The sequence below is a fragment of the Vulpes vulpes genome, chromosome 1 (assembly GCF_048418805.1).
Source record: "Vulpes vulpes isolate BD-2025 chromosome 1, VulVul3, whole genome shotgun sequence".
Lineage (NCBI taxonomy): Eukaryota > Metazoa > Chordata > Mammalia > Carnivora > Canidae > Vulpes > Vulpes vulpes.
This window is the reverse complement of record NC_132780.1, coordinates 126,568,149-126,622,231: the sequence shown is the minus strand read 5'-3', so window position 1 is coordinate 126,622,231 and position 54,083 is coordinate 126,568,149. Positions and strand designations below refer to the sequence as shown.

General features: G+C 56.6%; 1 protein-coding gene and 1 long non-coding RNA gene across 45 annotated transcripts; one reads left to right on the top strand and one right to left on the bottom strand.

Annotated features, from left to right (window-relative positions):
* The first annotated feature begins 9,494 nt into the window (after positions 1 to 9,494).
* TNK2 (tyrosine kinase non receptor 2) lies at positions 9,495 to 52,769 on the top strand. Of its 44 annotated transcripts, none has more exons than XM_072725718.1 (17): positions 27,932 to 27,969; positions 34,589 to 34,722; positions 34,834 to 34,956; positions 35,833 to 35,903; positions 37,862 to 38,083; positions 38,813 to 38,965; positions 39,443 to 39,720; positions 41,165 to 41,291; positions 41,699 to 41,845; positions 41,930 to 42,024; positions 46,872 to 47,066; positions 48,311 to 48,402; positions 48,929 to 48,973; positions 49,699 to 51,053; positions 51,155 to 51,250; positions 51,423 to 51,550; positions 51,951 to 52,769. In XM_072725718.1, the coding sequence occupies exons 4-17, from the start codon at positions 35,874 to 35,876 to the stop codon at positions 51,955 to 51,957; spliced, it is 2,970 nt and encodes a 989-aa protein (XP_072581819.1). In that variant the 5' UTR covers positions 27,932 to 27,969; positions 34,589 to 34,722; positions 34,834 to 34,956; positions 35,833 to 35,873; the 3' UTR covers positions 51,958 to 52,769. The 44 variants fall into 44 exon arrangements, 36 of the variants coding, with proteins under 36 accessions (XP_072581615.1, XP_072581573.1, XP_072581585.1 ...); XM_025990258.2 differs by lacking the exon at positions 27,932 to 27,969 and adding an exon at positions 30,199 to 30,599; XM_025990252.2 differs by lacking the exons at positions 27,932 to 27,969; positions 34,834 to 34,956 and adding an exon at positions 9,499 to 10,327 and having other exon boundaries at positions 34,589 to 34,769.
* Positions 20,934 to 27,219, bottom strand: LOC112913525 (uncharacterized). Its single transcript, XR_011995109.1, has 4 exons — positions 26,850 to 27,219; positions 25,886 to 26,040; positions 25,442 to 25,582; positions 20,934 to 23,234 (listed from the first exon to the last, which is right to left on the bottom strand). It is a non-coding gene; the product is annotated as an uncharacterized lncRNA (long non-coding RNA).
* Positions 52,770 to 54,083: the final 1,314 nt, after the last annotated feature.

Genomic DNA, 54,083 nt, shown 5'->3' with positions numbered 1-54,083 from the left:
GCTGAATTTTATTCCATTGCCTGCATGTAACTTAGTTTATTTATCCATTCATCTACTGAGGACCTCTCTGTTCCCAAGTTTTGGCAATTAACAAATAAAGCTGCTACAAACATATCTGGACAGGTTTTTATGTGGATGTGTTTTCAGTTCATTTGGGTAAATACCAAGGAGTGCGGTTGCTGAATCATACAGTAATAGCATGTTTAGTTTTGTGAGAAGCTGCCAAACTGTCTTCCATAGTTGCTTTACCATTTGAATTCCTATAGCAGTGAGTGAGTTCCTGTTGCTTCGCATACTTGCTAGCATTTGGTGGTGTCCAGCGTTTGGGGTTTTGACTGTTCTAATAGGTGTGTAGTGATAATCTTGTTTTAATTTCCATTTTGCTGATGGCATTATGTTGAGCATCTTTTCGTGTTTATCAAGTGTATATCTTTGATGAGGTGTCTGTTCAGGTCCCTTTTGTCTCTTTCTAATTAGGTTCATTTTATTGCTTTAAGAACTTTTTGTATACTTTGGATGACTCATTTGTCAGATAATGTGTTTTACAAATATTTTCACCTGGTCTGTGGTTTGGTTTCTTATTCTCTTGACGATGCCTTTGTAAGTTTTGCATTTTACATTTGAACTCATTTTTGTAAAGGGTATTATAGTCTGTATAGATTTGCTTTTTTACATGTGGATGTCCAACTGGTCATGAGTTTTTGTTAGGAATACTCTAGTTAAGATTCTCCCCCCAGAAATATGAGCTGTGAAATGTCCCTATAGCCACATTAAAAAACTAAAAAGAAACAGTGAGATTTTTCTATATATAACTCCATATATCCAAAATACTATCATTTCAACATGTATCCATTAAAAATTAATGTCAAAATAGTTTATATTCTTCTTTTCAGGGTAAGGCTTCAAAATCCATTGTACTTACAGCTCAATTTGGAATACCCACATTTCAAGATCTCCGTAGCGACTTAACAGACACTGCTGCTATAGCAAAAGGCATGATTGTTATGGTTTTTGGCTTTTTTTTTTTTTTAATATAGGCTTTCTACTATACAGTTACCAAAAAAGCCATTATATGATTTAATCTCATCACTACAAGTGGCAGCCAGGACTCCAGTAGGATTGCAGGAATTGCCCCCACTAAAATAGGGAAGCTTTTTGATTGCCCAGATTTTCCCCTGTGAGAATGAGTAGCTGCATGCATACCCTTTCCGAGAAGCATGACGATAGCTAAACTGCTGGATTCTGCAGGGGAAGATGCCTATGTGAAAAACGGTGGGCCAGGAGGCAGACCTAAACAAATATTTAAAGATGTGCTTATCCGCAAGATAGACTTTCACTTGGAATATCACACTTCAGATACTGTTATCTTTCTTGTGACTACCAGTAGATTTACTTTTTTAAGTGATGAGGTTAGAGCCTTGGCTGTTTGCTACATCTGTCCTTTACCTACTGTTTAGTCCATCCCACATGGAACTACTTTGACTAGTTAATACCCTTTTTTGAAAATACATACATACTAATGGTCAAAGTGCAGAGGGATGGTCTGTATTGAAAAGTAAGTTTTCCCTTTTGTTTTTCACAATTTCTCCCCGAATTCACAACCCCCAATTTCTTGTGTATACTTTTAAAGTAGTCTATGCATTAGTGAGAATGCCTATGAAACCTTCATAAAGGCACACGGGTGGTTTGGTTCCACTATCACGATGTAAGCCCTACAACCCAACTCTGCCATTGCTTATAATGATAAACTGGTTAAAATAGGGGGAAAAAAAATACCCAAGGGCTTTAAAAACAAAGGCAAACACTGGAGTAAAACCTGAAGTGATAGGCAGAAACAAAAAGAGGAGACAAACCAATTGAATAATGGTATGCCAAAGTCCAACCATATCAATAATTAACACATTGACCTATTAACATTTAATTAAAAGACTGACAGTGGATTAGGGGAGAAACTCATATGCTGCCTATAAGAAACTTTTTTTTAAAGATTTTATTCACGAGAGACACAGAGGTAGAAACCTAGAGGGAGAAGCAGGCTCCGGCGGGGAGCCTGATGTGGGACTTGATCCCAGGTCCGTGGGATCATGACCTGAGCTGAAGGCAGAGGCTCAACAGCTGAGCCACCCAGGTGACCCCTATAAGAAACTTTACAGACACAGATGAGTCTGAAGTCAAAAGATGGAAAAAAAATAGAACATGCAAATTAGCATTAGATTGGAGTGGCTATATTACATCCCAGATAAAACTTCAAGGGGCAGCCCGGGTGGTTCAGTGGTTTAGGGATCGAGTCCCACATCAGGCTCCCTGCATGGAGCCTACCTCTCCCTCTGCCTCTGTCTCTCATGAATAAATAAATAAAATCTTAAAAAAAAAAAAAAAAAACAGACTTCAATACAAAGATTGTTGCCATAGGTAAAACTTAGGAACATTTCATATTGATAAAACGGACAGTTCATCAGGAAGATAGTATGAATATGTGCCTAACAGCCTTAAAATACATGAATAAAAAACTTAAAGAATTGAAGGAAGAAACTGACAATTTTGCTATAGATTAAAAAAAAATTTTTTAAATAGCCTCCACACCCAATGTGGGGGTTGAATTCATGTCCCTAAGATCAAGTCACATGCTGTACTGACTGAGCCAGTTAGCACCTTGCTATAGTAGATTTTTTTTTAAGATTTTATTTATTCATGAGAGACAGAGAAGCAAAGACACAGGCAGAAGGAGAAGCAGGCTCCATGCGGGGAGCCGTATGTGGGACTCGATCCCGGGTCCCCAGGATCATGCCCTGGGCTGAAGGCAGGCACAAAGCCGCTTAGCCACCCAGGGATTCCCTATAGTAGATTTTTAACGCCCACTTAGCAGTCAACAGAAATATTAGACAAATCAAGACAAAAGATTTAGACCATTTTATCAGCCACCTCAATCTACATTTATGGAACACTACCTCCAACAACTGCAAGATATTTTTTTTCCAGGTATGCATGATAGAATATAGTCTGGGCTGTAAAGCAAGTGTTAATGAAGATTTTAAAATTATACACTTATATTATAATGTATTCTCTGACCACAGTGGAGTGAAAAATCAGTCACAAGATATCCAGGAAACCCCAGAACATCATGAAATCAAGTCACGTATTTGTAAGTAATTTATGGGTCAAAGATAAAATCACAAGAGGAATTAGGCAAATTTGAATTTAATGATCATATAAAATTTGCGGATGCGGGTAAAACAGTGCTTAAAGACGCACTGCTTAATACAGTAGCCACTAGGCATGTGATTAAATTTAGAGTTAAAAGTTCCAATTCTTTAGACTGGTAGGCACATATGGCTAGCGGCCACTGTAGTGGACAGCAAAAAATAGAATATTTACATCACTGTAGAAAGTCCTATTAGTCATGGCTTAGAGAGAAATGTAGAGTTAAGTATTAGAAAAGAAGCATCTAAAATCAATGACCTCAGTTTTCACGTTAACAAGTTAGAGAAAGAAAAAGGATGCCCAAATGAAAGGGAAAAAAAGGAAATATAATAGCAAAAATCAACAAAGTAGAAATCAGACAATAGGTAACAAAGCCAAAAATCTGATTTTTTGGAATGAAAAATACAACCAAAAAGCCCCTAGACTGATCAAGAAAAATGTATGAAACAATCACCAACATCAGGAATGAAAAAGAAATTATCACAAGTCCTATGGACATTAAAGGAGAATAAAGGTATACCATGAACAACTTTATGCCCACAAATTAGACCACTTACACAAAGCTGACAAATTTATTTACAATTCCGCTTACCAAAACTAACACAAAAATCAGGAAATGTGAATGACTATACCAAAGAAACGTATCAAAACTTTCCAAAAACAAAATTACTCTGTTTCACTGGTAAATTCTACCAAACATTCAAGGAAGGAATACCACGGATCTTAAAACTTTTTCAGAAAACAGGAAGGAAACCATTGAGGCTAATACAATGTACCAAAGCCTAATAGACATTACAAAAACTACAGACCAATAGTTACAATACAATATAATGAATATAGATGCAAAAATCCTCAACAATGCTAGCAAATCAAAAACAACAATGTAGAAAAGAATAACCAAGTAAGATTTATTCCAAGAATGTAGGGTTAATAAAATCAGTGTATGGCTCAGCAGTTTAGCACCACCTTCAGCCCAGGGCCTGATCCTGGAGACCGGGGAGTCCCTCGTCGGGCTCCCTGGGTGGGGCCTGCTTCTCCCTCTGCCTGTGTCTCTGCCTCTCTCTCTCTGTCTCTGTCTCATGAATAAATAAAATCTTAAAAAAAAATCAGTGTACCCAGCAAGGTCCTATGTCTATATACATGAAAATCACCTGCTGTGATTTGCAGACTACTTAGGAGGAACTGGGGAGCAATGAAAAGTTCTTGAGTAAGGGAGTAACGTGATTAACAGGTGTTTGAGAAAAATGAACAAAGAATTAACAGGGAGGCAAGGAGACTGAAGTGGGTAAGGTCGTGAAAGGACATTTAGGGTAAAACGCCATTCAAGGGGATCCAGCTGTCACAGCATCATCGCGTCCAGGTCTCGCAGTCTCCCAGGAAGGGGGCTAGAGGCCCGCCCGATGAAAGGGTTTGTTCCGGCCAACAGGGACGTGGATGCAGAGTTCCATACGCAGCATTTCAGAGTTCCTGGTCATAAATGAAGAAACGGTGTGGGGAAGGTGGCCTTGGGCTCGGGTCCTCGTAAGGGCACTGACGGGCGGCGAGCGGAAGCTAGGAGAGGAGGCAGGAGGGTGGGCCCCTGCAGAGTTTGGGGTCTGCGGAGGGTGCTGGGGGACCAAGGACCCGGGGCCACCCTCTGGGCGCGCAGGAGGAGCCCGGGGAGTAAGGGACCGGAGCTGGATTCCTTGCCACTTCCTCAGATGGGCGGGCCGAGTCCCAGTGTCTGGGAGCCAGAAAGCACCCCTGGGCGCTCCCGAGGCTCCGGGCACCGAGGCAGGAGGCTCTACCGCAGGCCTCGCCACTCCGACGTGTGTGCGTGAGTGCACAGGAGCTTGCCAAGCTGGGGCTGTCTCAGGGGCTTCTAGGGCCTTCTCCGGGATGGCCATCGTCGGCGCAGGGAGGGGCAGAAAGGAACAGGCGGCAAAGGACTGTGCTGGGTCTATTCTACCAGCGGGGAGAGGTTTTATTTTTATGTTTAAAAGATTTTATTTATTTGCTCCTGAGACACATGGAGAGAGAGGCCGAGAAGGGCAGCGGGAGGAGCAGGCTCCTGCGGGAGGAGCAATGAGGGCCTCGACCGTGACCCCGGGGTCATGCCCTGGGCCGGCAGGCACTGCACGGCTGAGCCCCCAGGGCCCCATGGGGAGATTCTAAGGGAAGGAGAGCACCGGAGGGGGTAAGACCTCGCTGCTAAGGGGAGCCCGGGGTTAGTGCGGCCAATCCCGGGGAGGCCGGGCCGCAGATTCCCGTGCGCCCCTGCTTCCCCAAAGGCCTGGGAGCCGCGCCAGGGGGGGGTGGGGGTGGGGGTGGATATGCGTGGGGTGCTCTCAGCCTCGGGGGCCCCCTGGAAATGACCCCCGCCGCCTGCCCTGTGCCAGCCGGCCCCTGCGGACTAACAGATGTTAAACTGGACCCTTTGCTCCAATGCCAGACGGGGACCCCCCAGCTCCCTCCCCGCTCCCCTTCGCTGGGGCTGTTCCAGGCCCTGCGGCTGCACAGGGGACCTGACCGCTGCCATCCCCGCCTGCCTGCGGGGGTCACCTGGGGAGCTGTGTGAGTCTCACCCCGGATCCTAATGCAGTAATTGGGGGAGGGGGGCCTGGGTATCAGAGTTTTATTTTTGTTTTTTATTTTAAGTAGGCTCCACACCCAGTGTGGGGCTAGAATTCTTGACCCTGCGCTCAAGAGTCACATGCTCAGTGCTGCAGCCAGCCAGGCGCCCCTGGGCATCAGTGTTTTGAAAAGCTTCTCAGGCGCCTGCCCGGTGGCTCAGGGCGGGATCCCAGTCCCCGGGAGTCCCATGACGCTCCCCACAGGGAGCCTGCTTCTCCCTCTGCCCCTGTCTCTGCCTCTCTCTCTGTGTCTCTCATAAATAAATAAAATCTTTAAAAAAATAAATAAAAGCTTTTCATGTGATTTCTGTGTGCGGCATTATCAACAATCTGAGCCCAAAGCCTTGCTATTCAAAATGTAGAAGACCAGGTAGGGGGAAGCTGAGCACAGAAACTGTAGGAAGTTGGGACACCTGGGTGGCTCAGCGGTTGAGATCTGCCTTTGGCCCAGGGCATGATCCTGGGGTCTTGGGATCGAGTCCTATATCAGGCTCCCTGCATGGAGCCTGCTTCTCCCTCTGCCTGTGTCTCTGTCTCTCATGAATAAAAAAATAAAAATCTTAAAATAATATTGCTCTATTTAAAGAACAAAAACCCTTCAGAGCACTCAGCGGCATCCACCACTCTTGGCTGAGCACCTGTTTGCAGGTATGAGCCAGGTGGCCCTCAGCACCCCACAGTTGCTTCCTTGCCCTCCCATATACTCCGCAGTGCAGCCATCTCACGTGGAGATTCTTTTTTTTTTTTTTTTTATGGCATCCATTAGGCCAGGTCACCAGACTGGGGCTTTTTTTTTTTTTTTTAAGACTTTATTTATTTATTCATGAGAGACAGAGAGAGAGAGAGAGGAAAAGACACAGGCAGAGGGAGAAGCAGGCTCCATGCAGGGAGCCTGACATGCAACTGATCCCTGGTCTCCAGGATCAGGCCCTGGGCCGAAGGCAGGCGCTAGACCGCTGCGCCACCCGGGCTACCCACAGTGGAGATTCTTAAGGGCACCCACCAGCCTCCCTCAAGCAGCTTGGTCTGCCTCCACTTAGAACTAGACCTGGCAAGGCCTGCTCCCTGCAGTCAGTCTGCTGTGGGCAACTCTCCTCAAGTTCCAGATCTGGGAAGAGACTGGTACAGGCACGTTAGCGGGTTGGGGCTTATCCCCACGGCACCTGCTGGAGCTCCTGGGCTTTATGCTCAGGCCTGTGTCTCATTTCCTCCCCCGTGCTGGCAGCTCCCTAGGGGCAGAGCAGCCTCACTCGGGGGCTCCAGGCTACCCGTACTGGATTCGAAGGGCAATGCAGAGGAGGAGACAGACGGCCTTAGAGACCTCTCAGCACAGCCCCCGGTGCTCAGAGCCCTGGTGGAGACAGGTCTAGGAGGTGAGGCAGGATGGGGGAAGGGAGCAGACCTCTTTTCTGTGAAACTAAAGCTCCAGATAACCTTGCACTAGGGATGTAATAGGCATGGCTCTGGCTCTTGTGGGCGCCTGGACAGGAGGCAGAGGAATCAGAGTTGGCCTCCCTAAGAAAAACACCTGGCAGGACCAACCAGGATACAAGTGCTTTGACCTCTTGCTTTGTTTGATTTGGAGCTGGATTTACAGGCAGAAAGCTTGCTCCAAATCAGTTGTTTGCATCTCTTCACCCCCCAAATCTAGTCAGACCCGATGCATCCCAAGGTGAGGCTCCTGGGTTTGGCATTGCTTTCCTGTGTGTTCATGGTTCAGAGCAAACGTTGGAGTCAAAAACTGGATCTGAATCCTGGCTTTAATACCACCAGCTGTATGACCCTGAGCAAGTTACTTAACAATGAATGTCAAGACCATCTTTCAAATGAGGATGGTGATGTGTACCTCATTCGATTGTGGTGACAGTTAGATGAGAATTGAGAATACCTGCCAAGCAGGCCCTTACCCACAGGAAGGTTCCGTAAACCTTAGCAATGGGCATCACTGAGGGAGTGTCAAGGAGGTTGGGAGGGGACTCTCTGGGATGCCCTCCTGCCGGCTTTCTCCCCTGAGAGCAGGCAACAGGGGGAAGGAGGCTGTACCCAGAGGTGGAGTCCGTCCTGGCCGCCCTGGACCCTCTGCTGGGCCAGGCAGGGCATGTTCACCCCCTGCTTGGTGGCTCCCGCTTCCTGACTAAGGAAAGCTGCTCCACATACTATTATCAAATAATTCAGTGGAGGGGCACTTGGGGGGCTTAGTCGGTTAACTGTCCAACCCTTGATTTCAGCTCAGGTCACGATCTCGGCATCATGTGATTGAGCCTTGCCTTGGGCTGTGCACTCAGCCAGGAGTGGGCTTGAGATTCTCTCCCTCTTCCTCCGCCCCTCCCTCTGTGCATGCTCTGCTCTGTCTCAAAAATAAATAAATAAATCTTAAAAAAAAAAGTGGAAAGTGGCCCTGCCTACCTCACAGGGCAAGACACCATGACCCAAATCCACCAGTCCCGACCCCCACAGGTGCCTGGAACCCATTCTCTTTTCACTGCCCTACTGCCTTCTGGCCACGGCCCCTGGGCCCAATGCTGGACAGCAGGGGTGCTCTAAGCGCCATCCTTACCCAGTTCTTTGATGTCCTATCCTTGGGACAGTTCTCTCTGGACTTGTTTTATTGTTGTGCCCATTATATGGATGAGGTAGTCGGTAACAGGGTTCTAGGCGCCGTGGCTAAGGCTGCCTTCAACTAGCTAGGATCTGGGTCTGAGGGCTGCGGGATCCCTGGGAGCTCTGAATTCTCTCCTTCCTTGTGGATGCAGGGGGGAGAGCACCCAAGAGGGAGGAAGGGACGTTTTTCCGCCTGCGTTCCCAGAAGGAAGTGTCAGCGGCCTAAAACCACCTGTCCCGGGCTGAAATGTCCTCCTTTGATCCCAGGGAAAGGATGGAGGTGTCCCAGGTTCCCAGGCCTGGGGTGGGGGGGGTGCTCTCGCAGAGAGATTGAGGACTTGAGTCCCTGTCTGCAAACAAACACTCCCCTGACTGTGGCCTTGGAGACTTTCCAACGAACCTCTCCGTTTCAGAAACACAGCAGCTGAGACCAGCTGGAAGGGGCTCTTCACAGTGTCCCATGGAGGTCAGCGCGGTGGAGCTGCTGAGAGTTGGAGACTCCCGTTCCAGTGCTCCTTCACGGAGCCGGGCGAGGGCACGGCCTCAGGGTGAACCCCCGCCGTCGGCTCCATCTCTCCTCTCAAGGTGGGCCTGGGGTGGGGAGCCCCCCAGTGAAGCAGGGGGGCAGGGGGCGGCCCCCCGCCCTCCCCTCCACCCGCGAGAGGCGAGGGGAGGAGCCAGCGAGGCCCGGCCCCCTGAGGGGCGGGGCCACCCGAGGCCACGCCCCCGGACGGCGCAGGCGCAGGCGCAGGCGGGCTCCAGGAACTCGGGCGGGCGCGCGGGGCCGCTGCACCTGCGGGGCGCGGGGCGCGGCGGGCGCGGAGGAGCGGGGGCGCCGGCCTCGGCGGGGCTCGGCGGGGCTCGGCGGGGCTGGGCGGGGGGCGGCGGGGGCGGCACCATCTGGAGGGGCGGGACCGCGCGGCCTCTCGGGGGCAGGCGAGCGCGCGGGGCGGGGGCGGGGGCGGCGCAGGAGGAGCGCGGCGGGCTGAGCCCCGCGCTGCCGGAGCAGCGGCCGCAGCGGGTCGGGCGCCTGAGCTGGGGCCCGCAGCAGCTCCGCGGGCTGCGGCTCGGCGTGGAGGAGCAGGGGGGCGCGGGGCCGGCCGTGCAGGAGGAGGGCGGGGTGGGCCCGGGGGTGCAGGAGCGGGGCGGCCGCGGCCGCGAGCCCAGCCCGGGGGGCGGCAGGGGCCCGTCGGACGGCGCGGGCTGCGGGCGCCCGGCGCGGTGGGCCGGCTCGGCGGGCTGGCCGGTGGCGCAGGAGGAGGGGCTGGGGCCCCGCGGGCAGCACCAGGAGGAGGGCGGGGGCAGCCCCGCAGTGCAGGAGCGCGGGGAGGCCCGCGCCGGGGTGCAGGAGCAGGGGGAGGGCGGCCGCCGGCGGCCGCAGCAGCCCGGGCCGCTCGCCGAGCTCGGAGACCGCCCGTGGGCGCGCGCGGAGGGGCCCGAAAGTTCCGCGGAGCGCGGGGCGCCGTCCTGGGAGCGCGGCGGGGCCCTGCGGCGGGGGGCGGCCCCGGCTCGCCGCGGGGGGCTCGAGGTCGCGGGCAGGGCCCGGCCCGTGGGGCCCCGCGGGCCCGAGGGGGAGGGGCGCCTGGGGGTGCAGGAAGCAAACTGGCTGCCCGGGGTGCAGGAGGGGCAGGCGGTGCGCGCCGTGCAGGAGACGCACCTGGGGGAGCAGGCGGGGGCCGGGCGCGGAGGGGGCCCCCCTGAGGGGCTCAGGCCGCGGAGGCGCCGGCGGAGGAGGAGGTGGTGACGCCCAGGCCGGCTGCCCCGCGCGGGGGGCGCTCCCGGGGCCGCGGCGGGCGCGCGATGTAGGGGCGCGGGGGTCGGAGCGCGGGAGCCGCTGCCCGGGATCGTCGGCGGCCGCCACGGCCCGGACCCCAGCGGAGCTGCGTCTGCAGGGAGGCGGCCCGGGGCAGCAGGTAAGGAGAGCCCGTGGTCCTCGGCGCGAGACGTGGGGGGCGCGGAAGCGGGGGCTGCAGCTGTTGCAGGGGAGGGTGGCCCGCTCCGGTCCGCACCTGGCGAGGGGGGGGGAGGGGGGAGGGGTGCGGTTTCCAACAGCCAGACAGGACCCCTCCCCCAACAGCGGGCAGTGCCCACCGGAGTGATGGGGCATTTCCTGGAGTCTAGACTGGAGAGGAGACTTGCTGGGTGGCTGCCGGGCCTGGGCGGGAGGCCGCAGAGGAGGCAGCGCCCCCCCAGCCGCCTGCCCCTGTCGGTGGGGCGCCTCCAGGCCCGGGCTGGGCTGGTGCATCCAGCACAGGTCTCCTCGGGTCTTCAAAACACATTCCGTAAAGGGAAGGGGCGGCATCGCTCCGCGGGGACCTTATCTAGTAGCCCTACCAGCCACGTGACCCGGGGTGACAGGAGGGTGGCGGCTGGTGACCTGAGCACTTGAGCCTGACCTGCTCCAGTCACACCTTCTGGTCCCAGCTGCTTAATAGCCCAGGATCCAGGGCCAAGGGTGAGGAGGGGCAGGGGGCAGAAGTACTGGTGACCTGTCCTGCTGCTGCGACTGAGCATGGGGTGTCTGTGCTGCTGGGCTCTGGGCATCCTGCGTGGCCTGGAGGAGGTGGCCCACGGCTGGGCAGCTGTGGCATCATGGCTTCTGTGCCAGTGCGGGCCAGCCCCAGCCCAGCCTAGAGGTGGGGCGTGCAGGGCTGGCGAGGGACCTGGCTTCTTGCTGACTCCCCCGAGGCCTGGGCGCCAGGCCTGCTCCTGCTTGGCCCGGAGGGCTTGGTTGGCCGGTTATGGACCCGTCCTCCTAGGGGCGCTCAGCCCCTACCTGGCACCGGGCAGGTGCCTGCTTCCCCGACCGCCCAGCTTGGGGTGGGTGCCCAGCGCCTGCCCGCCTCAGCCTCCGCTGGGTCCTGTCTTTGACCCAGCTGCAGGTGTGGTCCCTGAGTCCCTGGCCCCCGACCCCTGTCTGAGCCTGTGTCTTGGAAATAGCCCCCTCCTGTCGGGGCGGGGGCGGTGGCATCGGAGCCCTAGGCCCGCAGCTGCTGGGCTGTGCTGGAGGAGCCGGTTAGTCCGCTCCTTCATGCAAACCCCAGACCGATTGTCAACTCGTCCCACGCCTGCCTGTCACACTGCCACCCCAAACACTCCTGCCGGAAGTTCAGCTGCTGTGTCCGCGATGCCTGGCTCCTCTGGGACGGCCAGACAGGTTCTGGCTCTCTGGCTCCAGCCGAGAGATGGCCTGTCCTGAACCCGCGGTGTACATCTTGATCCTATTGCACATCAACTTTTTTGAATTTGTGGTGGAGGAAGAGAAGCACAGATTCGGGTTTAAACTACTTGCTAGCGTGTAACCTCCTGGGGCAAGAGAATGACTCGGCTTCAGTTTCTGTGCAGTGACTCCTGGTCTTTCCTGCGGTGCCCTGAGTGCAGAGGGCTCAGACCCCTTGGGGCATCGGGTGCCCACCTTCCCACGTCGGGGAGGAGGTGTTGGTGCTCCCAGACCTTGCCCTCTGCTCCCCGAGTCCATGAGTATCCTCTGCCTTGTGCTTTATTCTGGAAAACGAAGTGTTTATTCTTTCTGTTTTTAATAACAGCTTTATTGAGGCGACGTACAGTGATTAGAAAATGTTTAATAATAAGTTTTAATCGATGTACATATCTGGGAAACCACCACCACAATCAACATAGTGAATATACCTATTATCCCCCCCCCTCCCACCTCGAGGTTTTGTGTCTCTCCTTTGCTGTCCCTTTTCCCCAGACAACAGACTGGTCTGCTTTCTGTCACTCTACATTAGTTCAGGTTACCTGGAATTTTATGTAAATGGAATCAGACAGCGTGTGGCTCTTTTTCTGCCTTGCTTTTTTGCACTCAGCATAGTCATTTTGAGATTCATTCGTGTTATGTATTTCAACAGCTCATTCTTCTTTATTGCTGAGTAGCCTTCCTTATATGTATATACCGCAGTCGGTCCATTTTCCTGGTGATGGGTTGTTTTAAGTGTTTGGTTATTACAAAGAATTATTGTGAACAAAGAATTATTACTGGGAACCTATGTGTAAGTTTTTCTATGGACGTGTTTAATTTCTCTTGGGTAAATCCTTAGGACTGGAGTTGTGAGTCATGCGGTAGGGATACATTTAACTTTTAAAGAAATTGCCAGGCTGTTTTCCAAGGTGGTTGTACTGTTTTACCACACCTGCCAGTTGTGTATGAAAGTTCTAGTTCAGGGGGGCATCTGGGTGGCTCAGTTGGTTAAGCATCTGCCCTTGGCTCAGGTCATGATCGCGGGGTCCTGGGATTGGGTCCCCATTGGGCTCCCTGCTCAGAGGGGAACCTGTTTCTCTCTCTCCTTCTGCCACTCTTCCTCTTTGTGCTCCCTCACTCTCTCTCTCTCTCTCTCTGTCAAATAAATAAAATCTTTTTAAAAAAAAGAAAGTAAGCTCTAGTTCAGGGGCGCCTGGGTGGTTCAGTTGGTTAAGCTCCGTCTGCCTTCAGGTCAGGTCATGATTCCAGGGTCGTGGGCTGGGGCCCTGAGTCAGGCTCCCTGCTCCACAATGGCCTGCTTCTCCCTCTCCTTTTGCTGCTCCCCCTGCTTGTGCTGTCTCACCCTCTTAAATAAATAAATAAATAAACAAATAAATAAATAAATAAATAAAATCTTTAAAAAAAGTTCTAGTTCATCCGCTCTGTTCATCCACTCCACTTGATATGATCACTTTAATTTTATTTATTTTTAAAGATTTTATTTATTTATTCATGAGAGACAGAGAGAGGCAGAGACACAGGCAGGGGGAAAAGCAGGCTCCATGCAGGGAGCCCCATCCCAGGATGCTGGGATCAGGCCCTGAGCCAAAGGCAAATGCTCAACCGCTGATCCACCCAGGCGTCCCAACTCTGTACCTATTAAACAGTAGCTCTCCATTCCCCCTCCACCCCAGCCCTTGGAACCACACTCTATTTTGTCTTTATGAATTTGACTTTATGAATTCTAAATACCTCATAGGAATAGAATCATATAGTATTTGTCCTTTGGTGACTGGCTTTTTTCATTTACCATACATAATGTATTCAAGTTTCATCCATGTTGTAGCATGTGTTAGAATTTCCTTCTTTTTTAGGCTAATTGTAAAACCCATTTTAGACTAATATACCACATTTTGTTTTCTGTTCATCTGGTGGTGGTTGCTTTTACCTTTTAGCTATTGTCAGTAATGCTGCTATAAAATGTTTTTTTTTTTAAATTTCAATCTCCTGTTGTTTGCTGTTAGTATATATAACACACAACTGATTTTTTTTTTAAGATTTTATTTATTCATTCATAGAGACAGAGAGAGAGAGGCAGAGACACAGGCAGAGGGAGAAGCCGGCACCATACAGAGAGCCTGATGTGGGACTCGATCCAGGGTCTCCAGGATCACGCCCTGGGCTGCAGGCGGCGCTAAACCGCTGCGCCACCGGGGCTGCCCAACACAACTGATTTTTGTATATTGACTTTGAATCCTACCACCTTCTAAATGTATTCTAGTAGCTTTTTTGTAGTTTCCATTGGATTTTATACATAGACTGCCTTGTCATTTGCTATAAAGACAGTTTTACTTCTTCCTTCTTCCTTTCTGATTTTTTAAAAAAGATTTTATTTATTTATTCATGAGAGACACAGGCAGAGTCATAGGCAGAGGGAGAAGCAGGCTCCCCAGAGGAAGCCCGATGCAGGAATAGACCCCAGGACTCTGGGATCATGACCTGAGCCAAAGGCAGACGCTCAACCACTGAGCCACCCAGGTCCCCCTTCCTTTCTGATCCTTATGCCTGATAATTCTTTTTCTTGTCTAATTGCACTGGCTATATCCTCTGGTATAAGGTTGAATAGAAGATAAGATTACGTGTTCCTGATCTTCAGGGGAAAACATTTAATCTTTCACCATTATGCATGATGTTAGCTGTAGGTTTTTAATTAATTTTTTTTTTTTAAGATTTTATTTATTCATGAGAGACACAGAGAGACAGGCAGAGACATGGCAGAGGGAGAAGCAGGCTCCCCGCGAGGAGCCTGATGTGGGACTCCGTCCTGGAACTCCAGGATCACGGCCTGAGCCGAAGGCAGATGCTCAATCACTGAGCCACCCAGGCGTCCCTGTAGATTTTTCATATGTGATCTTTATCAGGTTGAAGAAGCTCCCTCTATTCCTATTTTGCTTTTGTAAAATGTTTTTTTTTCTCTGTGATTCTAGGATTTTCTTTTACAAATTCCACTTTGTCGTGATGTATTATTTTTTAAATGCATTGTTGGATTCTATTTGCTAGAGAATTTTTTAAGAATTTTGCACTTATTTATTTTATTTTATTTAAATTCAATTAGTTAACATATGATGTATCATTAGTTTCAGGTGTAGAGTTCAGTAATTTATCAGTTGCATAAAACACCCAGTGCTCCTTATATCATGCGCTCTCTTTAATGTCCACTCTCTCCCACTGCCTCTCCAGCAACTCCCAGTTTGTTTCCTGTAGTTAACAGTGCATCTGTTTATGAGGACAGTTTTCTTATACTGTCTATAGGATTCGTAATATACTTCTTTAACTTATAGTCTGCCTTCAAACATAAATATCTATCCTTTAATAGTAATAGTAGTATAAATAGGTAATGGTATAAAAACCTATATTTTTATTTCTCTTCACTGTTTTTGCTATTCTTGTCAAAAATTACTCTTATACGTGTTGTAAACCTACACTCTACTGATCTTTTTTTTGTTGTTGTTTAAACAGTCAATTTATCTTTTAAAATAATCTAAATAGGGCAGCCTGGTGGCTCAGTGGTTTAGCGCCGCCTTCAGCCCAGGGCCTGATCCTGGAGGCCCGGGATCGAGTCCCACGTCGGGCTCCCTGCATGGAACCTGCTTCTCCCTCTGCCTGTGTCTCTGCCTCTCTCTCTCTATGTCTCTCATGCAAAAATAAATAAAATCTTTAAAAAAAATCTAAATAATAAAAACATCTTAACTATTTACTCATATAGTTATTTCTAGTGCTTCATTTCTTTTTTTAAAAAATTTATTTATTTATTCATGATAGACACAAGGGGGGGGAGGGCAGAGACACAGGCAGAGGGAGAAGAAGGCTTCCCGCAGGGAGCCCGATGTGGGACTCGATGCTGGAACTCTGGGATCCCTAGGATCACTCCCTGAATCAAAAGCAGGCGCTCCACTGCTGGGCCACCCTGACGTCCCAATTACACTCTTTTTAAAAGTATATTTTTAGGTGCGCCTGGGTGGCTTAGTCAGTTAAGCATTGGACTCTTGATCTCAGCTCAGGTCTTGATCTCTGGGTTATGAATTTAAGCCCTGCATTGGACTCCCCACTGGGCATGGAGCCAACTTTAAAAAAGAAAAAAAAAACATATATACAGACACACCTATTTTTTAATAGTAATACAGTTTTATAGTAATAATTTTAGTGATTTTTAAATGTTTAATTATTTAAATGTCCTTGTCTGCTAATTCTGACATTTGTGTCAGGTCTAGGTTGGTTTTGATTAATTGCTTTATCTCCTCATTATGGGTCACAGTTCCTGGCTTTTTTGCATGCTTAATAATTTTTTAGTGGATGCCAGACAGTGTAAATTTTACCTGATTTTTTTTGCTAGGTGCTTTTTGTATTTCTGTAACTATTTCTGAGCTTTATTCTAGGATGCTGTGAGTTGGAAACAGTTTCATTATCTTAGGCTTTGTTTTTTTTTTTTTAATTTTTATTTATTTATGATAGTCACACACACAGAGAGAAAGAGAGAGAGGCAGAGACACAGGCAGAGGGAGAAGCAGGCTCCATACACTGGGAGCCTGATGTGGGATTCGATCCCGGGTCTCCAGGATCACGCCCTGGGCCAAAGGCAGGCGCCAAACCACTGCGCCACCCAGGGATCCCTTAGGCTTTGTTTTTAAGACTTGTTAGGTAGTACCAGAACTATGCTCAATGTAGGGCTACTAATTCTCCTGCCGAAGCAAGACCCATCTCTGAATTCTAGCCAATGCCAGGCTTTTCCCATTTGACTGGTGGAAACAGGCATTTTTCTCAGCCCTGTGAGCACCAGGCATTGTTACTGCTAATCCGGATAGTTATTTTCCCCAGCCTTGGGTAATTTCTGCACATTCACTTGATGATTACTGTTTAGTTAAATACTTGAAAAAAAAAAAGAAAACTTGAGGAGTCCCTTTACAGACTGTGGTACTCTTTTCTCTGATGCTCAGTTCTGTGAACTCTGCCCCCTTGAGACTCCCCAGACTCTCGGCTCTATCTCCTCAATTTGTGGAGTCTTCTGGGGTGTGACTGGTTCCCTTTTCTGTGCTGTAGCTTGGAAACTCAACCATAGGGCTGACTTCTTGTGATAGGTGTCACTGTCTTTTGTTCCCTGATATCTTGTGTCTTCAAAACCATTTTGTATATTTTGTCCATTTTCTGTTGTTGTTGTTGGAGTCAGGAGAGTAAATCTGATCCTCGTTATTCCATCTCGGCCAAAGATGAGAATTTGAGTTTATTTCCCTCATTGCCACCCTTCTGATTTTTCAGTCTGTCCACTCTAGAAGTGTCTCATTTTCCTTTCTGTCTACTCTCTATGTTTACATTGTTATGGTGTAGTAAACTGTAATGACTTTTCTTGTCCTGCACAACTTTTTGTTCTCCCTGGAGTTGCTTTTGTTTGCTTAGTTTTCTGCGCATCTTTCAATTAGCCAAATTCCAGTAGCTGTCTACATTTCTCAAGATGTCAATTCCATTAGGTGTTCTATCAAACGTATTTTTCTGAAGAAGTCTCCTTCAGAGCCTCGTGCCCTGCAGCAACATGGTCTGGTTGCTTTCTATCACAGATGCTTGGCTGTCCTCTCGGCACCTCCTTTCAGCATTTTGAGCATCTCCTTCACTGCTCTTCTGTGTTGGATCTCCTGTGTGCATGTCTTCCCCTTTTTTGGTTTACTTTTTTGTTTTGGTAGAGCCTGTCCTTTAGTAGCTTCCTGAGAGTGAAGGGCGTATGGATGGGAGATTATTTGGAGACCTTGCCAGCCTGATACTCAATCAGCTGAATATAAAGATCTAGGTTGGAAATTGCTTTCCTTTGGCATCTTGAAGCTATTGCTTTTAGGTTCTAGAGTTAACACTGAAGCCTGAAGTCACTCCATATCCTGTGTGGGACCTGTGCGGTACCCTCTACCTTGCTCTGGAGTGTGTAAGATCTTTTCTTTCTCTCCAGTATTCTGTTTCCTAGTGATTTCCTAATTATTTGGCTCACTGTGGGTCTGTTTTTATATTGTGCTGTATGCTCAGTGAACCCTTTTAGTTAGGAAACTTGTAGTTCAGGTCTGGGAAGTTTTCTCGTATTATTTTGGTCTTTTTCCTCCCTCATTCCCCCCGCCCCCAAGCTCCTTTTGTTTAGATATTGGACCTTCTTCCACTGATCATCTGGTTTTCTTTTCTTTTTTTTTCTCTCCTGTTTGCCATCTTTTGTCTTTTGCTCTTTATTTTGGAAGACCTGGACTTTATGCTCCATCCCTTCTATTGTAATTTTAGCAATTTTGATAGCAGTAAATTTCTAATGATATTATTATTATTATTATTATTTTAATTTATTCATGAGAGACAAAGGGGACGGGCAGAGAGGCAGAGACACAGGCAGAGGGAGAAGCAGGCTCCATGCAGGGAGCCTGATGTGGGACTCCATCTTGGGACTCCAGGATCACGCCCTGGGCTGAAGGCGGCACTAAACCACTGAGCCACCCGGGCTGCCCAATATTATTTTATTTTTAAAGATTTTGTTTCTTTATTTGACAGAAAGAGAGCACAAGCAGGGAGAGTGGAGCAGGAGAGAGAGAGAGAGAGAGAGGGAGAAGCAGGCTTCTGGCTGAGCAGGGAACCCAAATTTGGGGCTCAAACTCAGGACCCTGAGATCATGACCCTGATCCAAAGGCAGTTGCTTAGCCGAATGAGCCACCCAGGCACCTCTCTATTGATGTGATTTTGTGTCCCATGTGTGGCAAGGATGAAATAGACACAAAACTCCTAAATTCAGCTTTAGTAATAGAAACATTGGGAAAATGAATTAGGACTTTTGATAGGGAAATACCCACATTTCACTAAAACAAATGAAAAACCCCAAAAAACTCCTCCTTAAAAGGGCTTAACCTGATAGTTTTAAGGTCTGGAGTAAAAAAGAAATTAGGAAGGTTGAGATAAGTGTGAGCATCTAATGAGAATATTCTCAGAATGAATTTCTTGGGAATTCAGTGGAATGATTTCTCCATCCACTGACATTACTGGGACTTAGAATTGAGAGGCATCGTGAGTGTAAGTAGTCCCAGAGACTGATGTTCATGATGAGAAGGGCCTTCTGCAAAGGGGTCAGTGTCAACAATGGGAGAGAATATGTGAGAACAGGACTGTTTTGGCCAAGTGATTGGCATGATTCCAGGCTTTCTCCAGAGCAGTGGTTCTCAACTCCAGTCTGGATTCATCTGAAGAGGCTTTAAAGATCCGACGTGTCAGTCTCACCTCCGCCAAGTTGATTAGAACCTCAGCGGGTGGGGCCTACACGTTGACACTCCCCTAGCTCCGAGGGATTTTAATGCATCGCCAGTGCACAGAGCACCTCCTGAAGGTCCTTGTTTTATAAAGGTCTATGGGACCAACACGTGTCACTTGGGAGCTTGTTAGAAATGGAGAATCTTAGGCCCTACCCCATGTCCGTGGAATCTGAATCTGCAATTTAACAAGATCCCAGGTGATCTGTATGTGCATTAAAGCTTGAGAATCACTACCTCATCTACCCATTAACATATTTATGAATGAGACCTGCTGTGGGCCAGACTCTGCTGGGTGGGGTGGGGATGGGTCTGTTGAATTTTGTCTGTCACCTACTGTGTTTGTGATCTTTCTCCCTAATAATGTCTTGTGCTTATTTTGTGGACACAAAATCTTATCTCTCTGAGTATATATTAATGAGTATTTTTTGTCTTAAGTTTCCCTCATAGTCGGTTTCCCCTTGGTTGCTTTTTTCTTCGTATTTTGCATTCTCTCTTCCGTGTTAGAGGCTTGCCTTGGGTGTCTGGTAATTTTGTGTTATCTGTTTGCAGCCAAAGGGTAAGAAACTACAGTACTGGATAGACTTGTCGATGGAGCTTCTTTGTGTGGTGACCTGGGATGGGCCATTTGTTGGGAACTCCTGGTGTCGGTATCTTTATATCTTTCTTGGCCTGGTCAGAGTCATCAGACAAGATAGTCTTATCTCCTACCAAGAGGTGGAAGCTTGGCTTCATGTTCCAGGAGCAAGTAGAGAAGGGAATTGGGATGTCAACATCTAGGTGTGCTTTCTTTGTTCAGGATAGAGCACACACCTCCCTCCTCCCCCAGCATTCCCTGCCCCCCATTCTCCACCAAACCCACAGTCCAGTTGAGAGGTCCCATTTATCCCTTCTAGGGAAATCCCTGGCTTTTGCAGGGTGGTAGAGGGATAGCCACCCAATAGGGAAGGAGTCTAAGGGGGTCTTATGGCTTCTTAAATAGCTTTTAAGTAATACTCTATATTTTTAGCACTTCTCTGCCACCATTTTTTTTTTTTTAAGATTTTATTTATTTATTCATAGAGACAGAGAGAGAGAGGCAGAAACACAGGCAGAGGGACAAGCAGGCTCCACGCAGAGAGCCCAATGTGGGACTCCATCCAGGGTCTCCAGGATCACGCCCTGGGCTGCAGGCGGCGCTAAACCGCTGCGCCACCGGGGCTGCCCTCTGCCACCACTTCTTGTATAGATTTTTGGGGCTTCCATTTCCCAGGCCATTTGAGGATTCTCTGGGGTCAGCCAGCTGCTTCTCCCCTTGGGAGTTCATGATTTTTCTCAGGTCTGCTCCTTCTTGTCACTGGCCCATCTGCTTTCCAACTTCCAAAGTTTTGTTGTAGTTCTTCTTCCCATCCTAGAGACTTCTGCCATTCAAAAAATTTCTCTTCAGAACGCCTGGGTGGCTCAGCGTGTGAGCGTTTGCCTTTGACTCAGGGTGTGATCCCAGAGTCCCACGTCGGGCTCCCTGCATGGAGCCTCCTTCTCCCTCTGCGTGGGCCTCTACAGCTCGCTCTCTCTCTCTGTCTCTCATGAATGAATGAATGAATGAATGAATGAATGAATGAATGAATAAAAATCTTTTAAAAACAAAAAATTTCTCTTAATTTTTTTTCTTTTTAATATTGTAGTTTGGTGGAGTTTCGGGAAGGAGTGGAACTGTGTATGTGTGTGTGCAATCTGCTGTCTTTTCCGGGAACCTCTATCCTTTCTTTAAACTTCCTCACAGAATCCCTGAAGTCATTCAGTATGTATTTAATGATAAGACCCCAGCTCTGCCCTCCGTGGACCTGCATATATGAGCCAAGAAATTCAATGTGCAATTGTATATGGGCTGAGCCCTGGCTTTCTGTCTTACTCTCTGCAGGACCCTGGTCACCTTTCCAAACTTCAGTTTTCTCACCTGTTAAACGGGGATAATGCGGGATAGTAAGGGGAGGTTTTTAATCAGTCAATGAAGATAAAGCTGTTATATTTATTTATTTTTATTTATTTTTTAAAAGATTTTAAAAAAATTTATTCATGAGAGACACACACAGAGACAGAGACGTAGGCAGAGGGAGAAGCAGGCTCCATGCAGGGAGCCCAATGTGGGACTCGATCCCGGGACTCCAGGATCACCAGAGGACTCCTGGGGACTCCAGGACCTGAGCCAAAGGCAGACACTCAACCGCTGAGCCACCCAGGCATCCCAAGCTTTTTTTTTTTTTGAAGTAGGCTCCACACCTAGTGTGGAGCCCATCTCAGGGCTTGAACCCATGACCCTGAGATCAAGACCTGAGCTGAGATCAAGAGTCTGATGCTTAACCCACTGAGCTGCCCAGGCACCTCCCCCGTCTCCCTCTCCTCCCCGCCCTAATAAAGCTTTTAAAGAACCCGGCTGGCTCAGTCAGTAGAGCATGTGATGCTTGATCTTGAGGTCTTGAGTCTGAGCCCCATATTGGGTGTAGAGCTCACTAAAAATGAACCAATGAATGAATTTTTAAAAACCCATTGCTTTCTACTAAAAAAAGAAAAAAAAAGAAAGAAAAAAAAAAAGAACCTGCCCATAGTGTCTTCTTGAGGACCCAGACTATAAGTTCTCCCTTCTATGTCCCTAGAACCGCAGCACAGGGGGAGCACATCGTAGGTACGTGGTGAGTGACTGGGGACGGGGTTGGCGCGAGTTTTGGCCTGGTCTCTTCCTTCAGCAGCGGGGCCTTCTGGGAGCCCCGGAGCCGAGGGCTGCGGCTGGGCGTGAGAGCCCTGGGTCCTTCCTGTCTCTGCTTGTGGCCCATGTGCTATGCCTGCTCTCTGGCCCCTTACCTTTTGCTCGTCCCTGACCTTGGCGCGGCTGCCCGCTCTGGCTGGAAGCGGATCACCGCCCCTCTGAGCTGTCGGTCGCCTCCAGTGCCGGACAGGAGCTCTGTAAGTGGGTTGCGCCAGGCAAGTCCCTTCCCCTTTTAGGGTTTCAGTTTCTTTATTGCTAAAATGGATGGGCAGGATATAGTGGGTGGCGAGTGGACAACATTTCTTTCACTCCAGTTTCAGACCCTTCCTCTGCTGGGCCCTGCAGCCTGCCCTGCCGCGGGAGTTGCTAGCTCCTGGGGTCTGGTGTAGACGTGGTCTAGAGGGGATGAGCAGTCCCTCTTGCAGAGTCAGTGCTCCGCCAGTCACAGCTCTGGCTTCTCTCCCCACCCCACCTCCAGCCTCAACAATAGGCCCCTTCAGCTCTAGGTTCTTGCTGAAGGGGTGGGGGTGGGGTGAGGCCTGAGCCAGCAGGCAGGAGACCAGCAGGCAGCCCCTGCCCAGCCCTGGAAGAGCTCCGGGAGTGGCTGGTGGGGGAGCTGGGCTGCCTCCTTCCTCCCTTCCCGGGAGGCTCTGCATCACCCAGTGCTGTGATGATGCCTGGGCCAGAGGATTGGCAAGAGGCAGCTCTCCGCAGTGCCCTGCATCCCAGGCCTGGCACCAAGGCATGCCTGGTGTGCGTGTGCACAAAACCCAGACAGCTGCTGGAACTCATCCTCTGCCACACACGAGTGGTGTGTTGTTGGTGGGAGGAGTGCCCGGGAACGTGTTGGGGCTCTCGGCGTCCTGTCTCTGGGTGTCAGGGTTGGCATGCCGGTCTTGAGCTGCTGGATCATGAAACGGCAACAGAATATTTTCAGGCCCAGCTTGGTGCATGTGGGGCGGTGTGGAGTCAGCGTGGGTCTGTGTAGTGTTTCGTCAGATTCTTGCCTTTGTCCTCTGAAGTCACACCTCCTCCTCCGCTGGAGTTGAAGAAGATGAGACGTGGCAGGTCCATATCTGACCTGGTCCCCTGCTTCTGTGCCCGGCCCTCCCTCACGCCCCTTGGTGAGGCTGGGATGCCTGACAGCTGGGACTGGGACTTGCTTCGCATCAGAGCTGTGGTGTCTGTCCTCCAGCCCTCCAGCGGGGTCCAGTGAGACGCAGCCTCTGCAGAAGCCGGCCCCGGGGCTCCGTCGGTCTCAGGGACTGGCCGTGTCCTCCCGGGTGCTGAAACGGCTTTGTGGGGACAAAGTAGCTTAGTGGCTCTGGGACAGGAGTGGCTGTAATGAGATTGGCAGCCCCTCTTTCCACAAAGGTGCTTGCTTTCTGGATTAGAAATGCTGGGGGGAGCAAAGCCCGGGCGGGTGGAGGCAGGGGGGCAGTGAGCTTATTCCTGGTGTCCGCTGGGAGTAAGGCGCCCTCCTCTCTCCAGTGTCCGTCTGATGGGTTTGAAGTCCTGTTAGCAGACTCTCTTGACCAACTACCTTGCCAGCTTCTGGCTTCAAACTGGCAGATAAAAACAGACAGTTACAAGATACAAACCACAGTAGAGGTTTGCATATAGAACTCTCTCCGTAGAATTCTATATTAATATGGATTGTTGTAAGAATAGTGACCCTTTATGGATCAGATCGTGGTGGATAATTAATTTTTAAATTCATTTGGCTGGGATCCCTGGGTGGCTCAGCGGTTTAGTGCCTGCCGTTGGCCCAGGGCGCGATCCTGGAGACCCGGGATCGAGTCCCACATCAGGCTCCCGGCATGGAGCCTGCTTCTCCCTCTGCCTGTGTCTCTGCCTCTCTTTCTCTCTGTGTGTCTATCATGGATAAATAAATAAAATCTTAAAAAAAAAATTCATTTGGCTATTTTCCACATACACTATACTGTAGTTGACTTTTTTTTTTTTTTTAGATTTTATTTACTTATTTGACAGATAGTGAGAGCCAGTGACCACAAGCAGGGGGAATGGCAGAGGGACAGGGAGAAGCAGGCTCTCCACTGAGCAGAGAGCCCGATTCAGGGCTTGATCCCCGGACCCTGGGATACAATCAACCTGAGCTGAAGGCTGATGCTTAACTGACTGAGCCACCAGGTGCCCCTATAGTTGACTCTTTTTCAAAAATATTTTTATTTATTTATCTGAGAGAGAACAAGCAGGGGGAAAGGGCAGAGGGAGAGGGAGAAGCAGGCTCCTCACTGAGCAGAGAGCCCAACATGCTCGATCGCAGGACCCTGGGATCATGACCTGAGTCGAAGGCAGATGCTTAACTGACTGAGCCACCCAGCACCCCTGTAGCTGACTCTTGAACAACATTGGGGTTATAGGTGCTGACCCTTCTCTCACAGTTGAAAAATCTGCATATAACTTTTGACTCCCCCAAAACTTAACTACTGATGGCCTCTATTGACTGGAAAACTTAACCAACTTAACATAAATATGTGCAATCACTTAGCACATATTTTATATGTTATATGTATTATATACTGTAGTCTTACAACTCTAAACTGGAGAAAAGAAAATACATTTCCAGTACCATACAGTGTTTACTGAAAAAAATCCATGTATAAGTGGACCTGTACTATTCAAACCCAAGGATTAGCTGTATTATGTTTTATACCATTCCTGTTTTCAAATATTATTTTAACAATAACATGGGAAGCATGTCAAAAATAACCATTTAGGAGTAGGAAATGGCAGTTTACAGAGGAGATGACATGGGTCTTGAGGAATGTGTAGAGTTTTCATCATGTAGAACAAAAGAAGGACCATCACAAAGGGGATCGCTCAGAGACATTAAAACTAAAGAAGGGAGTAGTATATTTAGGGAAGGGCAAGTATCTGATTTGGTTGGAACATGGAGACATTTGAAGAAAATGATAAGGTGTGGAGGTGGACAAATAGGCAAGGAGTGGGTCCTGAAGGGCCTTGTATTTGGCTTATTGAGGAGTTACAGGATATAAGCAGGGGAGCGACTTCGGATACAATAATAGCAATAGGGGCCTGTGGGCCGGGTGCTGTGCTAAGTGCCGTTCATGATCTCATTGAATCTGCACTCTGTGAAGGAGGTGCTGTTTATTCCCATTTTACAGATAAGGAAATTGTGTCATAGAAGTTAGGTTATTTGCCCAAAAGTTGCCCAACTAGGAAGTGTCAAAGCCAAGATTTCAGCTCAGGTCTGTCTGATTCTTTTTTTTTTTTTTTGGTGTTAAGATTATATTTATTTGCTCATGAGAGACACAGAGAGAGGCAGAGACACAGAGAGGGAGAAGCAGGCTCCCTGTGGGGAGCCCGAAGTGGGACTTGATCCTGGGACCCCAGGGTCATGCCCTGAGCTGAAGGCAGAGACTCAACTGCTGAGCCACCCAGGCATCCCCTCTTTTCTTTTCTTTTCTTTTCTTTTCTTTTCTTTTCTTTTCTTTTCTTTTCTTTTCTTTTCTTTTCTTTTCTTTTTTCTTTTTTTTTTAAGACTTTACATCTGTCTGATTCTTGATCCCATTGGTATAGATGGGAGGAATGATGAGGCAGAAACAAGATTTTGTGGCCTGCCCAGTGGGGAAGGTAGGAAGTTGGGGGGAGGCCCTGGGGTGAGGTTTCTAGCCTGGGTGGCCCGTGTTGGCTTGTGATATTTTCGGTCAGGATCTAGGAGCCTGTGTGAGCTAGCTTTAAGGGGATGATGACAAGCTCAGTTTGGATATAACAGAATTTGTGGTACCCATGCATCCTCCTGGTGGAACTGTCCTGGAAATGTCTGCAAACGTGGGCCTAGAGCTTCAGGAGGTCAGAGATGGAGATAGTCGGCACGTGATAATTGGAGCCCTGCGAGGAGAGGAAGGGACACTCGGCAGAGCATCCACTGGGAAGAGAAGGAAGGGAGAGTTAGAAGTCTTCGGAAAATATCCGCAGTTAGGGCAAAGGGAGAAGAGGCTGCGGGGCTGGACTTGGGGCCTGTGGGCCTGGCACCACTGAGCCAGTCCGCCTCAGCTTTGCCTCTCCTCAGAACTGCAGCTTGCCCAACTCTCCTGGAAGGGTTGGGCCCCTGTGTCCTGGAGATGGAGAGGGTGTGGACAGCTATGCTGCACGTCTGAATCACCCCTGTCTCTGTTGGCCTCAGGCCAGCCTCCTCCCCAGACCAGTGTGATGTCAGACCTGGACTGACCTGAAGGCGTGGGGTTACCTGGTGCAGTTCCCTCTGCGATGAGGTCCCAAGGGGAACCAGCCTGGCTTCGGTCCAGAAGCTTGGGGCCGGCGTACAGAGGGGTGAGTTGAGGCTGTGTGGGCTTGGCAGGGCTGGCATGTGGAGGCAGGATAATCCTGTGGCCGGGGGAGGAACTTTAAGCCCCCCCCACCCCTTCCACAGTGTGTTGTTTTCCCTCCAGGGCTTACAAAGAGGGGACGGCAGGGATGGGAGGGGGCTGCATGGGAGGGGGCAGGCTTGGAGGTGAGGTTGGCATATACTCCCAAGAATACGGTAGATTGTTTTGGAAAAATCTCTTGGCCGGAAATTACATGTCATGTCTGCTCCTCAGTGTGGATTTGTCACTTCACTGATGCTGCTGGAGAGGCTGGGGGAGGGGAGTGGAAAGCCGAGAGGAGCTGGTTCCTGGCCACTCCCAGCTCCCTGTAGAGATGGGAGTTGTTCTAGACCAGAGGGGTACACATGGAGGGCAGGTTCCCTCCGAATCCCACAGGCAGTCTGGATCCTGCAGCTATCTTACAGCAGGATGGCATTAGGAAGCAGGGGGGTTATGGGTGGGGGAGGGAAGAGGAAAGCGGGAGGGAGGAATGGTCTGGATCACACCCTCCATCCAGCCAGGGGAAGAATGGATGGGCCTGATATTTCCAGCTTTTTTTCCCCTCTAACTTAGGGTTAGTATAGCCTCCTGACTCTGGGTTCTTGCAGCCTCCCACAAAACTAGTTTCTGCTCTAGCTGCGGTAAGATGCCCAGGAACTTCTGCCGGGAATAGATGCCCTGCCTGGCAGGGTCAGCCCCCTCCCCGCCCCCCCTGCTCCCCGGGGGTCAGCCCCCCCCCCCCCCCCCCCCCCCCCCCCCCCCCCCCGCCCAGCATGCTTCAGGATGGAGAAGGAGCCCGTGAGGAGCGTGAGCCTTAGAGAAACTCACCTATAGCCTCCTGGGGGCTCCTTCCTCCGTCTGGAGGTTGAGTTTTGGGGGGGATGGTGGGAGGGCAGGTGTCCCCGCAGCATCTCTGTCCTCCTCTGCCTCAGCCCCGGAAGGGGAGGGTTCCCTGAGCTCAGCCCTAAATACCTGGTACTAAGGAGTCCGAGGATGCTTCAGATGCCAGCAGAATGAGCGGGTGTGGGGGGCCCCGTGGGGCCCTCGGGGCCGGAGGAGACGAGGAGCCCCTGCGGTGGGGCTTCCTCGCCGGAGCTGCGCGCAGGGCCCCGCGTGGGCACGTGTTGGGGCACCTCCCGCGGGAGCAGGTCAGCCCCGCCCTGAGCCCCCGGCACCCAGCCCGGGCAGCCCTGGGGATGCGGGGGAGGCCGCTGTCGAGGTCGGGCTGGGGCGCCGGGGGCGTGGCTAGGGCTGCGGGGCGGGGCTTCCGCGCCGGGGGCGGGGCTTCCGCGCGGGGCGGGGCCTGTTCCCGGGCCGAGGAGGGCGGGGCGAGCCGCGGGGAGCCCGGCAGGTGGGCGGCCGGCGGGGGGCGCGGGCGGGGGGCGCGGGCTCGCTGCCGAGCGGAGCGGAGGCCGGCCAGGTGCGGGCAGGTGGGCCGGGTGGGGCGGGTGGGGGCAGGGGCGCCAGGCCCCGCGGGGTGGGGAGGGGTCTCGGCCCAGGCGGGATGGATGCGGTGCGTCTTAGGCCATCTCCGTGGACCTCCGCCGGGACCAGGGGGCCCTGCTGAGTCCGGGGCCTAACTGGGGGCGGTGGGGTCCAGGGGGTGGCCCGGGGGCCGAGGGGAGCCCTGGCCCCGTGGTCGTGGAGGTGCTGCGGCCCGGGCCTCCCCGGGGGTCAGCGGGCGGGAGGGGCGGCCCCGGGGGACCCCATCCTCGGCGCAGGCCCCGGGGACCCCCGGGCTGACCCTGGGGGGGCGCCCAGCAGCCCCTGCCTCCCCCTCCCCCGCAGGATGCTGGAGGCCCGGCCTCCCAGGACGCAGGGCGGTGACGCCGCGGGGCGCGGGAGGGGGCGCGGGAGGGCCCTGCCCCTGCCAGGCGGAGGGGGAGGGGGGGTGCCCCGGGGCGAGATCCGCACAGCAGCGCCTGCTGGGGGTGAGGAGGGCCCGCAGGTAAGGGGAGGAGCTGGGGGGGGGGCAGGCGCCCGCGCCCCACACCCATCACCTGCCCAGGAGCACAGGCCCAGCCCGCAGAGCCCCAGGCCTCCCGGGGTGAGGGGTGCCCGCCCCTGGGCCCCGGGCAGACCCGGGGGGATAAGGGGGGCGGAGGGCTGCTTGTGTGTGCGTGTGCAGGGTGCGCCGCCAGTCAGCGGTGCCACCTGCCTCGGTGACCCTGGGTTCCCTGGGTTCCCTGGGACCCACTTACACTGCAGCCCTCCGCGGGAGCCCCCAGGAGTAGCGCCAGGATTTGCTTTGCTGTTTTAGGGGCGCTGCGGCCTCGGCCTCCCGGCGTTCTTGCTCACTTGAGAATATGCACATTAACCTAAATGTCCTTGTTTGCTTTAGAGAAAAATCCCTGCATTCATGGGGCCGCTTCCCTTCTTGGAGATCGAGCACTTTCTCTCTTGGTCAGCAGAGGGCGGCCGCTGACAGGCAAAGGGGGGCAGAAAAGGTGGAGGCTGTTTTCTAGGGCGAGCAGAAGGGGTCCTGGAACTGGCCTGAGCTCCCACCTCTGACCCGGCTTTGCTTTTCCTGGATTGCTGAGCAAGCTGCTGAGGCCTGCTTCTATGCGACTCTTAGGGGAAGAGTCCGGCATAGGGTTTTGATGGACTTGGGGCTCGTCTTTTGGGGCAGCCAGAATTTTTAATCTGGCCGTTCTGATCCAGCAGCCCCCGTCTTACAGCAGAGGAAGTAATTTTTCCTTAAATTGTTCCCTAGAGTCGGGTCCCTGGGGCTCCTTCGAGGGTGGGGCCTGGTGGTAAATAGGCAGTAGGTTTCCCTGAGCCATGGGCATTGTCTGGCGGCGTTTGGGGGAAGAGTCACTTCCAGGGTGACCTCAGCCTGACTTCATCTTGTCCATTAGCTCTGACCCCAGCCTCAGACCATGATTCACTGGACCAACAGGAGGCAGTACCTGGCGGGCGCCACAGGCTTTGGGCGGTGGATGACACGGGCTGGGGGTGTCATCCCCCTCCCTCCCCCTGCCAGGGGGCCGTGGGGTCAGAGCAGGAAACGGCTGACCTTTCAGGCGACCACCTCTCTGCTAGGAAGTTCGAGCACTAACCGAGGTCCTGGAAAGAGAGCCTAAGATGCTGGCTCCCCGAACTCTCCCCCAGCTGCCTGCCCCCCCACCCCCCACCCCCGCCAGCTGGGGTTCCCAGAGCCAGTAGCCAGCTGGATAGGGACAAGAGAGCAGTGTAGGAGACACGGGCTCCCCGGGCATGGCTGCGGAGGGGGGAGGGGTTGCCGAGGGAGACTGCGAGGACTTCCTGCAGCTGTCAGGTGTGTCTGGGGGCCGCAGTGAGGGGGGTGTAAGAGCAGCTGGCACTCTTGAGGAGGGGCAGAGGGATCATTTGTCAGCGGCAGGAACGTGGGGGGCTTATGGGGGCTTGATGGAGTGTCTCTAGTTCCTTTAGCTGAGGCTGCTGTCTGTGGGTGGGGGTGCTATACGAGAAACCTCCTATATAGCCTGGAACCCTATTGCTTTGGGGTGGGGGCATCCCAGCAGAGTGTAGGGGCATATTTGTTTGTTTTGAGGGGGCTTTGGATCTTAGCCAGCTGGTCTGGGGGAGGAGGCACCCTGGATGTTGCGGGCAGTGCAAGGCAACCCCAGGGGAGGGGGTGGAGATTCCTCACCCCCCCAACCCCCCTCGCTCTTGGCCGGACTGTCCCACTCTGGCAGGCTGCCGGCCTCCTATTTCCGTCGGGCACCAGGGTAACAGGGCCACATTAGGGCCTGAGCCAGGAGACGCCCAGCCAAGGCTGGGACTTGGAGATGGGGGAGGGTCTCTGAAGGGTCTGCCTACTGGGCCCAGGAATGACTGACTGGGGCCGAGGCCCCCAACTCAGGCTGTGTTCTGGCCCCCACGGCCCCAGACAAGCCCATATGGGAGTCTGTACCCCTCTTTGTACGGTGCTGCTCGATTCCCATAGCCCCCACCCTAAAATCCCAGGAGTTGTCTGCAGCTATGGGGGCTGGGGTGGAAGCCAGAGACAGGGGGCCTTGTGTATGGGGAGACAAGGGGGCAGCGCGGGTGGCTGGGAGGAAGAGTCCCCCTATTCCCGCCACCCTCTTGGCAGTGATTCAGAAAGGTCCTTTTTCAGCCAGTGTCAGAGCTGCTCAGCTGGGGAGGGAGGGAGGAGGGCGGGCGGGCGGGCGGTCAGGGGGGGGAGCCAGGGAGTAGGGCTGAGCTGTGACCACTGCGCTGAAGAGCCGGCAGAGCAGCAGGACGAGGACCGAGGACCGGGCCGCAGCCAGCCCAGAGGAGCTAACCTGCTCCTGCCGGACGGACGAGCCAGCTGGGGAAACAGCTGTGCAGCCCAGGAAAGGGGCCCGCCCTGTTTCCTGCCCCACTCCGCACCCCCGTGTGGGATCTGGGGGACTCCTGGGGCCGACCTCTGGTCAGCTTCCGCTGGGCAGGACCTTGAGCTCAGGAGCTAAAGCCCCTGCTCCCCGCCTTGGGCCAGAGCCCCAGCGCCTGGGCCGGGGGTCCAGCTCCGCTGAGATGCCCGCAGCTCGGCGGTTCCCTGGCCTAGAGCTCTCCTTCCCTCTCCTGGCCAGACTGCGGCGCCGCCTGTACACAGTGAGTGAGGCTGGGGTGCGGGTGGGACTGGGGGGGGCTGAGGGCTTGTGGGGGGCGCTGGGCTCCGGGCCTCTCCCCTGGACTGCTGCAGCCTGGTTGGTGAGCGCGTCGGGACGGGGACACCGCCGGCCGCGGGAAGCGTGGGTGCCGGGAGGGCGCCGCTGCAGACGCAGGTGGGGACCCCGGCCGGGGCCCCCCAGCCGGGGACTGAGCGGAGGGACATGCCGTCTGTGCCCTGTGCTTCCCGGCCAGCGAGGCCTGGTGAGGAGGGGACGGGGAGTGGGGGGGCGGGGGCTTGTCCAGGGTCACCCTGGGACTGGCGGAGGGCAGGAATGAGGGCCTGGTGGCTTCTCCTCGCTGGGGTCCTAGTGTTCCCAGTTCCCCGCACACCCCCACGCAGAGCAGCCCTGTCCCTGGGGCTGGGGGGAGTGTCCAGCTGGGCAGGCAGGGCTGTTCCCGGTGTCTTGGCGAAGAGAACCAGGCCACTCTGTGCTCTCTGAGCGGTGTCAGAAGAAGGGCTCCGTGTCTGGGGTCCGCGCAGTCCCCGCAGTCCCCGCGCCCAGGGCATGGCCCTCGGCTCTTGTTAGGAGCACTCGGGGGTGGGAGTGGGGAGCCTGGCACCCTGAGACTTGGACACGGGGCAGGAAGGGGAGGGGGTCTCTAGGCTGCTGACCCTGCTGGCAGGCCGCGCCCTGGGGCACGCGGGGGGTGCCATCACTTGCTCCCCACGGTAGTGCCGTGGCAGTGGGAGTGGTGGCGGGCCCTGCCCGCGGCGGCAGACACGCAGCCTGGGTCGGTGATTTTCACGGTGCACCTTTGGGGCCGCCTTCTGGAAAGCAGCGGCGTCCTGCCCTCTTCCGTCCACACTCCTTTGTGTGTGACAGCTACTGTCGTTGAGGATAAGTGAGTGACTACAGCTAACTGCTTAGACTCGTGCCTGGCATATGGTAAATACAGTCGAAGCCTTAGGGCGATTGTTTTTCTTCTCGAATAAAATTAATAGAAACAGAACCTTCTTGCCTGTGTGTATATTGTCAGTGACCGGGATGTCACCTGTAGTTGAAAGGAGGAGTGAAAGGACGGCGATGATAGCATTTCCTGATACGTCAGGGCCCTCTGACCTGATGGGGTGGTCAGCGCTAGGACCTCCAGTAGAACCACCGGGGAGGCAGCGTCTACAAGTGCTGACCCACAGGGGAGTTTTGAAACAATAAAGTTGGGTTGCCTTCAGTGATGTTTTTCTAAGTAGCGAACAACTTTTGGTAAGTTCTGGATAAAACAAAGGCCAGTCCCTCCCCCCCCCCACCCCCCACCGTTTACGTGTTTGTTCTCGGTGCGTATTGAAACTGCAAAATCCGGTTTTGTTCGCACGTGAAATGGAATTTGGTTCTAGGTTCGGATGCTTATAAGCCAGTTTCCCACCTGCATGAATTACATCGTGCAGGACTTGGGACAGTGAGATTGCCCTGCACGTTGTAGGATAACTCGTGTTCTTGTCCCTTGATCACCCACTAAGTGCCACTACTGGCCCCCAACATGATGACAATCAAGAATGTCCCCTAGGGGGCCATACAGCCCTCATGAGCACCATCTGGGTAAAGGGTCACTGCTTGAAGTTTGGAAAAAAAAAAAAAACCCTCCCCCTCGCCCAGCTGCCTTGGTGGAGGAGCCAGGGTTTTTTGTTTTTTGTTTTTTTTTTTTGAGCCAGGGTTTGAACTGAGGCTTCTCATCCCGTTTGTCGCTCTTTGTACTGCCCTGAGCTGCCTGGGAGGGTCTGAAGTCCTGGCACTGGGCTCTCAGCACCGCTGGGAACTGTGGAGGCAGGAGGCTCACGCTAGGCCTGAGCTGCAAGTGTCTGCTTCCCTTACCGTGCCCTGTGATGGGAGCTGGGGCCCACGGCCACCTCGGACTCGGTGGGGGGCTGAGGCGCAGCTGGTCAGCCTCAGCTGGCGACGGAACACGGGTCAGGGGCTGCCCTGGGCAAGCCCTCAGCTTTGAGGTGTATGACTTGGACAGGGATGGGTTTGGGTCCAGTGGGTCAGGCTGCTTCGTTTCAAGGGTGCCCCATCCTCTCTCTCTGGGCTGCGGAGTGTGTAGGTCAGGGTTCACTCACCCATGGCCCCGTTGGCTGATTCTGGCCTGCACATGTGTTTTGCTTGGCCAGCACGGAACATGTGTGTGTGCACACGTGCATGTGTACCGCAAACTTGAATTCGTTGACATAATTAAAAACTCAGGGGATAGGATCCCTGGGTGGCTCAGCGGTTGAGCATCTGCCTTCGGCTCAGGGCGTGATCCTGGGGTCCCGGGATTGAGCCCCACATCGGGCTCCCTGCATGGAGCCTGCTTCTCCCTCTGCCTGTGTCTCTGCCTCTTTCTCTGCCTCTCATGAATAAATAAATAAAATCTTTTAAAAAAGGTCAGGAGAAAGATGTAATGTGAAATGAAAACAAGGAACAGAATGGTGTGGTTGATGGGTGAATATTTGTGTGTGGGCAAAACAGTCTGGAAGGATATTTCGAAGTCATTTATGGCAGGTGGCTTTGGGGACGGGGGGCTAGGTGGCTTGCTGTGCAGCAGCCCAGGGCATGAGACTTCATTCATTCATCCATCTCTGTTTAAAAATGCCTTTTTGAATATTTTACCATGTGCATATATTACCTCTTCAAAAAGGATTTTAATGGTGAGATTTCACATATAGATTCAGATTTCCAATATTTTTTTAAAAGATTTTATTTATTTATTCATGAGACACACAGAGACACAGGCAGAGGGAGAAGCAGGCTCCATTCAGGGAGCCCGATGTGGGACTCGATCCCGGGTCTCCAGGATCACGCTCTGGGCCTAAGGCAGGTGCTAAACCGCTGAGCTACCCAGGGATTCCCAGATTTCCAATATTTCTTGAAAAAATGAAAAGCTTTGACAACCCTGGGCAGCAGTCTGGTGACAACCGTTGATGGAGCTAAGTAGCGCTGCCTCTTGGAGCCGGCATCGGAAAGCCCACCCCAGCCTCTGCCCCTCTTTTGTCTTCCACTCACTGTGGTCCTGGCAGCCCGGCACTTGAGTGGTCTCCTGCAGGATGGTCTTTGGATTTGGGGAGTGATGCTCTGGTGATGTCAGGTGTTGGGTGGGACTTAGAGCTCATCTGGTCCACAGTGCTTTCTCAGGGGCCCGTCAGGTCTGCGGAACCTATGGATGGGTCTCAAGGGACCCTGCACCCTCCCCCCCAATTAAGATTATATACATATATAGGGACACCTGGGTTTCAGTGGTTGAGTGTTTGCCTTTGGCTCAGGTCATGATCCTGGGGTCCTGGAATCAAGTTTCGCATCAGGCTCCCCGCATGGAGCCTGCTTCTCCCTCTGCCTGTGTCTCTGCCTCTCTCTCTCTCTCTGTCTCTCATGAATAAATAAATAAAATCTTTAAAAATGTATATACGTATATAAAGTAATAGTAGTATATATATATATATATATATATATATATATATTTTTTTTTTTTTGGAGTAAGCTTCACAGCTACCATGAGGCCCAGTGTGGGGCTCGAACTCACAACCCTGAGATCAAGAGTCACTAGTTCTACTTACTGAACCAGCCAGGTGCCCCTCCCCAATTTTTAAATGAAAACTTTAAGAATGTGTATATTTTCCTGGAGACACAACCGATAGTTTTGATGCTTCTCAAATGACTGTTGACTCTCTGAGAACAGAGAGGTTGATCTCTGGTCAGTCGGCCACAGTTTGGACTTTAGACCCCGACTCCAGAGCCCGGGCTGATTTCCAACTGCCCGAGTTCTGTCGTCGTTCCTGGTGGGAAGAGGGGCACAGGGGTACAGGCCATCCTCTACGGCTGTTTGGGGGGAAACAGGAAGGTGATTTGGGTTCGTTGAAGCAGCTTAGTAGGATGTGGGTGAGGCCAGGGCACTAGGGGCAGAGTCCCTCACTACCTGCCTGCACCCCTTAGTCCCTGAGCCTTTCTTCCTCCCCACAGAGGCTGGGCAGCAGCAGCATGCAGCCGGAGGAGGGCACAGGCTGGCTGCTGGAGCTGCTGTCCGAGGTGCAGCTGCAACAGTACTTCCTGCGGCTCCGCGATGACCTCAATGTTACCCGCCTGTCCCACTTTGAGTATGTCAAGAATGAGGACCTGGAGAAGATTGGCATGGGCCGGCCTGGTAGGTGGGGACGTTGGCCGTGCTTGTTGCTTCCCCACTGACCGTCTACCTCCTCTATCCTCAGGATTGCCCACTGCATAGAAGAGCCCTCCTCCTCATTCCATGGGGTGGCACAGCTGAGAACTCTCGCTGCCTGTCCAGGAACCCCCAAAGTGGGGTGGAGGGGCATCAGTACATGCTGCACACAGTGAGTGCATGAGAACAGCTGGCAGTTGTAAAGGTGAACTGGAGTTTAAAGAGAGTGAAGTCTTCGAGCTCTGGATACTCAGGATTAAACACACACCCCTTTTTGGTTTGTTCAGACATTTGTAGGATGGGTTTCCTCCATCTCTCCTCTGCCATAAACTGGAAGTGAGTTTGCTCTGTTCACCATTCTCAACACCAGGGCGTCAGCGTCCAGAGATCTGTATGAACACCCTCGGATGGTTTGCCAGTTTGCCCTTCATCTGTCTCTTTCTCACAAAGATCTGCCGTAAACTGAACTCATTCTGTTTCCCATGCACCGAGGTCTGCCGTAGAAGTTGAACTCCTTTCTTTTCCACGTATTTATCCTAAAAGTACTGATCGTAACATCTAGAAGCCACGGTATTCCATGTAGAGCATTAGAAACTTGCTCACACAGTCAGCTTAAAATAGCTAAATAAGTAATAACCTGCTAAATCAGACATTGACATACGCTAGTTGGGCTTGGATAGTTGGTATCTGATGCCAGGCACATAATAGAATTTTATGGGAGAAAAAAAAAAAAACCAAAAAACTCACAGTTGAGCAAATTCTACCCATTACCTTGATTTTTGTTTGAGAGTTGGAAAAAGATCACTGCTGTTCAGTTTTGGTGGTTAAACACCTCCACCTAGTTCAAGAACCGCTGCCTAGAAGTGGAATGCCGTGACCATTAGCAATGGCCCCTGGTTGGTTGCAATGGTGTTTCCTTGGTGTCATTGTGCTGGGCAGTATTTAGTGCCGGGCCCACCCCGGGGGACCAAGGAAGCATGCAGGCAGGTGGCTTCTCTGGGGGATGTGAGCTGCCTTAACAACATCAGAACCCCTTCTTTCCCCGCAGGTCAGCGGCGGTTGTGGGAGGCTGTGAAGAGGAGAAAGGCCATGTGCAAACGCAAGTCTTGGATGAGCAAGGTGCGTGGACGAGGAGCAAGTGGGGCGGGCAGCCTCACAGGCCTCCCTCTGAGGTCAGGCCTAGGAAACTCCTCCATTCCCAGGCGGGTGTCATCTGTACCTGGTACAGACCTCCCTCCTCCGGGGGTCTCCCTGGGCAGGGTGCTTGAACCACCCAGTTCTTGTACCCACCAGAGATGGCACTTGAGTAGCCCGTGTGCCACGATAACTTCGTGTCCCCTCCCGCGGTGCAGCGGCGCTGGGCGTGGAACAGGCGCTCTTTGACAAGTGCACCGTAACTTGAGCCCGTGCCCCGTCTGACTGTTGGGGCCAGTGTCCAGGGCAGCGTGGTGCGGACTGTCTGGACCCAGGACATCTTTGCTTCGCTCTGCCCCCCCCCCCCCCCGCCCCACCCAATCCCTGGTCCATAGGGGGTTTCTCTGGTCCTCTGGCCTGCTGACAGCTTCCTTCCCCAAGCCTGCCCCGCCCCCCCCCCCTTTGCCCTAATTTGGGTCCGTGGAGTGGTGAGTCCCTGGTCTGACTCAGTGGAACTTTGCCCATTGTCTGGAAGACAATGCAAGAGGAAGTGAACCAGCCAGGGCCTTCCCTCCCCACTCCTGGCCTCAAGGCTGGGGTGGGGGGTGCATTACGGCAGAACAGCTGGACTGGGATTGGGCAGCCGAGATTTCCTGGCTGTGATCTGGCAAAGGGGCTGTCTCTTGGGAGCCTGTGGCCTTTTCTGGGGACACTGTCCTGGTCCCTTGCCCAGGTTTTAGGAAGGATGGGTTTGTTGGGGGGGGTGAAGGCAGGAGGGAAGAGCTGTGCAGCGCCCCGGGATTCAGGGATTGCACTGGGATTCAGGGATCGCGGATCCACCACCCAGGAGGCCTTGGGGTCGGTCAGTGAACCTCTCCAGACCTGAGGCCTGTCTTCAGGTAGAAGGCCGGGGGCACTTGGCTGGCTCACCTCACCGGGCAGTGGAGAGGGTCCCTCGAGATAAAGGCTGTGAGGGCCTTGTTAGCCGAGCACTGCTCGCAGACATAAGGGAGCTCAGTTACGGGGAGGAGGGCAGAGCGGTGGCTAGAAGGGGCCCTTGGCCCTTGCCCTGTGCAGATCAGCTCTGCCAACCTGTGCGGGGCAGAGGCCCAAGCGGACGGAGTCTGCGGCCTGAGGCCAAGGCCCGGATGCCCCAGTGGGGGTGGCTGAGTCCGACCCGTGGGACCACCTCCACTCCTGAGGACCTCCTTCCTCCTGTCCCCTGGCCTTGGGCCCCTTCCCTCCACAGCCTGGGCTGCAGAGTCCCCTCCAGTCTTCCTTTCACAGCTCTCGGCGCCCCTCCAGCCGCCCAGCTGTCTTCCCAGGCCCTGGCCCAGCAAGGCCTTGCTTCATCTGCACACACATCGCCCCCCCAACCACCCCGCCAGCCCCGCCAGCACACACATTCACAGTCCAACCTCAGGCTCAAATTATCCTCTCCCCCTGGCAGGATGAAGGGCAGTCAGCTCCCCAGGGAGGGTGGAGACGGACAGCGCCAAATGGGCAACCCAGAGAAGGGGCCAGAGCTAAATATGGAAAGGGAGGTGTTTGCGGAGGGCCCCTCGGGCTCCTGCCCATCTGCTTGGGTTGGGGGCCAGAGTCTGTGCTGGGCAGGGGGACGGGGGGACAGGTGGTGCAGAGGATGGGTCTGGAGTGGCTTTGGGCTCCCCCTGGCCCCACAGCTGGGCGTGGGGTCACAGGCATCACAAGCTGCACGGCTGTCAGGCCATTTCTGGCCCACACCCCGAGGCCACACTGAGACTGGGGGTTGCCGTTTGAGGGTGTGGTCTGGAGGACGGGTGGGCCTCCAGCCAGTCTGCACCCTGGCAGTTTGGCCAAGCCAGGAGCTCTCTGGAGGCCTAGCGGACGACCCTGCGGGGCACGACTGAGGACCGGCCCCGGGGCCTCCGGCTTCCATCTAGCCCCTGGCTGCCTTCAAACAGGTGTTCAGTGGAAAGCGATTGGAGGCTGAGTTCCCCCCTCATCACTCTCAGAGCACCTTCCGGAAGACCTCACCCACCCCGGGGGGCCCAGCAGGGGAGGGACCCCTACAGAGCCTCACCTGCCTCATTGGGGAAAAGGACCTGCATCTATTCGAGAAGCTAGGAGATGGCTCCTTTGGCGTGGTGCGCAGGGGCGAGTGGGACGCCCCCTCGGGGAAGACGGTGAGCTTTCTGGGTCCTGTGGGGTGTGGCAGAGGGACAGGCCTCTTCAGGGACTCTGGCAGGTGCCCCCCTCTGCTGGGATGTGGACGGGGCTGGACGCAGTTCGAGGGGGGCTTGCTCTGGACGCCACGCTCGGGTTAACTAGACGGGTCTGACTCTCTCTTTTCAGTTATAAAAATAATTATTACAAAAGTTTGGAAATTGTTTTTAAAAGGCGTTTGTAATCCCACGACTCAGAGGAAGCACAGTTAGTATTTCGGCTTCGTGCATTTTTACACCCGCATGGAGCAGTGTGAGCAGCGATGGGAGGCAGGACGGGCCCGCCTCCCCAGGAGGGAGCTCTTGCCCCTTCCGCCGAGTCTCCTGTTCCTCCGAGGGAAGCACTACGGGGATTTCTGTCGCCGGACGTTCGTTTTTTGGCGTTATATTTACAACATTTTCAGTATTCCACTTTTACGACGACATTTGAATGTCTGTCATCACAGTGATCGTCTTAATGTAGGGCTGCTGTTTAACCTGGGTGTTCCCCACCCGCCCAGAAGGGGGGCCCAGGCCAGGCCACAGGCCCCCGGACACGTTCACCCGCCCAGACCAGCAGCCCCGGGGCAGGGCTATTAGGACTGAGTTGGAGGGGGAGCAGGTGGGCTCAGAGTGTTGGGGCCTGAGGTCTGTCCTGACTCCTCCCCCCATCCCCATCCCCATCCCCATCCCCATCCCTGTGGCGGGCAGATGAGTGTGGCTGTGAAGTGCCTGAAGCCTGACGTGCTGAGCCAGCCAGAGGCCATGGACGACTTCATCCGGGAGGTCAACGCCATGCACTCGCTTGACCATCGCAACCTCATTCGCCTCTATGGGGTGGTGCTCACGCCACCCATGAAGATGGTGAGCGCCGCGGGCAGCGGGTGGGTGCTCAGGCGGGGTCTCTGCGCCCCCAGAGGGGCCCGTCCCCTTGTCGGTGCTGTGTTCACGCTCCGTCCTGGTGAAGGGGGCCCTGGTCCTCCACCTGCTGTGGCAAAGCGGCTCCTCGGGGCCTAACCTGGTGCTCTGTCCTCCGGAGCCCAAGCCCATCTTTGGGTTTTGTTTGTGCTCCTTGGCAGAGGGTTGCACTCATAGGAGGGGCCGGCCCTAGAGTTTCGTTTTTAGAATTTCTAATCTGAGCCTCTGTGGGTTGCTCCTCTCTGAGCCTCGGTTCCCGTGTGACCTGGAGGGGGAGAGGCTGGGGAAGGCTGTAGAAGTCCTAGAGGTCCCCAGAGGGCAGGCTCAGGCCTTCAGGAGAGGGACTGGGAGCCCAGCATGGGGCACTGAGGGAGGGGCAGGGCTCGGTGGCACTTACTCCTCCTGCCTCCTCCATGGCCCCAGGTGACGGAGCTGGCGCCGCTAGGATCGTTGTTGGACCGGCTGCGCAAGCACCAGGGCCACTTCCTCCTGGGCACTCTGAGCCGCTACGCTGTGCAGGTGGCGGAGGGCATGGGCTACCTGGAGTCCAAGCGCTTTATTCACCGTGACCTGGCTGCCCGAAATCTGCTGTTGGCCACCCGTGACCTGGTCAAGATCGGGGACTTCGGGTTGATGCGTGCGCTACCCCAGAATGACGACCACTATGTCATGCAAGAGCATCGCAAGGTGCCCTTTGCCTGGTGAGGGACAGGTGCTGCTGGCTCATGGGGCCTGCCCCCCCCCCCCGGTCCCTGCACACCCAGCCTCAGAGTTTCCGGGGCTTCTGTTCCCATAGTAGCCTCTGTCTTTCCTGGGCCCGGGGACCCTTCTTGTGTGTAGTCCATTCACTCATCCACCTGGGAATTCTCTGGGCCTGGGTGCCAGGTACTGAGATGCACAGGGATGAGTGCCGTGGGGGCCCAGAAAGACCACCCAGAGGACCCTGTCATAGTCAGCTCCGCAAATACCAGACTTTATCAGAAGTTAGCCAAGCACACTGGTGGGCAAGTATGTTCCAGGTAGAGCTAGCTGCGGGCAGGGCCAGACCACGTCAGGCCCTGTAGGCTGACCAGGGACATTCACCTGCTCACCAGGGTGGTACCTGGCCCTGCCCTGGCCCCGGTGTGAGACTGTCACGATCCACTGGTTCTGGAGGCACCCGAGGGGGTGTGTGGTCTCCTCGCTCTGGGGTGCGACAAGTAGGTCATGTTCTTGCCGGAAAATCCTCCTAACCCAGGATACACAGCCCCGCTCACTAACAGCCGATCGTCTACGTAGGGTGACTACACGTTCCGGGTTGTGTTGGTTGTTCTGGGGTCATTAATAGCACCCGCTTCATACCCAAGCATCCTGGTTTGAGTGGTAAACCATAGAGTCCCCTTATGGCAGCATGAAGCCAGCAGATTGTTGTTAGGTTTCCCAGATGAGGAGCACCGGGCTTGCGGGTCTTGAGTGGCTGTCCCTGGGCAGCGTCTCCCCCTCGGCCCCCACCTGAGTGGCCAGGCCGGCTCTCCAGTCCCAGGAGAGAGTCTGGTTCTCGGTTAGGTCAGCTTCTCCGTCACTCCGCACCTTGGCCCACCCAGGGACACCCCTTTGCCGGCTCCGCTGCACTGGGGGCATTTCTCTGGCTCACCCAAAAGGGGGTCCCACAGGGAGTGTGGGGTATTTGGGTGAAGCCAGTGTAAACGGTTTCCATCCATGTCAGTTCTTCCCCAAACCCTGTCCAAATCTCCCACCCACACCTTCCTGCTGAAATGACCCAAATCCCAGGATCCTGCCCCAAATCCGGAAATCGTCATCCTCCCACCACAATTAGGAAACAGCCTGAGATGTTATCCCCTCTCCTCCCCCTCACCAATTTCTGGAGCCTCTGACCTCTCCCCCGACTGCTTCCCTGACCTGCACACGTCACCCTCCTCCCGCCCGGGCTCCATGGGAATAAAGACATGAGCGTAGATGATGTCCTCCAAGTCTGTGCATCCCATAGTAAGTCCTGTCCCTGGTCACTTCACGTGTGTCACCAACACCTACCGTTGAGCCTGGCGCACAGGGCCGCGACGTGCCGAGCGGCTGCTCTGTGTCCGTCGGGCTGATGGGGGTGGCTATGCTCTGAGAGGCCTTCTGTTTGACCCCTGCCTTTGCCAGGTGTGCCCCTGAGAGCCTGAAGACGCGCACCTTCTCCCACGCCAGTGACACCTGGATGTTTGGAGTGACGTTGTGGGAGATGTTCACCTACGGCCAGGAGCCCTGGATCGGCCTCAATGGCAGTCAGGTGAGGGGCTGGAGATGTGCTCCTGACGTGCCGGGCGGGGATTGACTTGCTTCCTGGCTCCCACCCGGCCCGTTGGAACTGGCTCCCGTTGGCCAGAATCCCCGTCCCCCATGCCCCGCGTCTCATGACCTCTCAAGCCGCTGAGCCAAGAGAGGGGCCCGCAGTGCTCCAGCGGGGCCGCCCGAGGCTCACTCGCGCTCTGCTCCCTTGCCGTGGCCACCTCTCCAGAGGCCCCCACCAGAGGCCCGGGGCTGGGCTCCCCGACACAGCTTTTCTTCGGGGTGCAGGCACGGCGGCCCACAGCTCCCGGGGTTCCAGGGGCCAGAGGGAAGGTGGGTAGTGACGAGCTGGGTGCCCACTGAGCTGGGTGCCCACTCGTGCTCCAACTGCACCGCCCCCACCGCCAGATTCTGCATAAGATTGACAAGGAGGGGGAGCGGCTGCCGCGGCCAGAGGACTGCCCCCAGGATGTCTACAACGTCATGGTCCAGTGCTGGGCCCACAAGCCAGAGGACAGACCCACGTTCGTGGCCCTGCGGGACTTCCTGCTGGAGGTGAGGGCAGGTCTGTGCCCGGGGCTGGGGTGCCCACGCGGGGGCTCAGGCCCAGGGTGGGCAGTGACCCCGCTCTGCCCCCAGGCCCAGCCCACCGACATGCGTGCCCTTCAGGACTTTGAGGAACCTGACAAGCTGCACATCCAGATGAACGACGTCATCACCGTCATCGAGGGAAGGTAGGGAGCGCGGGGCCGGGCCTGCAGGGCCTTGAGGGGTGCGGGCTGGGGGTGGAGGGCCGCGGCTCACAGCGCGCTGGGCGGCGGGGGAAGGACGGGCCGGCCTCACTGTCGGGCTCAGAGGGAGTTTCCCTGCACAGCACCACCTCCTTCACCCTTTTCCCACTCGGCTCGGCTCTGGCTGTGTGGGTCGGGGCCAAACTGCCGTTGGGGTGAGGCGTAGGAAGTGGCTCGGCTTGGCCCCAGGGCCACCACCAGGGACTCTGGAGCTCCTGAACGTTCCTCTCCTCTTCTCCCCCTTCCCTTCCCTTGCTGCCTCCTCCCAGGACAGGGGCCCTGACTGCCCCCCGTGCCTAGCAGTAGCCCCCAAAGCTGAGCACCCCCCCAACCCCCCCCCCACCCCTGTCCGGCCCCCTCCCTGCTCTGCCCTCTGCTGGGATGCCCCCCTGGGCTCCTCCGCCCATCCCCATGCTGGGTCCTCTGTTCCTGACTCCTCCCCCCGCCAACACCTGGGTGTCTGTCTCTGCCTCTGGCGGCATCTCCTGACTCATGGCTCCCACCTGGGGCCCCTGCTCAGGGCCTTCTGCCGAGGAGGCCCACCACCCCCACCCCACCCTCTGTTATCTGATCCCCAGGGCAGCTGAGGAACTGGTTGGGGCAGGGCAGGCTTGAGGTGCCTTTGGGGTAGGGGTGAGCCCAGAGGACCAGGAAGAGGCGCAAGGCGGAGGAAATCCCCGTGCCCCTGCTCCTGTGACTCAGAGCCGGGCGGGGTGGGGGCTGGGGCTGGGGGTCACTTCCCACACAGCCCGTTGTGCTTAGACCTCAGGTTCCAGGGGCCTGGGGCTTTTAGTGAAATCCGCTGCCTCGCGGGCGTCGGTTGGGGAGCTTCTGGGTGAGTCGGGGTGATGGGGAGGCCCGGAGCCCCGGCGGTCTGCAGACACGTGACCTGCCCTCGCTGTGGCCCCAGCACGGGGCCCCTAGACTCTGGGCCCCGGATCTGGGAGCGCGAATGGCATCTCGGTCGGGTGTGGGGGTAGCGGTTTGGGGAGTTAGTGGTGGGGGACAGAAGCCAATGGCTTCCAGGAGGAGAGACGCGCAGGGGTCAGGGAGGAAGATAGTCTGTGGGTCTGGGGCTGAGGCGCCAGACGGGACCGTAGGCCTGGCTCTCGGGAGCCTTCTGGAAAGAGGAAGATGAGAGCGGAGGCCCGTCTGGAGGGGGGCGCACGCGGGCCCGTAAGCCCAAGGCTGGGCCTGTGTCCGTGCCCACCGCCAGGAGCCCGAGCTCTGCGCCTCCCCGCTCATGCCCCATGGCCCCGGATTTTTACCTCCACCCGTTCCTTGCTGTCAGCCGGGCCCCAGGGTTCCCCAGGGAGTGACTCAGTTTCTTCTTGGTTCGGGGGCATGTGTCTGGAGCTGGTGGCCTGGGTGCAGGTGGGCCCCGGGGGAGCCACTCCTCTGGAGACACCGTGCCCTGCCCCGGCGTCCCGGGCTCCCGTTGGCCCCAGCTGCCGGCTCCGCGGCCCCCTTGCCAGTGTGGGCTCGGGGGCTGCTCCTCGGCGGCCAGGGCCGGCGTGGGCCACGGCGCCCGCTCGCGTGCCTGGAGCTGCTCGGAGGGGGGAGCTGAGGGGCCAGAGGCCGTGGCGGCCGGTAGGCCCTGGGGGTGGGCCTGGGTGCGGGGCCCCTATTTCCTCAGCACCCAGACGTCTCTGCGTGTTTGGCTCACGGGCTCTGTTCACCCTCTTGGGTCTGGCTTCTGCGTGTGCGTCTCTGCTTCCCGTCTCCTCAGCCTGGCTCGCAGCTCTGTTCCTGCTCCTCCACCGGCCTGTGCTCCTCTTGCTTCAGAGGTGCTGGCGTTGTTTCCGGGTCGAGTCTGGGACCCCCTGGTCCCCGGCTCTGGCTGGTTCTGGAGGCCCAGTGCCTCTCAGGGTGCCGGGCACCGGGCGGAGAGGACCGCTCGATGTTGCCTGGGGCTTGTGACGCGGCGTCGAGTGGAGGGACGGATGATGAACTGGCCTTTTCCAGGGGGTCTGACTTGGAAGCTGGGGTGGCCGGCAGCATTTTCATGCTCTGTTCTTAGAGAACCAGAGAAAGGAGACCGAGGATTTGAAATCCTTCCTCGGGGCCTTGTCCTGGCCTGGTCCCCGGAGCCTCTGCTTCCGGTGGTAGGTGGGGGGGAAGCAAGGGCCCGGGTTGTCCCTTAAAACCAGGGGCCGCCCGGGTCACTCAGAAGTGAGTGGGGCAGTGTCTTGAGCAGAATGTCTAAGCAACATTTACCAGCCACTTCTGGACTGGACCGCCGTGGGCCGGGACGGGGACAGGGCCCTGAAATTTCCAGAAGCCGGTCCCCGATAGAGCAGGGCCAGCCTTAGGCAATTCTCAGCCCAGACCTCAGTTTCCCAGGTACTGCCAGCCTCTTGCCTGTCCCAGGCCACTGACGGGGCCGCAGGAAATAGAAAGTCCATGCTGGAGACGCGGGTCCTTTTCTCTTCCCCCAGGGACTTGTCTGCGTTGTGGTGTCTGCCCACGGTGGGCCCGACTCTCCCTTTGCTGTGGACACTCTGGCCTTTTTGTGGAGGGGGAGCGGGAGCGGGTATGGCCAGTGCAGGCCGGGTGGCAAGGGTGGCCTCAGGCCTTTCTGAGCCGCTGGCACCTGGTCCCCCCCACCCCCCGACCTCGGGGGCTAGGCGGGTGGCGCAGGGCGGCATCGGCCGTCTCGGGAGATACGTTTGAGCCTGGTCGGGAGGATGCTGCTTCTGAGTGTGCTTGGGATGTGATTCCCAAGAGTGTCCCCCCCCCTTTTTTTTTTTAAAGATTTTATTTATTCATGAGAGATGCAGAGAGAGAGGCAGAGACCCAGGCAGAGGGAGAAGCAGGCTCCCTGCAGGGACCCCGACGCGGGACTCGATCCCAGGACCCTGGGGTGACACCCTGGGCTGAAGGCAGCCACTCCACTGCCGAGCCCCCGCATGCCCCATGAGCGTCTCCCCCTTACACGTGCCCTGAACCCCCAACTCCCCCTCCCCAGTAGCAAAGTATTGGTGGGAAATGACGTCGGGACTCCCGGCAGACAGTCCCGGGGGCTCTTGCCTCGGCTGCACCTGTAGTAAAGGGAGGTGGCTTGGCCTCTGTCCTCTCCGAAGCGTGTCCGGAGGAGCCAGCGTGACACTGCGGCTGTGCTTGGGAGTTGTGGAGGCAGTGACCTGCCAGCGTGGCCTTGCTCGGGGTCCACAGGGAGGACGTGGTCACGGGGCGGCCCCGGCCTTGGACGCAGGCCTGATCTCTGAACCCGCCGGCCACCTCCGCTGCCGCTCAGCCAGGTTGGCGAGCACGTTGGAGGGGGTGTGGAGGGCAGAGTCCGCCGTCCGGCCCGGGGGGGTGTCCGAGAGGGTCCCCGGAGGGCCATGCAAAACCCAGGGAGCCAGTGGGGACGGGGGGCAGCGGGGAGGCAGGGGCGGGGTCCCCGGCGGCGGGCGCCCACCTTCGTCCTGCTTCAGGGGAGCACGGCAGCCCCAGCCAGCCCTGGGCCACACTGCCGCCCGAAGTCTCGCCTCAGAGTGGCCCTGCCGTTCGCGGTGGACGCTGTCCCTCCCTAGGTGTCGTCCTGCCTTCTTTCCTCGCCTCCTGCCCTTCCCACCCCGGGGGGCTAGTCAGCGGCTCTGTGTATGGGGAGGCCGGGCTCCCGGCTCCCCCCCACCCCCTTGGCTTCCCGAGCGCTGCTGTGCTCGTGGGCTTCCACTTGCCATCTCCACGGCAGGCAGTGGGAGGTCACGCCGCTCCCGGGGCCTCGTCCCCTCACGGGCGAGGATCCAGGAGCTCGGCCTCCATCCCCCCTCGGCCCCTGCAGCCCGGCTGCAGTTTGGAGGGGACCCTCGGCGCTCGGGGCCCGCGGCCGGGGGTTGGCCAGGTGTGTGCACACCCACCACGGCGGCGTGAGGCCAGCACCGCCTCTGCCTCGGTCAGACCCTGCCCGTGTGGTCAGCTGTGGGTGACCCCAGCGCAGATGCAGGAGCTGCAGCCTGCCCCTCGGAGTGTCCGGGGGGCCCCGTCCTGCCCCAGCCCCCACCCCAGGCCCGGGCTTAGGCTACACTAGCAGAGCTTTCGTGTCTGAGATCAGAGTGAGGAGCAGGAGCTCCCGTGGTCCGGCTGTACTGGGAAGCTAGGCCGCTTCCAGACCCGTATTTAAGACAAGAGTTCCCCGGGAGATGGACAGGCGTAAGGGCAGGCGTCCCGCACCCCTGCCCGGAGGTTGTGAAGGGCCCTGGACACACAGAAGTGGCTATGGGAAGGCGCGGCTTGCTCTGAGCGCTCCCAAATGCACCAGGGGCTGCGTGCCCGCGGCGAGTGTGGCCGGAGGACTTGGCTGCGAGGCCACCAGTGCAAGGCCGTCGTGCTGCTTTGGTGTCTCCAGCTCGGGATGCCTGGATCCTGGGCTGAGGAGCAAGGCCTGGTGGCCAGAGGCTGGGGGTCCAGGCCTTGCCAGGAGGAGGGGGGTGAGGGGCTCGGTAGGAAGGGAGCCGGCTTGCAGACTAACGACAGAATTTGATCCTGGGTCTGCTGCGATGTGTCTGGGAACTCCGGGCAAGCCTGGTCGCTTGTTGGAACCCGTTTCCTGATCTGTAAACTGTAGAAAAAGCTGTGGGACCCCCCTCGGTATCTGAGGGTAAGGTGTGCGGCCAGCCGGGCCCTGCACTCACCCCACCCTGGTGTCGGGCCGTACGCCCTCCGGTCCCCTTGTGCCGAGGTGGCCAGGCGGCAGCGAGGCTGGAGGCAGCTGGGTTTGGAGAGGGTCCCACGCCCTGGGGCCGCCCCAGCGCACCGGTGCTCACCGCGTGGTCTCTGTCGGGCAGGGCGGAGAACTACTGGTGGCGCGGCCAGAACACACGGACGCTGTGTGTGGGGCCCTTCCCTCGCAACGTGGTGACCTCCGTGGCTGGCCTGTCGGCCCAGGACATCAGTCAGCCGCTGCAGAACAGCTTCATCCACACAGGACATGGCGACAGCGACCCCCGCCACTGCTGGGGCTTCCCCGACAAGATTGACGAGTGAGTGCGCCGGGGCGGGCTGTGGCCTGTGGCGCCAGAGTCCGCAGCCCCCAGAAGCCATCCCTGCAGGCTCATTGGGGGGGGGGGGTGTCGGGAGCCCGAGGATGGTTGGTGCCACCACACCCGTCTCAGAAGCACCTTTGGAAGGGCTTCACCAGGAACGCCTGTGTCGCGCTCCCTGGTGTGGGGGCAGTAGTGGCCCTGCTTACCCCGCGCGGTCCTGGGGACCCAGCCCCCTGGGTCAAGCCCTGGGGGTGCGCACAGGCCCAGGGGTCACACCGCTGTGTCCTGGGGGGGGGCGTAGACAAAGAGCTCCCTGTGGGGAGACTCCAGAGGGAAGGTTTGGCAGCTGCCCCGCTTGCCTGTTCACTGCACTTGGGGGGCCCCGGGGGGGCTCAGTGTCCTTTAAGTGAAAGGAGGAGGTCCCTGGGGGGCATCTGGAGGACACAGGAAGAGAAGTAGTCCCTTCCCGGGTGCCCTGCCCCAGCGAGCCACCCGGCAGCCCCCGAGCGAGCGCCCGCTTCATGCCTCCTTGCTGGCCGTGGGGGCTCCCGGCAGCCCTTCCTGCTCTGGCTTCTGGGGCACAGGGAGGCAGGCCGTCCCCCTCGTCCTCACCCTCGCCCCCCAACGCGAAGCCTGGGAGAGCAGCCGCTGCATCCTACGTCCCAGGAGCCAGCACGAGCCTGAGGGAAGGGGCAAGCTGTGTAGACGCCCTCTGGCCCGCTCCTGGCGTGCTGCCGCCAGCCCGGCCGGGTCCTCCAGGCTTTCCTCAGCCCCAGGCCTAAGTGCCAGGGCCTGACAGTCCTCACGGGGGCTGGGAGGGTGACCGGGGAGCAGGCCAGGTGGCCCAGCCCCCCTTCTGCCTGGCGGGGGAGAGAGGGGCCTCTTGCGCCCCCGACGGCGTGGTGCGGGCCGATGCATCTGGGCCCGGTGGGTTAGAAGAGCACGTGCGGGCAGGTGATGCCCAGGCGTGGGGTTGGGGTGCCGCGGCAGTTGCAGGGGTCAGGGTCAGGAGCTCCATCTCTGCCCTCCCCACAGCTCCCGGCCCGTGTGGTCTTCGGGGAGCTGCCGTGAGTTGGGGGTCCTGGGATCCTGACCCAGGTTCTTGGTGGGGCTTGGCCCAGGTGGTTCCCTGCGTGCACTCAGGGTTTTGGTCTTGGCTTGGCCCTGGGCATCTCCTCCCCCTGGGGCCACTCCATGTGCCTCCCCCAGCCCCACCGTCTGACCCGGTCGTCTTCCCACAGACTGTACCTGGGAAACCCCATGGACCCTCCTGACCTGCTGAGCGTGGAACTGAGCACCCCCCGGCCCACCCAGCATCTAGGAAGGCTGAAAAGTAAGAGCCCAGCCTCCCTCCCGGTGCCCCCTCGTGCGTCTGCTGCCCAGGAGCAGGCTGCCCTGGCTCCGGGACAGTGGGGTCAGGGCTGCAGGGGGACAGCTGTGCCCTGGCTCCAGCTGGCCGTGGGTGCAAGACGAGAGGCCGTTGCATCTGCTGAGGTGGGCATCCCCGGCTGGCCGTGTTGGCCTGCCCGCCGCAGCGTCCCCCTTTCTCCTCCCCGCACACTCAGATCCTGCCTTTCCTCACTCCCCCTAAGCCTGCTGTCCTCTCCCGAGCCAAAACCGCCCCGCTGGCCAGGAGCCTCATCCACCTCCCGGATCCTGTGCCCGTTGTTCCGGAACGCGGGCTCCCCCCATCCTGCCGCCCCACTGCTTCCCATTGCTGTTGGGTTTGTACTGTTGGCTCGGCCCCTGTTCACCGCCCTCTCTCTGTCTCTCTCCACGCTGCCCTCCTGTCTGGCTGTCTTCTCTCCCCTGTCTCGCCCGCTCTGTCCCTTCTGCTCTCCGCATGGCCTTTCTTGCAGGGGAGCCTCCACCTCGCCCACCTCAGCCTGCCATCTTCGCTCAGAGTAAGTGGGTCCGCTCTCGAAGCCTTGGCCCCTGCCCCCGCCCCCTCTCTCCTCTCATTCCTCCTCTCCTGGAAGGTACAGCGCCCTGGTGGGCTGGTGGGGTGGTGGGGGGGAGGGGGGGAGCGTGCCGTGTGTGCTGTGAGCTTTGGCTGCTGACCTGGCCCAGCATGCCTGCCTCTCCCCCGACCCCCCAAAGCCCAGGCTTCTGGAGCAAGTGTGTGGTCCCAGCTCCCGCCTCTCCGCTGTCACGCGGCCTGGTCCCGCTCCCTCTGGGACCCGTAGACGCTGTGTCGGGGCTTCACGGCACTTGGTCAGGAGCTCTGTGCTCTCCGAGGACAGCTCCTGTTGCCCTTGATGGTGGGGGATTGCCCGTGGCCCCCGCCTGCACTAATGGTGTGCCGTAATGGGGTGGGGATATGGGGTTACCAACCGGGGCCCAGGAGCCTGGGGCATTTGGGGCCTTGTGTGTTGGGGTATCATATGGCTATGAGGTACCGCTTGCTCTAGCTGAGATGGTGGCAGGGGTCCATGAGCCCATGTGGAGAACTGAGTGTCCGGAGCAGGTTCTCTCCTCCTGTTGGAACAGGGTTGGTGTGCGTGGAGGAATTTGGCAGCTGAGGGCTAATCTCTGGGGGCGTTGGGAGTGGGGGGCGGGTACTTGTCTCTCTTCCCTGTCCCCCCTGCCTGACACTGCCTTCCCGGTGGGGTCTCCCTCCCTCTCCTAGAGCCAACCTACGATCCTGTGAGTGAGGACCAGGACCCCCTGTCCAGCGACTTCAAGAGGCTGGGCCTCCGGAAACCAGCCCTGACCCGTGGGCTGTGGCTTGCAAAGCCCTCCGCTCGGGTGCCCGGCACCAAGGCGGGTCGTGGCGGTGGGGGCGAGGTCACACTCATTGACTTTGGCGAGGAGCCCATCGTCCCCACCCCCCGGCCCTGCGCGCCCTCACTGGCACAGCTGGCCATGGACGCCTGTTCCTTACTGGACAAGACCCCGCCGCAGAGCCCCACGCGGGCCCTGCCCCGGCCCCTGCACCCCACGCCCGTGGTGGACTGGGACGCGCGCCCGCTGCCCCCGCCTCCTGCCTACGACGATGTGGCCCAGGATGAGGATGACTTCGAGGTCTGCTCCATCAACAGCACCCTGGTGGGTGCAGGGGTCCGCACTGGGCCCAGCCAGGGCGAAACCAATTACGCCTTTGTGCCTGAGCAGGCACAGCTGCTCCCTCCCCTGGAGGACAATCTGTTCCTCCCACCCCAGGGGGGGAGCAAGCCGCCCAACTCGGCCCAGACCGCAGAGATCTTCCAGGCGCTGCAGCAGGAGTGCATGCGGCAGCTGCGGGTCCCGGCTGGCTCCCTGAGCCCTCCTCCTGGCCCGGCCCCAGCGGGTGAGGACAAGCCCCAGGTGCCGCCCCGTGTGCCCATCCCCCCGAGGCCCACCCGCCCACGGGGCGAGCTGTCTCCAGCCCCCTCAGGTGAGGAGGAGATAGGGCGGTGGCCTGGACCCGCCTCCCCTCCCCGGGTGCCTCCCCGGGAGCCCCTGTCCCCTCAAGGCTCACGGACCCCTAGCCCCCTGGTTCCACCCGGCGGCTCCCCGCTGCCACCTCGGCTCTCCAGCTCACCTGGGAAGACCATGCCCACCACCCAGAGCTTCGCCTCCGACCCCAAGTACGCCACACCCCAAGTGATCCAGGCACCCGGCCCGCGGGCTGGTCCCTGCATCTTGCCCATTGTCCGCGACGGCAAGAAGGTCAGCAGCACCCACTACTACCTGCTGCCCGAGCGCCCACCCTACCTGGAACGCTATCAGCGCTTCCTGCGTGAGGCTCAGAGCCCTGAAGAGCCGGCCCCCCTGCCCGTGCCCCTGCTGCTGCCCCCGCCCAGCACCCCAGCTCCTGCTGCCCCCACTGCCACCGTTCGACCGATGCCCCAGGCCGCCCCCGACCCCAAGGCCAACTTCTCCACCAACAACAGTAATCCGGGGCCCCGGCCACCAGCCCTGCGGGCCGCTGCTCGGCTGCCACAGAGGGGCTGCCCTGGGGACGGGCCGGAGGCTGGACGGCCGGCAGACAAGGTCCAGATGGTGAGCACCAGGCCCGGCTGCTGGGCGGAGGGGCGGGGCCCGAGGGCCCCAGAGGAATGGGCCCAGGCGGTGCTGACGGGTAGGTGGGTGGGTGTGCCCAGCTGCAGGCCATGGTGCATGGGGTGACCACAGAGGAGTGCCAGGCGGCCTTGCAGAGCCACAGCTGGAGCGTGCAGAGGGCTGCACAGTATCTGAAGGTACCCCCACCTCCCGCCCACTCTGGCTTTCAGGGACCCTGAAGACTGGCTCTGCCGCTCTCACCTCCCCTGACCCCTCCCTGCCATCCTGCCTCTGGCTCTCCTCTGCCCCCACCCTGGCTGGTGCCCTTCAGCCCCAGCGTGTCCCATGGCACCACCCTCTGCTCCTCAGGTGGAGCAGCTCTTTGGGTTGGGTCTGCGGCCGCGAAGCGAGTGCCACAAAGTGCTGGAGATGTGCGACTGGAACTTGGAGCAGGCTGGCTGCCACCTGCTGGGCTCCTGCGGCCCTGCCCACCACAAGTGAGTGAGCCCCCCCCCGCCCCCCCCCCCCCCCCCGCGCCCCGGAGGTCCCCAGCTTGTGGGGGGGGGGGGCGGGGGGGGGAGGCGGCCCACGCTGCGGGGCAGGTGTTTTAGCACCTCATCCGGATGAACTCGGGGGTCCGAGGAGCCCCGGCCCCTTGGGGGCTTCCTCAGGCTTTACGGTGCCCGCCGCCCTCTGGCCGTCTCAGCAGCAGCACTGCTGTCCTTTTTTTTTTTTTCTTTTTTAAAGATAGAACACATCCCAGGGTGGTAAATTCCAAAATTATTGCTGACTCTTCAGCTAGATTCGCCTGGTACCAGGAGGCCCGCTCGTGCCCACCCGCACTAGCCGTTCTGTACCCTTGACAGAGGGGCTTTCTGGTTGTTTCCCCTCCTGTAGGCGCTGAGGTGTCTGGAGAGCCAGAGGGTCTGTCCTGAAGGAATCACTTGAGTCTGTCCATCTGACAAGGGTGGGGAGGTCCCCCCCCCCCCCAGCCCGGAGGACCTGCTGCCACTTGCTGCTCCTAGTGGCGGAGCAAGGCCAAGGCTGCAGGAGACTGTGAGCCCCGCCTTGCCGTCCCCCCTCACCCAGTGCTGTCCCTGCAACTTTGGATCAGCTCTTGGTGCCCCTGGCCAAGGGGTAGGAAGGAGCCCTGTGAAGGCGGGCCTGGGGGCGGCCTCCGCGGGCCCTGCAGCTGAGCTGCCTCTGCGCCAGCCCCTGGTGGGGGCCTGGGGCGGGAGAGTGTCCCCAGGCTCTGCCGCCGGGGAAGCCAGGCTTGACCCATGCCGGGAGGATGTGCTGGCCCCACAGAAGGGGGCCAGGACCCAGCAGGCCCTCCCCAAGGCAGCGCCCTTCTCCAGGGATCTCCTGGTGGGCATTGGGATGTTGGAGAGAATGTGACTTGTGGCCACACCATGGATACGTTATGGGACTTGGTGGGTCTTAGGATCTTGTGCCTGGAAATAGCCCTAGGTGGCTGAGGAAGCAGAGCAAGGGTGCCAGGTTGTTCTTTGGCAGGGACCAGGGCCCAAGGCCCCAGGGTTGGAAGGAGACCAAGGGGGCAGCTGCCCTGGAGGGACACCAGCGCTTCCTCTTTGACCCAGCTCCTCCCCTGTGCTGTTCCGTGTTTTCCTGCCAGTGTCTGCCACCAAAGCTGCTGCCCCGGCTGTGGATCCCTGCTTCTTCCAGAGAAATAAAGCTAGTTTCTATTTTATGTTACTTCCTTGTGCCCGCCTGTGTCTTTGCCTTTCGAGCCTGAGGTCCCCGAGGTCCCCGAGGGACAGCATCAGTCGGCAGCAGGCCTCGGGGCGCCCCCTGTGGACAGAGGGGGGAAGTGCGGCCTGGGTGACCCTCAGGGTGCTCTCCCCTTCGGGGTTCACCCCCAGCCCCCCGAGTTCTTGCTCCGAGCCCCAGAGGGCAGCTGCCAGAGCCGGTGGAGCAGCTCACTTAGCTGGAGCTGAGTCAACGTCCGGACAAGGAGAGCGTCAGTGCGTGTCTTAGCTTTGTTTTTCTGAGTATTTCGTATGGGTCAGAATTCAGAGGGGTTGGGGCTGCAGTGAAGCCACCTCCCCTCCCCAGGGACCGCCTGCACCATCAGTGTCTTGGGTTTTTCGCTTAGACTGTCCAGCAGAGTTCATAGTCCCACTGAACGAGCGTCCCCGTTCTCGTTTGGGGTCGCGTGGACGTACCTCGTCACCCCGTGGAGTTTTTCCCAGTCTTTTGCTGCAGCAGATGGCAGGTGGCTGTCTTCCCCGCGGGAGCCAGCCTGGAGGACGGTGACGGGTTCCCGGGAGCGGAGCCCCAGTCGCAGCGCGTGCAGCAACCACGGGGCTCGCTGGGCCCCTCCGTGGAGCACGGCCTCGGGCAGCCGCAGCGACCGGGGCCTTCCACGGCTCACGGAGCCTCCTGGGCTTCGCCCGTGAGGCAGGTCTCCCTGGCTTTAAGTTGAATTTCTCTAATGAGTGAATAAACCTAAAAAATGACACGGGCCGTTTACATTTCCTTTGCGAGCTGCCTGGTAACACCCTCGGCCCGTTTAAAAGGCAAATGATTAGTCTGTCGCTGGTTCTTGGGAAACGACTGGAGCAAAGGAATTAGCCCTTGGAGCTTCACCACGTCTGAGCAGGATGGGGTCCGGAGAGCCAGAGGTCTGCCCTGGAGGGGGCTGCCCTCCTCCTCAGATCCTGAGAGACGAAGCTGATGGTTTAGGTTTGCTAAAAACAACACCAAGGCCATTTAGGACGGAGCTGGGCGCGGTCCGTGTGTCTCTGCTCCAGGCCGGCCCGCCGGGGCCCTCAGGCCTGGGAGATCTGGAGCCTTCAGATCCAGGCCTGTCTGTGCACCCTCTGTGCCAAGTCAAGAGCTCAATTCTAGTTAACAGCATTAAAATATTACTGGGCAGCCCCGGGGGCCCAGTGGTTTAGGGCCGCCTTCGGCCCAGGGCGTGACCCTGGAGTCCTGGGATGAGTCCCACGTCCGGCTCCCTGCATGGAGCCTGCTTCTCCCTCTGCCTGGGTCTCTGCCTCTCATGAA

Bases quoted from the DNA above. Each gene is read 5' to 3' on its own strand.
- TNK2 (XM_025990247.2), top strand. From the start codon at position 30,522: ATGCCCGCAGCTCGGCGGTTCCCTGGCCTAGAGCTCTCCTTCCCTCTC. The intron at 35,904-37,861 runs GTGCGTGGACGA...GCCTTCAAACAG, and splicing joins GCAAGTCTTGGATGAGCAAG to GTGTTCAGTGGAAAGCGATT. The intron at 38,966-39,442 runs GTGAGCGCCGCG...CCATGGCCCCAG, and splicing joins TCACGCCACCCATGAAGATG to GTGACGGAGCTGGCGCCGCT.